The sequence below is a fragment of the Lissotriton vulgaris genome, chromosome 2_1 (genome assembly GCF_964263255.1).
Source record: "Lissotriton vulgaris chromosome 2_1, aLisVul1.2, whole genome shotgun sequence".
Taxonomy (NCBI): Eukaryota; Metazoa; Chordata; class Amphibia; order Caudata; family Salamandridae; genus Lissotriton; species Lissotriton vulgaris.
Window position 1 is genome coordinate 1,636,185,469 of NC_141687.1, and position 72,089 is coordinate 1,636,257,557.

Consider the following 72,089-nt stretch of genomic DNA (forward strand, 5'->3'; position numbering starts at 1 on the left):
AGGAGCTCTTCCTGGGTGGTCACGTCTTCAGTCGTCGTCAGAGTCGGGGGGATCCGTTTGCAGTGGTGCGCATGCACCCAGGTCTGCTTTCCTTCCACTCGAAGAGCTGTTCGGGTGGTGAGGAGGACTTGCCAGGGGCCCGTCCACCGGGGTTCCAGACTCTTGGCACGCTGGAAATTTCTTATCAAGACGTAGTCCCCGGGTTGCAGGTTATGTCCGGGACCCCTGGAAGCGTCAGGGATGGCATGCAGCACCTGTTGGTGAATGACAGACAGGGTTTCAGTCAATTTATACAAGTAATCAGACATTAGGACGTCCGGGACGTCATGAACGGAAGTTGGTTTTGGTGCAGACCAGACGCTCATGGGTCGGCCGAAAACGACCTCGTAAGGTGTCAAGTGGTGTTTGGTGGGGGTGGAACGCATCGATAGCAATGCCAGTGGGAGAGCGTCTGGCCATTTCAGTCCTGTGGTAGCCACTATCTTAGCCAGTTTTAGTTTTAGTGTTGTCAGGTCCCGGGTGTCCTCAGGATCGTACGATGCTATATGGGTTCCACCTCTCGACAGCCCCTGGGTCTGAATGATCACAGACACACAGAAGTGGTCAAGCGAGGGATATCAGGAAGGGTAGGAAGGGAACTGCGGGGAGAGGAAGCTGAAACGAGAACAAGGCACTATGAGTCAAGCACATACTATAGAAACTGTTTACCCCGATACATTGCACAATGTAATTCCCCACTTAGCTAGAGGTATTCGTACACTTATTACCTGTAGGGAAGGAAAAGATTGGCTTTGCCTGGCAATCAGATGGTAGAACATATATCACAGACCTATAATGCAAGAAACTATAGGTTATCTTTCTGATCAACTGTATATTATCTAAGAACACTCTAGTGTAACATAAACATACCGACTGTGATAACATCAACCCCACTGGTCCCAAGGGCATTAGAAAACAGTGTCACTGATTCTGAAGAAAAGTCTAAGCAACAATGAAATGCAGTCTGAGGTTCGGATCCGGGCAATAGCACTACCCAACGCAAATAATGCTCTCCAGTACGGAAAGTCCAGCTAGGAACCTTCCAGCTGGATATTACTGAACAGAACGCGAGAACGAAGCCTCAGCCAAGGGCTCCGCTAATCTCACGCAATAGCTCCGTAACCTGCGAGCAGAATGCTCAAAACAGAACACTCAAGGAACCAGATGCCTGAAAGGCCAAGCCTCGTAAAAGGATACGCTGGAACTCAGGGAAAACGAAATCCTACCGTGTCTTCATCCAACAATCAGAATAAACGGCGAAGCTCTGTCGTCCCCAGCTCCGTCTTGAGGCTTCCGCGCGTGACGTCATCGGACTGAGGCGTCGCGTGCAGCGCCAAGGATCATGGGAACTGTAGTTTCCAAGAGACGTCTCAAGGCAGTGTTCGAGACTACCCACCTCCGTGGGTCATGACAAGTGTGGCATTGTGTCGCTCAACAAGTCCAGCAGACTGGGGGTGGAAGACTGCGTGGAACTTCTGTTTTACACCCAGCCCCTTCAAGATGAGCTGGATAACTTCGGCTACGAAGTGGGGGCCATTGTCGCTCCATAGAATTCGGCAAAGGCCGTAGCGAGGGAAAAATTCTTTTAATAGTACTTTTGCAGTGGCCATAGCAGTGTTGTCACGGGTTGGGTATGCTTCCACCCATTTGCTGAATGCACACACCACAACAAGTACGTATTTTAGGCCTTGGCATCTGTCTAGTTGGATGTAGTCCATCTGTAGGACTTTAAATGGGAGATTGGGAACCCCAAACCCTCCCCGGGGTACTACAGTTCCTTTCCCAGGGTTATGTTGCAAACATATCAAGCATTGTTGGACCAGACGTTTGGCGGAGTCTGTGATTTTGTCGTTGTGCCAAACTCTGGTGACAAGTTCGATCATGGGGGCTGATCCTATGTGTGCAGGGGAGCGTGCCATAGTCAATATGGGAATCAGGTATGAGTCAGGTAGCAACCATTTGTTCGTGTCTTTCGTTCGCCAGCAGCCTTCGTCGTCTTTCAGTCCCACCCGTGCCCATTCAGTAAATTCGTGTTGTGAGCTAGCCATTTGAATGTCCCTGATAGTGTCCCTAGCGTCAGTCCATTTCTCTGCTTGGGACCTGGTCACGTACATGGGTGTCGTCGTCCTATTCTCAGCTGTGGTCCGAGCAGTGATGTCGGCTAGTGCATTTCCCTGTCCAATAATGTCTGTCACCTTCTTGTGTGCCTGGCATTTGATGACCGCAGAACGTTTGGGGAGGAGGACGGCTTCGATCAGGGCGGAGACTAGATCTCCATGTAAAATGGGGGTGCCGTGTGAGGTCAAGAATCCCCTCTCCCTCCAAAGGAGTCCGAAATGGTGAACCACCCCGAAGGCATACTGGCTGTCGGTGTAAATGTGTGCTGTGGTTCCTGCCACCAGGATGCATTCTTGTGTCAGGGCAATCAGTTCTGCTGCCTGTGCAGATCGTTGTGTGATGCGGGCTGTCTCTACTACAGTCCGGGCTGTGGTGACTGCATAAGCAGCTGAGGTGGTGCCATCAGGGAGTTTGATGCAAGAGCCGTCCACCCACAGCTCTCCATCGGGGTCAGAAAAAGCCGTGTCTCTGAGGTCGACCCTACTCCTAGTCTGTTTGTCCGTGAGGGTCACACAGTCATGTACAGGGGACACATTTGCATCGTTTTCTGGTAGGGGTAACAAGGTTGCCGGGTTCAGTGTGGTGCATCTTTTCAGGGTGATGTGAGGTGCAAGCAGAGTCAGTTCGTATCCAGTCAGTCGTGCACTTGTCAGGTGTTGCGTCTTAGTTTCGTTCAGGAGGGTGTCAACTGCATGGGGTACTAATACCGTGAGGGGAATTCGAGAGCACGATCCCCTCACTTTGTCGGATAGAGATAGCAGCGGCAGCTACAGCTCGAAGGCAGGCAGGCAAGGCTCTGGCTACGTGGTCAAGAGTGGCAGAGAAGTAAGCGCATGGTCGTTGCTTTGGGCCAATGGACTGGGTCAAGACAGACAAAGCACATCCCTCCCTTTCGTGAGTGTAGAGGGAGAAGGGCTTTGTGTAATCGGGGGTTCCTAGGACAGGGGCCGAACAAAGGGCATCTCGTAGTTCTATGAAGGAGGATTGGCATTCAGGGGTCCAAGGGAGTGGGAAGGGGACATCTTTAGCTAGCAGAGAAAGCAGTGGTTTCACAATGAGACTGAAGTTTGGCAACCACTGCCGACAGAAGGAGGTGAGGCCTAGTAGGGAGCGGGCTTGTTTCTGAGTCTTAGGGACAGGGGTTTCAAGAATGGTTTGGATCCGGTCGGGAGTAAGCTTCCTTCCGTCTTTGGACAAAAGGTGGCCTAAGTAAGTGACCTGGGTTTGGCAGAATTGCAACTTCTTCTTGGAGACCTTGTGGCCATTTTCCGCAAGGAAGTGCAGGAGTTGAATGGTGGCTGTGACTGCTAGTGGAGTGGTATCGGCCGCCAAAAGGATGTCATCGACGTATTGGATCAACACCACTCCATCGGGTAACTGGACTTCATCCAGTTGTCTCTTGAGGGCCTGACTGTAGATGCTGGGGCTTTCTGTGTAGCCTTGGGGTGCTCGGCAGAATCTATATGAGCGGGCTTTCAGGGTGAAGCCAAAGAGGTATCGGCTGTCTGGATGGATGGGGATGGAGAAGAAAGCATTTTTGAGGTCAATGACAGTGAAGGTGGTGGCAGTAGAAGGAATCAAAGTCAAGATAGTGGTGATGTCTGAGACCACGGGGTACTGGGGTAAAACTACTTTGTTGATCTCTCGAAGGTCGATGATGAAGCGGTACGCTTTCTCATCTCCCTCTCCTTGTTTCTTGATGATGGGCAAGATAGGGCTGTTGCAAACATTGCTAACCACTTCCTCTACCACTCCTGCGTCTACCAGTGACTGAATAATCTTTACCAATGCCTTCTCGCCCTCGGGCGATATCCGATATTGTGGAAGTTTTGGGAGTATTGCGTCCTGTCGAACAGTGATGTGCACTGGGTCAATCATCATGCGTCCTACGTCCGAATCTGTCTTTGCCCACAGATACGGAGGCAGAGTGTCAAGTAGGGACGAGTCAGCGTCAGTGATGGAAAACATGCGTCGGGAAGGGCAATGTCTGAGCAGAATTGGGTTGTCGTACAGGAAAACTCAAACTCCGTCTTGCGAACATCTAATAGTAGCTCGGAAATGTTTCAGCAAGTCAAGTCCCATAATGGCGTCAGGGGTATTGGCGGAAAGCAAAAACGTTGTGTCAGTTGTGTTGTTCTCTAAGTCAAAGGGGATTGGTGTGGACAAAGGGTTAGTGGAGGGCGTTCCATCGAAATCTATCGATGTTACAAGCGAGCCAGACAAGGGTGCCCTTGGAATCAGTCGTTTAGATAACGCACTACGTGTCGCGCCAGTGTCTACCAGAAATGGAGACTTTGTACCCAGGACCTTAGCGGTGACATAAGGACCTTGCTGGTCAACATAGAGCTCGACTGGATCCCTCCCTTGCCCTAGGCAGTCCTATGCGAAGTCGCGGGCATCGTCGCAGTCAGACTGCTGGTACTGGTTCTGTCGGGGACGGTCAAATGTATTCGGTCTGTTTGATCTATCGTTAGTCGTGTCATTTGCGGACACCCGTTGCTGTCCTCTATTTCTCGGTCCACCCGCTACGTCCTTGGGGTCCCTATTTCTGTTCATCTCCAACAGAACCGGACACTGGGATTTCCAATGGCCGAATCCTTTGCAGAAAGCACACTGGTCCTCGCTAATGTCTCTACGTCCAACATGGGGTGTTGGGGTGCGGTCTTTAGGGGGTGCGTTCCTAGGGACATTTGTCTGAAAGTTCCCTTTGTATTGCTCTCGTCCTACAGTCACCCCTTGCAACTGAGCAATCATCACCCTTTCTTTCAAGTCTTTCTTCTTTTTCTCTGTCGCTCTATCGTTTTCGTTTTTCTGGTGCTCGTAATATTGGGCCATCTGAAGGATAGCCGCAGGCTTGGAGGCCGCCCAACTACTCTTGCTGGCCTGCAGTTTCTGAGAGACCTCCTGCATCAGCCCTTTTACATAATTCTGGACAAACAGATGGCGTCCGGTTGCAGTGGTCATGTCCTGGCCGCTGTAATCGGAGAACACCGTTTCAAACCGGGAGAAGTATTCCGATACGTCTTCCTGGGGTTTCTGACGACAGGCCGTTACTATCGACCAGTCCACTTTCTTTTCTGGGATCAGGGTTTTCAATTTCTGTACAATTTTGTCTGGAAGTTCTACAATGGGTTTCAAAGGCTTCTGTCCAGGTTCCCGTTGCCTATCTATGCCATCGAGTTGTGACCAGGTGTGTCCGAACAGCTCAAGGTGGTCGACTTTCCGGATTTGCTTCCACACATCAGCTGGCAGACATAACCCGAAAAACAAGTCGATGTCAGCCAGGGTCATAATCGTTGAACCTAGGGCTGTACCTAATTCAGTGTAGAAGGCAGTGGGGTTTTTACGTAAATCGGGCAGAGACTTCCGGAACGTCAGAATATCTTGCCGATCCCATGGCTGGTAGACCCAGTTGTACACTACCCTCCCCCTTGCATCTTGGTGGTTTACGTCATCGTGTGTTCCCAGACCTCGTGGGGGAACCCAGTAAGGGGCAGCCTCTCTTATTGGCATCATGGTGCTAGCTCGCTCAGTTCGTGATTCGGTCGCTACAGGTGTTGTAGGTTTAGCTTCCGATTCTTGTTCAGTGAGGTGGCGGAAAACCTCAAGCGTACGCGTAAGGAGGTCCGTCACGTCACACTTGCCCTCATCCCCGATATCGAACTTTCTATACAGAGTCGTTAGGCTCTCAGGACCTTTGTCTCGATATCAGTCCTCATACGCATTCAGGGCATGATAACACAGTCGTACGGCAAAGTGCCGTCTGTGGCTCCCTGCATATGAGTTGAACATATCCGTGATGTGCTCCCCACTCTCCTTTCTTTCTACCAGTGTCCTCACTACCTTGTCGATCCCTGCTCGCTCATCTTTGCTTAACCTGTTCGTTCTTGTAGAATCTGTTTTTCTTGCCTCCGGGTCATCTAACGCTGTCGCTTGTGCTGTCTCTAGTACAAGGGGTTCGGCCGGCGCGGAGGCCATGGGGACCGAAGCTCTGGTACTACTCTCGTCTGTGCTTGAGGGTTGTGGGTGCTGTGCTAAAGGTTGGGAAGGGGCATATGGAGGGGGCATGTAGATGATCGGAGGACCTAACAAAAGATCATCGTTGGCTCGCTGTTTCGAGGGTAATTCAGGGTAGAGCGTAGAGGGTGTTCTAACCAGACACTGGCTTGATGTCGCTAACTCTTGTTTCTGTTTGGCTTCTTCTCTCTCCTTAATCTCTTCTTCTAATTTCTTAGCAGCTAGGTGGGCTGCCTTTCGCAGCTCTTTTTCCAACCTACTTTCATTTCTCTTTTTACGTTGTTCTGTTTCTTTGCGCCACATGCCGAGACTATCGCGCATAGTGGGCGTTGTCTTGTGTTTCCCAAGGGCTATTTCTAACGCGCTTATTTTATCCTCGTCGAAGGATCCTATCAGTGGCCACTGACTTTTCTGATCCTTCTTCGTATATTTATGCCACAGCTTGCTATAGGCTATAGCGATCAATCCATGCTTCATAAACATGTCCTTATTAGGGGTGCCTTCCAGTGGAGCTGGATGGTTCATCTCTAATAAGCGGTCCGGGCTAAACAGGCTACCAATCAGTGGGGAGAAGATAGGCATGACGGATTACAACGGGGACAAAAGTCTGCACTACCTATCTTATCACTGCGTGCAAAGACTAGACAGAATATTTCTATTCTTCGTTATTTGCAGGCGGTGAATACATCAAAAGAACCAATATCGAACAGTCAATGTTCGGTCAATCAAACAATCAATGGGTAGAATAAGTAGGCACGACGGGTTACAACGGGGACAAAAGTCTGCGTTACCTATCCTTCACTGCTTGCAAAGAGAGAGCCTGTTGTTCTCCGTTTGCAGACAGCGAATCTCCAAAAGGACCAACAATTCAATGAGTAATACTAGTATTTTCCAAATCAAACAATCATTTCACAATTTGTCGTGTTACACGACCTTACCCGGACCGCATGGACAGTTTCTTGTCTTCCGAATCCAGCGCCCGATCGTCCTCTACTCTTCGTGACCGTCGCGGCACTCCTGATGGTTCCCAGTCAGGACCGTAGATCACTCAAGAGAGGTCTGTTCGGAACCAGTGAAGTTCGGATGATCGGCTGTCAGACGAGGGTCTATCGGACAGGAGCTCTCCCGATCGTTGCAGTCATTCACTCTGTCGTCAGGACCTCTCCCACTGGATCCACGAGTCGCTGATGGGCCCCACGTTTGGAACGCCAATTGTGGAAAAAGGTACGGGCCGATGACCTTTTTCAAAGTTGCCCGGCGCTAACCGCCTCTAATACCACTCAAGTTACCAAACAAAGAGGCAGGCGCTGGAGACTGGAAGGCAGGAAACAGAAGTTTTATTCCGACGGAGCTTAACACATCAATTCAGACAACAGGGTATCTTCACGAGGTGCTCTAACCGCATCTCTGAGGCCTGGCCTCTTATACACCGGTTTATGATCTTTATTACAGTTTATTGCATGTGGCATATTGTCGTAAATACTTTGAAGTTCGGAAAGGCATCCTCGGAATCCCCGCTTCAGGCCCGTTCCCACACACATTTACGGTAGAAGTCCCCACCCCGGTCACAACAGGTGACGATTGTTGCGCAGCTGGACATTTCGCCGATTCACGGAATGTATGTGGTCGATCGGATCTCATGGGGTGGGGGCTTTGACAACTCGTGGATCCTTTGATGGGAGAAGCTTCCTACTGTATGGGGGGGGGCAATAAACAGCATCCGCAGGGCCAGGTGGCGGCCTGGGAACGAGTAAGACAATCGGGCACAGAGGAAAGGGGGTTTTATCAAAGGACCCGGGATCATGAAAGGAATGGAGGGAGGTGTTGAGCTGGGGTTCCGAGGCAGGGTTGCGCTGAAGAGGGGTTTATGGCCCAAGCATGTGGGAGCGGGAGCTGTCAGCGCGCGGGGATGCCTGCGAGGTCAGGAGAGAGAGAGAGAGACGCGCTGGCTGTTGGCGATGGGCAGAGTGGCCGTGGTATTTAAAATGGCTGCCGCTTACGCGCACGAATGGACTCAGAAAAGGGGGGACAAGATGGCGCCGATAAGTTGACACTGCAGACCAGATTTCAACAAGCGTGCACGTAAATGCTTAAAACCTCAAAACTTTTGTAGTTCACAAGCAGTGCCAGTCATAATCCACATTCTACGCCAAGAGCACATGCACCAAATATTTAACACCCAGCATGTCATGGACCATGGTAAGGGATGCATAGCTAATGACGGTACAAGAACACCATTTGTGACACCATCACAAGCAACAGTGGCAAATACTGCTCATCTCTGGTAGTAACACAGGGCATAAACACTTACAAAGGGTAATATGACCTGTACCACGAATATAGGTTATATATGTGCTTTACACGAGTTCCAGCAGCAGAGACTGGCATCAACTATGACACATCACGCATACCTTGTAAAACACCGGTTCCTATGTCTAGTCTGAAACACTAGTTACTATAACAACCAACACCCTTACTGCTGTTAAAACTAAAAAGCAATCCTTGAAACAATCTATGCCAACAGTGTGCAGCAATAGACTCTAGTCTGCCCTCCTTATAAGTGCTAAGTTTCAGATCCAGAAACACAACACTTTGGGCCAAACACGTAACATGCATTGTATGAGGTGCTACGCTAAACTACACAATTACAGTTTGCAGCACATCACAAGCACAATAGGCAGTTTGCATTCAAGTCTAAAGCCCTGATTATGAGATCCCTGGGTGGGATGAGTTGAGGTATTTAAGGTTGAGTATATACTATTACCCTTGGATGAGGTATTTATAGGGTGTGGTGTGTAGGAAGGTGGATATCTGACTATGGTTACCCCCAAACATTTTGCCTGGTGTTTAGCTGGTTTTTGACTTAGTTGGCCTGGGACCCTGCTACTCAGGGCCCCAGGCTAATTGCTCTCTCCTTAAAATGGACTCCATGTACCTTAGGTACATACACAATTGGAACTGGTTCACCTTATAGGCCCCTGTAACAGTGTACCCTAGGTACCCAGGGCAATGGTATAACCAAGGCCTACCAGGGGTTGCAGCATGTATTATGCCAACCCTGGCCTGGCCTCCATATTTGACACAACTGGCTGATCAATCAGCTGGGGTAAGTTGGTGTAATCACCTCTTACTTAGATATAGTATATCTAACATATCTGGACACATGTTAACCTATAAGCCACTCCTATGGAAGGCCTCGACAATCCTGGACGTAGAGTGCTTGGTTTCATGTGAGATGGTGCTCTGGCACGAGCTGAGCCTGTCTGCAGCTGCCGGGAACAACTCCCTTAGCTGTTCCGGGATATTGCCATACCATATACTCTTAAGTGCATTATAATCCTCGGGGTTACTTGCAAACTTTGGTTTGGCTTTATCGAAACATGTCGAGTAAGGTGTCATACGAATTGGAATACTACCCCCTCGCCAATTCTGGTGACGGGGGTAGCATTCCACCCTCCTAGAGGGACACAACATGTACCTAATCTGAACCCCGGTTAAAGTTAACTCGAGCCTCAGCATCACAAAATGGATGCTGCCACCACAGACACAAGTCTGACCTCCTGCTTCCAGCGAGGGAGGCTTTGACAAAGGGTTTCCTGCCTTGGGAGGTGCGACCACCACCCCAGACAGGATTTTGTGTATTGGGTAGGACAGGGCTGAATAGAATGAGACATGCCTGGGGCACACAAGGTGTCCCCGTGCATAAGCCAGTCCAAAGCGGTGCTGGGGCTTTCCAGCCCCAGTCCTGGCGCGGAGCTGGACAAAGGAAAGGGGGTGTAACCACCCCCCTTCCTGGTCCCACCCAGAGGAGGGACCTAGCATGTGATCCAGCCCCTAGAGTTGGAATAAGAGTAGGAGCTGTGTCCCAAGACTTCAGATCATCCTGAACTCGACTTGAAACTAAGAAGAAAACTGGACTTCGACATTCTTCTGCACAGAAGACTGAAGAGCATCTCCCTTGTGGCCAAGGAGTGACCACCCTGTGAATACAGGCACCATCCAGCAACTCGATGTCTGCTTTACCGCCACCTCCCGCCGAAGCTCGAGGCCAGAGCCCAACAAGACCCAGATTCCCAGACATCTCAGAGCCCGATCCACAGTCCCTGAAAAGAAGAGACCCGTGGAGGCACCAAGAGACGTGGGACCGGCCATCTTGGAAGATTCTTGAGAAGCTGACTGCGCAGCACCTGAGGCACCCTCGATGCTGTGCTTTGGGGTTTGAGAAGCTCCATTACCGAGCAGCATCTGCACTGAAGAACAGCCCCCCAGCATCTCCACGATCTGCGTGAGGCCCTTTTGCATTTTGCCACTTGACGCGTCATCCCGGTTACTGGCCCGTTGGCTAGTGGCCATCTTGGCGACAAAATCCAAAATCAACACCACTAGTCTGGTTGCTCCAGACTGGCCCTCACTCCTGTAAAAAGGAGCAGCCCCTCTGACCTTGCTGGTTCGAGTGAGAAGCTTGCATCTTTTCCTGCGTGGCTTGCATTAGCCAAGGCCTGTTTTCTTCGATCAAGAAGCCGACACCGCCATCAGCTAGAGCCTTTGTAGGACAGCTTGTGATCGACACCTAGACATCCGTGACCTCTTCGTGTCTACGTGGCTGCAGAGACAATCTTAACTTCTTCGCCTGTTTGTACCCGACATCGCCTGGTTCCATCCTGGTTCCACGGTAGTCACTGGCTAGGGACTTTGAACATTGTCCCCTCTGCTTTCAGGTCTTCACCTCTTCAGATCCACCCTTGGATCCACCGGAACTCTCCTCGACGATCCGCCTGCAGCATCTTCATCTACAGGCTCCATAGACCAGCGCGATGAAACCCGACACACTTTGAGACATATGCACCCGCTTTCTGTGGGTGAGGTAACCCTGGCACTCCGGTGCTCCTGTGTAGCAATGCTCCTCTAGTGTCTATGTTCCAAGTTGCTAGGTTCTAGGTCATCCGGAAGGTTCCCTTGTCAGTAACTTTGTAACTTTTACGCACCATTGACTTTGCATTGGTGCATGCGTGTGCTTTAAGCGCTGCACCAGAGTCCCGCGGGCCTTTCCCGACTTAGTCACTGCTAGTCCCGAACAACTCCAGCGATTCCCCAGGCCCTAGGCCTACTTCCTTTTCGATTGGTGGTACTTATACCACTATTTTAGTATATGGTTTAGGTGGCCCCTAGGGCTCATCCATATTGTGCAACTTTTGTATATTTAAACTGTGTTTTGTTTTAACGCATTTGCTTCTGTGCTCATAAAGAGTATAAGGGATATTTGTAGTAAATAAATATATATATATATATTTTCAATATATATCTGTGGGGTGTCCTTTCATTTGGTATTCAAGGGGATTGTATATGGTAAAACAGCTTGCTTCACATGCCTTACAGAGTTTAGCCTAAGACTGCTTTGTCCACGCTACCTCGAGGATAGCTGGTCTATAAGGTTGACTTACAACCAATCATCATAAGGGTTGCTGGCATGGTACAAGGTGATCACTAGAACTAGTGAGCATCATATACCAGGCCAACTTCTCACATGGTCAATACCTCCTATCAAAATTGCACTATGATAAATGGGCATCAATATGCGAAAGTGATGCTTTCTGCACCATATTCCACATGTAATTGCAATATACAGAGCATTTTCCCAAGTAAATTAAGGCATGTTTAATCTCTGAAAACTTTACCTGTGGAAAAATGCGAGGTGAACATGTAATGACTGAGTTTTCATAATTTCGCTATGTGTGTTAGCATGGATTACTGCACATGTCAGAATTTAAAAGGGTACTCCAAATCGGTGCCTAAACCACGCATGTAGGCTACAGCACAATTCACCTAAAGTGCAACTAGTGCAAGTGCAAGATACACTGAATATTGGTGAAGTTCCACTTCTAAAGCTGACATATCACACAAAGGACCACGGATGCAACAATAGCCTTCCACCCTAGACAGCCACCAGAAGTTAGAACCCTCCTTCTTCACGAACCACTAGAACAGTATGTCTTTGAAAAATGCACTTTGCAACACTTCTAACAGTACTGTCGCAATAGCAGCCTCCTGGCTGTTGTGTTGCCAGTTCAAGTTCACCAACAGTTTTACAAGGCAACAAAAAGTGGAAGTGCAGGCAGCTTGCTAGAGATCCTTTTCCATCATTCCAACCAAATGCTGCGCAAGGGTGGACTCCCATACTGTGCGTTTTCACCAAAGATCATTGCGCACTCCAGGGACAAGTTGCAAACAAATACTATTCATTACGACACAAAAGATTCCAAAACAGACAGAAGCGTTTCGGCCCCCGGCCTTTGTAAAAGTGAGTGTTTTCACATCATCACCTACTTTAAATACAAAATGTAACATGATTGGGCGGCAGTGTCCTGGCAAGGAAACCAATGATTGAGCCAAAAATACTTCAGTGTAACACTTGCAACTGGGGCGGCCATATTAAGCTAGTATAATTATATAAACACAATAGATCATTTATATCTCATTTCATTGTGTATTATAAATGCAAGTTCAAAAGAATAGGCATTACTATTAAAATTCCATACAAAATACATATAAAAATCTATACATATTCAATTCAATAAATACATAAAAGCTCAGTCTAAGAATATTGGTTCATGATTAGTATGACCATATGGCGGAGATGCCGACTTATAATATGCATGTTCGTAATAAGTAACAGCCAACCGCCCTCAATTTTATAGAACACTTTCTCCAGGGAACATATTCAATGACTGACAGATTCACCAGATGGCACCCACAGATTACATTACCAATGTACGCCTATAAAGCCCTGTACGGGCTAATTATCTGGTCTGAAAAGGATGTTCAGAGGTATGCAATCAAGGTAATAGAGAAACCAAAGATAACCAGATTTTTCACATGTACTATGTAAGGCGTGCAGGGGTAGCAGCAAGATAAAGGAATTTGAGGTCCCCAGGCAGTAATCATACGAAACAGATCACAAAGCTCCTCAATTGTAATTCAAGCTTTGTAATCTACTGTCTGGTGTACCCCTGTGGCAGGAGACACAAGGCAGCATGGTGCATCCAGCAAACAAAAGAGTGCTGAAGCATATACGGGCCATAACAAATAAAGATGGAATGTACCCAGTGGCCAGACATTTTTCTATTGAGCACAATATGGATAGAAAGCTTAGCACTTTTTTGTGTAGCTCAAGTTCCCTGCAATGAGAGAGGAGGGAACAGAGTCAGCACTAAGACAACTAGAGTCCTGTTACATCTTCGAGATGAGAGCCAGAGCCCCATGGGGACTCAGCAGCGATGAGGAGCTGTTGACCCACATTGGTTAGTTGTACACTGTTTAGAGAATAGTCTCTCATTCAGCACTTTTAATCATGAATTGTATTCATAATGCACTTAGTCACTTCATGGTCAGGCATGGATACCTTGGTAGGAGTCTTTCTAGTAAACCTAGGCCCATTCTGGGCTTGATTGCATACTTCTGAACATCCTTTTCAGAGCAGATAATGAGCCCACTGACAATGACAAAGGCCAGGGACCAAAACGTGGCTGTTAGTTTTGGAAACTTTTGTGGTGTAATAAATAGTATTTGTTTGAAAAATGTCCCTGGAGTGCGCAACATTCTTTTGTGAAAACATATATATATATATATATATATATATATATATATATATATATATATATATATATATATATATTCACTGAAAAAACCATAGGTTATAGACCATATATAGTTAGGAATTAGCATTTACAAAACCTTGAAAATTCACTGAAAAAACCATAGGTTATACACCATATATAGTTAGGAATTAGCATTTAAAAAACCTTATTTTACTCACACAAAACCATTGAAATTCCATATATAGTTAGTTGCACTAACTATATATCGCGCACCCGCAATCCACTGCTGATGATGTCACATATTACATCATTCATGACATGGTCAGTGACATCACTGATGACATCACTGATGACATCATCCAGTGACTGTGTGTTTCTGTAAAGTTTAAATATGTTTTACATATTGAAGAATGAGTAGATGTAGAAGTGTCTGGATGAAGGATTTAGTAGGTGCGTGACTGACTGTATGAGTGAGTGATTAAATGTGTCTCACTGAGTGCATGGGTTAGTGACTAAACTGTCTTAATTTGTGCATCATTATGTCTGTTGTTCTGTAAACTGCTGCATGTGTTGATCAGTAGCTATATGAGTAACTATATGGGTTATTGATTGATTGTCGAAGTATTTGTATGGGAGACTGAGTGTGTGTGTGGCTGGCTGGGAGGTGTGTGACTCTGTGCAGATCAATGTGTTCTTGTATCAATGATTGTATAAGAGAGTAAGTATGTGTTAGTATATGTTTGAAAATGTAAGGTACTCTATGTTTACTGTATTGATTAGAAAATGGAAGTGTGATTGATTCTTTACAGGACTGACTAGGTGTGTGAGTAACTCCATGGATGAGTGGCAGAGTGTGAGTGTCTGTATAGGTGTATGAGTGCATATGATAGTGTTGTAAAGATGAGTGATTGTATGTATGAATGATTGTATGGGTGAATGAGTGAATCTGTGTGTAGACATAGGAATCAGTGAGTGCGTATGTAGTAACTAGTATTGGTGTGTCAATGGTTTAAAAAATTATATTCTGTATTTTACTCTGGATGTAACAGAGGTTATATTAAAGTGTGAGGAGATGCATTGTATTGTCACATGAATGATATCATCAGTGATGTCACCAGTGATGTCATTTGAGATGTCATCAGTGATGTCATCAGTGATGTCATTTGAGATGTCATCAGTGATGTCATTTGAGATGTCATCAGTGATGTCATCAGTGATGTCACTGACCATGTCATGAATGATGTAATATGTGACATCATCAGCAGTGGATTGCGGGTGCGCGATATATAGTTAGTGCAACTAACTATATATGGAATTTCAATGGTTTTGTGTGAGTAAAATAAGGTTTTTTAAATGCTAATTCCTAACTATATATGGTGTATAACCTATGGTTTTTTCAGTGAATTTTCAAGGTTTTGTAAATGCTAATTCCTAACTATATATGGTCTATAACCTATGGTTTTTTCAGTGAATTTCATTGGTTTTTTAAAAGCTAATATCTATACCTGTAAAATGTATTCTTCTTTAAATCCAAAAATATATTTTATATGTTTATTAATAATTTTTTTAAAATATCTTTTTTGTTTCGCTCCCGGTCCGCGAACCGGGAAGCTTCCCGTTAGCTCAATTTGATGCCGCGACCCGGTCCGCGAACCGGTAAACGTTCCGTTAGCGCAACTGCCACGTTAGAAATCATTATCGTGACGCGTCGCGGAAGCGTGACGTATCACGTTGTCGTGTAATGCGTCTTATGACGCGCCGCGTTAGCGCACCCGGAAGTGCTCCTGGGCGCGGACCGAGGCGCGAAACGCAGCTCCCCGGAAGCGTTCCGCGGCGCGTCGCGAAAGCGCGACGTATTGCGTTACCGCGTAATGCGTCTTATGACGTACCGCGTTAGCGCACCCGGAAGCTATCCGGGGCGCGTTCCGCAGCGCGTAACATAAGCGTGAGAGGTCATGTGACTTGTTAATAACACTTTTCATTGGTTCATTTCACTTTTGGTTTCATAATGTTGTTAGGCTTGGTCATGTGACCTAAAAATAACACTTTTCATTGGTTTAGAACTATTTTTTTTTCTCAAATGATGAAAACCCCTCCTTCTTTTTACCTCATTCTTACTTTCTACTTCCAGAGAGCAAGACCTATTTTTCACAATGGCTTCTGTAATAGCTGCAGCTGGTGCTTCTCAGCAACCACCACCACCACCACCACCACCACCAAAAGGACCACCACCAACACTGGACTTTGGTAGAGAGGAAGATAATGAGGACGAAGAGGAGGAGGAGGAGGAAGAGCAAGTAAGGCAGTTCCTGCCAGAAACACCAAGGCAGAGCCATATTAAAGAGCACTACATATGGCAATTCTTTAAAATTCCACCTGGACAAAAGAAGGTCAATGCACCCCAGGTGTCTTGTTTGATTTGCAAAAATATACTTTCTCGTGGCAACCCCAACAAGAAATACAGCTTTGGCAATCATACAATGATTCGCCACATGGAGCGATGTCATCCTAATAATCTTTCCCAAGCACAAGTAAGGGATCTTGCTGCCAACCCCCCAGATGTCATCCCCAGCACCAACAGGGGACAAAGCTCATTCGCCGGACCAGAAGGCCGAGAAATAATCCCCAATATTCAAGCTCCTTTTGCACACTACAAAATAGTTTGTATATATTGTGGCGGAACTATTGCTTATGGAGAGAAGAGTATTACTTTGATTAACCGAGCTGGAGAAAATCATAAATGCTACAAGATGAGAAAACAATGAATCCTTTTTATTTTTTTTGCTCCTGTTGAGACATGTTCTAACCCTGCTTTTTTGTTATTTCCCCCTTACAAAACACAAAAAAAACACAAAATAGTTTTCTAAAATCCAAAAAAAAATCAAAAAATTGTTCAGAAAATTCATTAAAAAAAAGAAAAAAAAGAAAAAGAATAAAAAAACAGTTCTTTTCAGAACTACCTTCCATTTATAACAAAATTGCCAAAATGTTTATACCCTGTCTTTCTTTTCTTCTCATAGTACGCTCCTCCGACCGCTTCCCGGTACGCGTACCGGGCGCTACCCACGCAAAAAAAACTAAAAAATTTTTTTGTTTTTTTTGCCCCGCGGGGCCCTTTTAAAACCTCCACATTAAACCTAGGGGGTCAGGGAGGATCTAGTATGCCCCCTTATGGTTATTTCCCCCTTTGTTTTGGCCTCCTCTTGTCTCTCAATCCTACCGAGAGACAAGATGGCGGCCGCTCCGGACTGTTTAGAATGTTGACAGACACCGGAGAGCCAATCAGCTTCGTTACGCGAAGTTCCGTTACGCGTCAAGTACGCGAACCGGAGCGCTACCCGGAGCGCTGTCACAGATATATATCTTTTTTAAAACGTTAATTTCTCAAAATCCACTGGAGCACATATATTGAGACCTAGCAAAGGCACATCGGGCTAACTGTCCCTACAATTTTGCCAAGTTTCGTGCAAATCCATTCAGCCGTTCGGGCTAAAAGTGAGTCCAACCGCCCTATGGAAATTAACATGGGAAAAACGCGTTTTGGGACCCCCCTTTTTTCTCGGCCCCCCCTTGACGAAACACCCCCAAATTTTCAGGGGCTGCTCAGAAACAAAATGTGCCATTTTCCTGAAAATTTCAGCCAATTCCGTCCACAAACGCCAAAGTTATTAGACATAGAATTTTCAAAAATCCCATAGAGAAAAAATCCTAACTATATATACCTACTGGCGACCGCCAGTAGGTAATATATATATATATATATATATATATATATATATATATATATTTGGAAGAAAAAGTTGCCACCTAGGTGGGAATGCACTTACAGGTAGGAATTAATGCCAAAGCAAGGGCGCGAGCTGCGAACAAAGTCCTTTTCCTGCCAGACACGTTTCGGGCCAACGCCCTCTTCAGTGGCAGGCCATGTGACATGACGGCAAGCTGCAAGCACCAGTAAATACCCACAGTGATTATACACAGGTGTAACACCTGAAGCAAAGCTTTCTGGGACTGGTGGTTTAGTAGAACCCAAGTGGGTCGCCACCGCCATTCACATGCAAAAAGTATTAAAAGGATTTCCAATGTCCCCGCAAGCACCCCGCAAGTAAAAGGCACCTCCGGTACCACAGTAAGCTGCCCAAATAAGGTAGCTGTGGACCCGCAGTTTGTCCGCGGTAGTGCAAACCCGCGACCGGGCCGGCCGCTAACAAATGGAAGAAAAAGTTGCCACCTAGGTGGGAATGCACTTACAGGTAGGAATTAATGCCAAAGCAAGGGCGCGAGCTGCGAACAAAGTCCTTTTCCTGCCAGACGCGTTTCGGGCCAACGCCCTCTTCAGTGGCAGACCATGTGACATGACGGCAACTCTTTTGGGTCTATGCAAGAGGCTTACAGGGTGGTTTAATCTCGCCCACAATAGAGCTGTTAGATGTGAAGTTATAAGATCTTCCACCTAGGTCTAAAATACTAGTATGGGGGGATTTTAATTGCACATTTGAACCCCTGGATGATGAAGAGGTATTAGGTTTTAGTTCAGAGGACTGGAGGCAGACCATACCTCCTTTAGTCCTTGCTCCCATTAAGAACTGGACAGCCAGAGCAATCCAGTTGAATGCTCTGGCCTTAGAACATAATCTGCGGGCTCTTAATGGGCGGACTGTCTCAGATCGCAATGGGGCAATGACTTATAACAGGATAGGTTGCTCGTCACGAATTGATTATTTTTTCCTGGACATTCAATCTTGGGCAAGTCTAGTTGATATGGAGGTTAGGCAATCATCAGACAGTGATCACAACCCATTATGCATGGAAATCCACTGGGTAAATGGGATTGGTAAGAGTGGATTTTCAGAGATGCTTACTAAAGAGGTTTTTCCTTCCAACTGTAACCGGAAGTTAAAATGGAATGTGGTTAAGTGTGAAGAGGGGAAACTTAATAGTATTAAAGAGTTAGTTTTAGCTGAAACTTGTAGCCTTGCAGCTGTCGCTCTAGCAGCGCCTCATCCTCCCGGATCAAACCTGCGAGCCTCGTACAAGAACCCAACAGACAAAATAGGAGAGTTCTTTCTTAAGAGGTCACAGGGGACATCCACGTCAAATCAAAGACCCCCTAAGGGCAACCCCTGGTACACGGAAAATTGTAGAGGAAAGAGGAAGGCCATTACGCTAGCTATAAAAAGCAAGGACCCCATAGCAGTGAGATTAGCCAGAAAGGAGTACCGCAGAAGCATAACCTCAGCTAAGAAGGATTGGGAGGAGGAGCATTGGCAGCAGCTTAAGGTTGCTGCCTGTGGGAAAAACTCAATTTTGTTTTGGAAACTGATCAATGCCCTTGATAGAAGGGGGGCAGAGCCGATTTTAAACCGTATAAATGAATATCAATGGTATTCCCATTTTTTAAAATTGTACTGTGAGGATAGTGTTCAAGGTCAAATAATATCTCCAGCAGTGGAAATTCAGAGCGAACCTAGCATGGAGATAGGAAGCAAGAAAGAGCCATTCTCCCCGCGGGAAGTCCAAGATGCTATTTTAAGAATATCACCAGGGAAGGCGGCCGGTCCAGACGGCCTGCCTGGGGATTTACTACTGCATGACCCCAAAATATGGGCAGACCTTATGGCCTGTTTAATTAACTTAATTCAGCATGGCCACCCTGTCCCTGAATCCTGGAAGGGCGCGGAGGTTATTACTATATACAAGAAAGGTGATAGAGAGAACCCTGCCAACTACAGACCAATACGTTTAATTGATACCATTCAAAAGGTAGTTGGCAGGGTCATCATCAACCGAATAGAGACATGGCTAATAGACAATAGCATTTTGACCCACTTCCAGGCGGGGTTTAGGCGTAATGTTGGTGCGATGGATCAGGTATTTCGGTTTTGTGCGGTCTATTGGAAGTCAGTGTCCATCACCAAGGGTAGCCTCTACTTGGATTTCATAGACCTGAAAACAGCGTTCGATGTTATTCGACGTGCCAAACTCTGGGGGGTCCTATTGGACATGGGTTTTCCTAGCTATTTGCTGCAATTCATCATCAAGCTCCATGAGGATAATTATGCAAGGATTCAGTGGGGGAGCCAGGGTCAATTGACAGGGAGGGTACCAGTCAATAGAGGGGTGCTACAGGGATGTGTGATGGCTCCGACACTGTTCTCCCTCTTTATAAATGGGGTGGTGGACCATCTGAGGGAGGACCCTGCGGATGCCCCTGTCCTTGCCGGGGAGAAAACCCCCACACTCCTCTTTGCGGATGATACCCTCCTGATGTCCAAAACCCCTAAGGGTCTCCAAAAATTGCTTGACCGTTTCAGTGTTTTTTGTAAAGACCGTGGGTTAACGGTTAACACCACGAAAACGAAGCTGATGGTATTATCTGCAAAAAGAAATCCTAGGAAAGTTTATCTCTCCTTGAATGGGTCCTCTCTAGAAGTGGTGTATGAATTCGACTACCTTGGGGTCAGGCTATGTAACAACATGAGATGGAACTTCCACAAATCAATAATGGTCCTAAACCTTAAAAGGGTCTCTGGAGCCATATTGAAGAATCAGCGCCTCTCTATTAGTAGACCAGTAGCCCCTGCCCTGGCGGTTTACGAGGGGAAATCTCTAGCCTCGGCAGTTTATGGCTCTGAACTGTGGGGTGCCGAGAATACTAAGGCATTGGTAACTGTAGAGAACAAGTTTATGAGAGACATAGTTTCACTTCCTCCCTCGACCCCTTTGAAACCATTATTCCTTGACATGGGTAAAAGATCAATTTCAGAAATAGTTCGACTCCGCCCTTTGCTATTCTGGGTGCGCCTTAGAAGGACCCCTGAATTAGCAAAATATGCTCTAGTGTTGGACGAATTAATTACCTTGAATGTATCCAACAAAATAAAGTGGCTCAATAATCTAAAGAAACTGGTAGAGTCTATAGGTTTGGCTGAGTTCTGGGCCTCACAGTCCCCCCCGCTAAACAAATTGTTATAAAATTATACTGGGATTGGGTAGAGGCCAAGGACCTCAATAATACAAGTTGGGGACCTTTGACGAATAACTTTCTTGAACATAAACCTTCCAGAAAGCTCGAACTATTCCTGGACTTCATCCAGACCCCTGGAGATAGAACTTTGTTCCTGAAACTAAGATACGGTACTCTCCCCCTCAAAAAATTTACGGAAGGGTGGAAGGTCAGGAGGGTGCATGACTTAAATTGTCCAGGTTGTCCATGTCTGGAAGAATCCCTCGGCCACTTTTTGTTCGCATGTAAAGCCTATAAACAGGTTAGAGCAAAATGGTTAAAACCTGTGTGTAGGGAGTTGGGAGTTAGGGATCATAGATCAGCTCTGCGTATTATTTTAACTAACACTACCTCTATGTACATTGTTTGCGGGGTCGCCAAGTACCTTGCCAGTGCTTGGTTTATCCGGTCAAGGTTGTTATGCAATGTTTGAACAGATTTACACCAAGAATGTATTTGTTTTTAACTCTGCGTAGACCTCCTTCTATTTTTAACTTGTTTGTATTGATGATTTTTAATGAAATTGTAGTAATACCTGGTAAATTGTCTCATGTATTTTTATGTCTGTACTTTTATGATATATTTATCGAATAAAGTATTTCAACAGAAAATGGATGGCCCAGTTTAATGGCTCAGGTCCTCTTTTTGTTGCAGTATGCATGGATGCATATTCAGTCTTAGTGTGCATTTTGGAAAAACTGATTTAATCATGGCAGAATGAAGAGCAGCGTGAGATTGCTCTCCCAAGTTATTGACTCAAATCCTCTTATTTGTCAGCCGGTTGTCTCCTTTCACCGGTTGAGTCTGGTGTTTCTCGGGGACCATGCTTGCTTTGGGCAGTTGGTTACGCGGTGCCCTTGCTCACTTCAGTGTGCAGCTGGAGTCCCTCAAACCTATTTTGGTTCGAGCAACACCAGCTGTACGCAGACATAAGCAAGGATGCCATTTCATTAAGCAACCACACGCAACTACATTTGAAGACATTTACTTCCCTATCTTCTTTCAGGAAAAATCTGAATACCTGGCTTTTTAATCTTTAGATTAGTCCTTTATCATCTTTTCTTTCCCTTCTGCTGAACTTGCTAGTGCCAAGACGCCCTCAGGCAAATGTTTAGCTTTACAAAAATAATCTTCATTTAATTTTATGTAACTCTACAGTATTGCATCGTTCAAAAGCAAGCATTATTATGCGTTCAATCAAAGCACACTTACACAAGTAAGATGCTCTATTTGGCCAGGATTCTGAAAGCTGACAGGCAACGCAGCACAGAACCAAAGATGCTGCGCTGCATTGTTTGAAAGGGAGGGAGCAGGATTGTGCCATATTCACATAGAAATGACTCTCCTCTCATCTCTCTACCGTCGGCAGTGATTTCAGATACAAAGCGCCACTCACACACCTTAGCGCCATAGGCTTGCCGAAGGATTGCAAGTTCTGTTGACAAAGAGGGCTGATTGGGCGGGTTCAGCCAGAAAGATCAAGACATCATCCGCATAAAGCACGATCTTGTCCACTTCTGAGTTGGGCCATTCCCACCCCCGAATGCGATCCTCCGAGTGAATCAAGGTCCCTAGGGGCTCCATCGCCAAGGCGAAGAGAAGGGGCGAGAGGGGGCCTCCCTTCTCGTTCTCCTTTGAATGAGGAAGGCTTCGGATAGAACCCAATTGGCCAAGACACGCGCCTGGGGCTGGGCATATAGGACCCCATCCAGTTGACAAAAGTGAAAACCAAAACCCATCTCGGCCAGCACATCTCCCAGGTACCTCCAGTCTACCGAGTTGAAAGCCTTCTCGAAATCGAGAAGAAGAAGCGCCAAGTAGGGAGTGAGCCCTTCCGATGAGCCAGGGCCAGATGAAGCCTCTGGAGACAGTGTCTAGTGCCAAGCGTGGCCATGAACCCACATTGGTCCGGGTGGACCAATGTGGTAAGGTGGAGCTTCAGCCTCTGGACGAGAACTGTAGCGTGAAGCTTAACTTCCGTGTTTATGAGAGAATTGGGACAATAGTCCGTGCAATGATGAGATGGCATTTGAGACTTCGGGAGAACCACGATGATGGCCATGTTCGTCTCAGGCAGGAAGGAGCCCCTCTCCAAAGCCTCATCATACAGGTCAGCGAGGCGAGGAATGAGGGACTCGTGGTACGCTGCGTAGTATTCCTGGGGGAGGCAATCTGGGCCAGGGGTCTTGCCTGAAGAGGTTTGAGCTGAGCAATAGCCTCGTTAATCTCATCATGAGTGATCGGGCAGTCCAAGTGGGCCAGAGCGGCAGAGTCCAGCTGAGGGACGTAAGCACCGCCCGCATCCAGCAACCCGAGGAGCGAAAGTACTGGGGTCCTTTCTGCGTAGAGTTGACGGTAGTAGGAGGCAAAGGTGCGGGCCATTGCCAACGGGGATTGATGTATGGACCCGTCCTGGTCCATCATTTCCAGGATAATGTGGTTCGCCCTTGATACATGGCAAACCTGTGAAGAATCGTGCCTTTTTTATTGCCCCAGCCATATACTCTTGTTACGAAAGATCTCCTAAGGAGCTTGGCGGCGCCCAATGAGATTGATTTCAGCTCGAATGTGAGCGAGTTGCCATTCTCGGGAAGTATCACCATCAATAATAGGGGATTGTTCGAGGAGCAGTGCTGGTGCCTCGCACAAAGTGATCTGTTGCAGCTGGGCCTGCCGCTGACGCTTGAGTTGGCCTTTAGCGAATCCACGAACAGTGGCCTTACCCGCCTCCCACAGGGTACCTGGAGAAGGAACTGACCCAGCATTGGTCAGAAAGTATTGCTTAAGCTCTGACCCCACGGCCTTTCTAAATTCCTTGTCTTGGAGAAACTAAGCGTTCATCCGCCATGTCGGGTGTGTGGAGGGGGGAGCCCCCGTGCTAAGGAGCAGCGGAGAATGATCGGAAATACCCCTGGGTAGTATACGGACGTCTTGGATTATGGTGCAGTCAGTCGAAAGGACGAAGATCGCGTCGATGCGTGTCTGCGTATGGTGTGCTGCGGAGGTATGAGTGAACTGTTTAGTGTGCTGGTGCCAGATTCGCCATACATGGCAGAGGCCCAGACATTCAGCCCAGTTTGTTATTTGTTTCGCTTGCGCCAACCTAGAGATAGACGGGGACCTGTTGTGTCGAGGGGTAGGGTGGCCAGCAAGGCGGTGGAATGTTTCAGGGTCATTGCAAGCATCGAGGGGGGTGAGTATAGGGACACGAGGTTGAAGGGAGTGCACACAGTGTACCACAGATGGTCACAGACGCTCCCTGCGGATCGTAAATAGCTTGCGAGAACACAAAGGGAAGGGTGCAGTTCAACAGTATAGCCACTCCACGAGAACTCAGAGCGAAGCCTGGCAGTTGGTTCAATTAATCCATTTTCACCCCCTTGGGAAAGTTGAGGAGGAGATCAGCTATGCAGGCTATGTGCTCGTGGAGTCGAGAATCTCATCCATATCATTTGTATCTGCGACAAACTAAAAGATATAAGGAAAAGTTTATTAAACACATTTTTCAACCAGCATGGCATCAGGTCCTGCAGACCGGCGGTAATCCTGTGCTTCAATTCAACTTTAACACAGTTGAATTGCCGCCTTACAAAATTCTTTGATCTCACTGAACAGAGACTGAAAAACATATCTGTACTAACCTCGGCCTAGTCCTACATGATGGTCCTCGGCACTAAACTAGTCAGCTGAGGAAAGCTAACCTTAATAACTTAAGCATAACATTAGGACAACTCAAGCACTGACACTTGATGCTGCTTTTGTTGCCTCGAATAACCAGAGTGGTAAGGGAACTCCATGGAGAAAGACATTAATTAACATACTGCATAACAAACCCTCGACAACGGAATCTGTGGGCGAACTGCTCAATAATATAACCTTTAAGAGACAGACTTTTATCCTGACAAGAATATTAATTACATTTTGTACAGATTTATGTAAGATACAGACTGGATCATTTTAAAGTGGATTAATTTTTCTATTGCAACAGTGAATTATTTTATTAACTGGTCAGGGGCTAGATGTAGGTAAAACTAATTTACCGATTCATAAATACCGAATTTTACCGATTCGGTATTTATGAATCGGTAAATTAGAAGGAGGCAGATGTAGGTAAATTTTAAAACACAATTACTGATCGGTATTTACCGATTCGGTAAATAACAAATCGGTATTGCCCTTTGATTCCTATGGGCCTTGAAGCCCATAGGAATCAATGGGAAATACTGATTCGGTATTTACCGAATCGGTAAATACCGAATCCTGCAAGGGTGCATGGGGTGTCACTTTGACACCCTCTAGCACCCCAAGTACAGGCTTGTGTGACATGTGGCACACATACACGCCCTAAGGGCATGTCTGTGTGTCACATGGCACAGGTGTGCATGCACAGATGTGCATGCACATCTGAATTCGGTATTTTACAACCCAATAGGATTGGGTGGCAAATACCGACTCCTAAAGGGCCTGTGGGACTCTGTGAAGTGCCACCTACATATTGATTTACAGAATCGGTAAATTTACCGATTCGGAATTTTACCGATTCTGTATATTTACCGAATCGATAAATTTACCAATTCTGTAAATCAGATGCCCCCTACATCTCAAAAGCCAAATACCGGTCGGAAACAGCCGAAATCGGCCGTTTCCGACCGGTATTAAGGCTCCTACATCTGGCCCCAAATGTTTACAATAATGGATATTTATTTTAAGGAATATTTAATGTATACAACGGTTTTAATTAATCATGCATAATAAAAGATTACTTACTTACTTACTTACTATTGTAGCCATAGTGTGCTAGAAAGGGACAGTGGTTACCCAACAGGTGTGTCTCCTGAAGCAGGAACACCTCTATACCGAGGCATTGTGCATAGCGTAGGACAGCCGTTCATTTAGGACGGTCCAAGAGACCATTAACATTCCAGGATAGAATGTGGAGGGTTGCCTTCGGAGTGTGTATGTCAGTCGTGGGGGCTGGAGGTCGGTATAGTGGCCCGCCAAACCATGGCGAACCTTAGGTAGATGTGGGGGCCAGTAAAGGCGTGGGAACGCACTGGTGAGAAGGGCTGTGTGTATGGTGTGAGGTGATATTGCAGCATGCCTCAGAAAAGCTGGTGTAGCAAAACAACAAAGAACAACAACCAAGAAAAAAACAATCCCCACCCCCTCCCCCACCCTACACTTCTGGAACAGAAGCATCTGTCGGCCCAACAATAGCAACAAGAACCAAACTTAAACGCTCGGGTTGGATTGCATGGAGGACCCCTCCATTTATGCGGATATGTAATGTCCCGGCAGAAAGACAACAAATTTGACCATCAGATCTGCCGTGGGTCCCAGCCCTCGCAGAGGACACATCCACATGGAGGCCACACACAGGGCGGCACCCGCAAGAGCTTTAGAGGTTTGGGCTGCGGGATAGATCGGAGTCTACGGCTGGCAGGTCCTGCAGAGCAGGCGACGGAGGAGCATTAAATGGGGAGCCAGTTGTGTGATGCCTGAGGCGGGGGGAGAGTCCGGATGGCTAGAGGAGTCACAGATTTCACGAGCAGCCAGACTGGAGGATCTAGGTGTTTCTGTCTGGGACAGGCTCCTCCTGCGGGATTGCATGCGCCTCCGGCACTGTTGCTTAGGCGATCGCTGTCCCAAGGACTGAGAACCTAGAGGTGCGGGAGACATGTTTCACCACTGCCTAAGGGGGTGCTCCTCGGTCAGCCAAGTCCAGGCCGTTTGGGGTGAGTCAAAGAAATGCGTCTTTCCCTGAAAAATGACACAGAGGCGGGCCGGGAACTGAAGCTGGTACTGCAATCCCAGATTCTGCAGTTTCTTCTGGACATCCATGTAGGAGCAGCGTTGGTTCTGCACTTCCTTGGTGTAATCCGGGAACACCATGATGGTGTGGTTCTGGAACTTGAGAGGTCCATGAGAGCGCGGCTAGCGCAAGATGGTGTCCCGGTCATTGAAATTGCGGATTTTCAGTATGATGGGTCGAGGTGGGGCCCTGGGTGGTGGTTTCGGTGCAAGGGACCGATGGGCGCTCTTTCTACCACGAACCACGCACCGATGGGCGCTCTTTCTACCACGAACCACGCAGAGAGGGTGTCTTGAGGCATCCATGATGAGAACCAGGATTCAATGAAAGTGCATACCTGATTCGTCTGGACCCCTTCGGGGAATCCCACCAGGCGGAGGCAGTTGTGGCATGCTCTGTTTTCCGCATCCTCTGCACGCCGGTGTAACTCCTTGGTGGGCGAGTGGACACTGGCTACTCATTCTTTTAACTGGTGGATAATGTCTTCCACTGTAGAGATGCGAGATTCAGCCTCCGCAATTCAGGCGGTGGCTTTGCAGAGGGCTTGTCGAAGAAGGGATACATCCCCTTAACTTCCCCGATCTTCCCCTCCGCCGATGCCTGCAAAGCGCTAATCGCGTGTAGGATGGCAGCTAAATCTTTATCCGGGGGGGGGCCCTTCCATGTGGCCAGATGGGTCGTGGTCGGAGGAAGTGAAACGGTCCATTTTCATTTGTGTGGGCCGGTCACAGATATGGAGGTTGGTCTCTCCCCATGATCGACGCCAGAGCTCAGCCCAGCAATGGGCACAAGGCCACAGCAGCCCAAGGTGGTCAGGCTCCCCAAGCGATGTTGCATGAGTCCCTCAAGGTTGTTGGCTACAAAGAAGGGTCAATGGATGATGGGGACAATGCAGAGTGGAGGGAGACACTCTAGGAGGATCAGCGGCAGAGAGGGGGGTTCCCGGGATCCCCCGCTGCGCGAGCAATGCAGACGATTCCGCCCTGTGTTCTGGTCACCCGAGTCGCTTGCCAGGCGCCGCCATCGCAGCGTCTCTGCTACTCACCTCCACCAGCTCGCCGTCCAGATGTCACAGGGCGATAAGGTTCTTGTCTGCCGATTGGGAGCCCAAGAAGGGTGGACCAGTCAGCCCAAGGAATGCATCCAAGAGAAGCCAGCAAGGGGAGCAAAGAGGCGCCACTCTGCACACCACCCCTCAAAATCACAGTCGAGTGAGGGAAATGGGGTCGCTCCACCTCCACCAGACCGGGACAGGTGCCCGGGAACCGGGGCTCCCCGGATGCCAACACCAGCGGTGCAGCCTACTCCGGGCCTGGTACTAGTTCGTCTCCGGTGCTAATTTTTAATGCTAAACCCTTTCTACTGATGTTTGAGAAAGGGGTTTAGCATCAAAAAGAATGGGGGTAGCTAGGGTACATTCATGTACCACCCATGTAATGCCCTCCTTGATGCAAAGTAACGCAAAGCAGCATTTGGACCTGCTTTGCATTACTTTTCTATACAAACCAACGCAAATGCCAATTTGCTTTGGGATGTTTGCATCAGTTTAGCGTTACAAAAGTAACACTGAAACAATGCTAAATCTTAAAAAATCTGGTCCCACGTGTGCATTAAGGATACAGGGTTGATTGTGTGTGATAGAAACCATTAATGTTTCATAGGTCGAAAGGAATTATACTATAATTTGACAACCATGTTTTGCTCTCACCACTTTGCTTCATGCATGAAACTGGCAATATCCATGCTATTTATTTGTTGCTATGCACGTGTGCTTCAGGTGACTCTCCTGGGTCAAGACATGGTTAAAAAAACGTCAGTGACAAAATCGGGCCTAAGCGGCTGCACCACAGAAAACTAGTATGTGTCAAAAACCTAGCAAACTAACATTATCCCAGGTACATGCAGGTTGAGCGCACAGGACAAGATACACTACAGTACTTCATGAATCAGTACTTCTCATCCCAAAAAGGATCTGTAAACAATGTTTGGTGCACTCTGAACTTATCATATAGGGGAGTATTTATTTAATCCACATCAACTAAACACACGTCCAATCCAATGAAACACACAGGCCCAGATTATGTAAAGCTTTGTGACAGATCAGCGTTATTCTTCTAATGCAAATTTGAAGCAAACTCTTTAGGTGGGATTCGCAATCATATGCAATTTGAAATTGGTCTTGGATTAAAATCCAAAGTATTAGAAGTTGCACAATGCACTGCTTGGCATTACTTAATGTGAAGGTTGCCTTACATGGGTGTGTGCATGGACCTTCCCATGCAAACATCCTTTTGTTGCAATACTGCAAGGGTATATCTGCAAATACTGTGTCGTCTCGAAGCAGGTGTACGTTTCTAAAAATTTTAAATTAAGCAAAGATTTAACTTGTTAGCATGTGTGCTACATTGTACAGCACATTGTGTGTGAAAATCCGTAAAGTATAGTTTTGTTCCTGGAAGGGACTCCTCCATGGAAATAAATTTGTTTAAAAAAATGCAGAAAAAAATTGCAGTATAGGGCAAGGATGTGTGAGTTGGTACATGGCTGTCTAAATCGGGCCAGTGCCAGGGGGCGTAACACAGGCTCTGCAGCCCCCGCGGAGCGTGAGGGGCCCGAGCTATAGGGGGGCCCCTCAGCACTGTACTCAGGCCTGAGAGTTCTGGATTAAATCCAGAGGGGGGGCTGTGTACCTTGCAGGGGGACTCCTTCAACTTTCGTTACTCCACTGGCCAGTGCACGGACACAGCAGTACAGTGCCACATCTTTGTAGATGTTAGGCCATCCTGCTCTCTCCCGTTTACACAACCCAGCACAGCAAATTCATCTCCTGCCCTGCATTACGTAACTTTTATGTCAAGGTATGACCTAATGTCAGAAGCATATTATGTTCAAAGTTACAAATGTACTTGATGGGAAACACCACAGCTTCATGACATGATCAGTGGCTGTAGTACATGCTCCCATAGGGAAATGTGAGGTGGGGTTAATCCCCGCACCCTGTGGCAGGCATCTCAAGGTGCCTGCCACAGGGTGAAGGGATTAATAGTCGGGCAACAAACATGCCCCCTTGGCCACCAACCTGAGGCAGAAAAGGAAAGTGGGCCCCAAAACACACTTTCCGAAAGGGTTTCAATGTGGAAAAGGCTGGCATGGAAACCCCGCAAGACACTGTGCATCGTAATCAGGACAGCGTAAACTGCTGTACATTTGGATTACAGGCCTGTTCCGCCTGGCTGCGGGCTCCTTGAGCCTATCGGAAGCCAGCCTCAATGACCGTCTGGTTTTCTGGTTTCAGTTCCAACCAAATGAATTAAAATCAACCGGCAGAATTGAAACCGACTATGTCGGTCGTAGGACCTCCGACTTGAGGTTGGAGGCCTTATGACTGACATCATAATAGGCCCCTTAATTTAACACTACCTTGGTAGTCATTGCTACACAACCTATATAGGGATGGCAGCATTGAGCACAGACATTTACAAATACATCTTCAAGTAGGAGTACTGTGTTATGTTATCAAAAATCATCTTTGCAGTTTTCTATGACAACATACAACTAATGAACCGATGCCTTAGCTAATAAGACAACATACAACTGATGAACGAATTCCTTTGCTAGTAAGCTTGTGCAGTATACAAGAACACTACAGTGCCATCACAGTATGACATAACCTACATTCTCAAAACATAACCATTGTCCAAATAAATATAAACTAATTAATAACATTGGGTGTCAGGATGGGTCTCCTAGGAACACCAGACACCTCTCCTTTAGTGCTGCACCTAAATGGTTTACGGCAAAGGTCTTCAAACTGTGGGGCGCGCCCCCCTGGGGGGCCGTGGAAGTGTTCCCAGGGGGGCGCGAATGGGTTTGCAATTACATGCAAATGAAGACAGCTTGGTAGCACAAAAGGGGTCTTTCTAGGTTGTCTTCATTTACATGCAGCAGTTAAAGTCCATAGAAACGGGGCGGGAAAGTAATTCTGAGTGGGGCAGGGTCAGGGGGTGTGAATTCATAGTCCAAGACAGGCGCACAACATCCACCCACCTCAAATTCGGCCTGGGCTGTCAGGGCTGAGGCTACTGGCTTGACCTTGAGTTACATCTAAAGTGTTCCCTACTGCTACAGTTTAGAACCCAGACAAGCGACTAGGGGCCCGATGTAGGTGGCCATTTACCGGCCGGTAACGGACGATTTCGGCCGTTACCGACCGGTAAATGAGTTTTTGGGGTGTAGGGGGCCAATTTTACCTATTCGGTAAATTTAACGATTCGGTAAATTTACTGAATCGGTAAAATACAGAATCGGTATTTTTATCGATTCGGTAACTTCCCGATGTAGGTGGGACTCTTCTGAGTCCCAAAGGCCTTTCAGATTCGGTATTTTACCACCCAATCCAATTGGGTGGTAAAATACCGAATCCAGGTGTGCATGCACATGTGTGCATGCACACCTATGCCATGTGACAGACAGACATGCCCTAAGGGCATGTCTGTGTGGCACATGGCACATATGCCTGTATTTGGGGCGCTAGAGGGTGTCAAAGTGACACCCCCTGCACCCTTGCTGGAATTGGTATTTACCGAATCGGTAAATACCGATTCGGTAATGCCCATTGATTCCTATGGGCTTCAATGCCCATAGGAATCAATGGGCTATACCGAATCGGTATTTACAGAATCGGTAAATACCGAATCTTAACGATTCAGTATTTACAGATTCTGTAATACCTACATCCCCCCCCACTCTATTTTACCACTTCTTTAATACCGATTCGGTAAAATTCGGTATTTAAGAAGTGGTAAAGTAAAACTACCTACATCTAGCCCTAGCTGTACTTATTACCTTCGAAAATTACTGCTGCCTTCCCATATCATATTATATACATGAGTGTTCCAATGCCATAACAAAAAACAATGACCTACCATATTTAATGTCGATTGCTGAAAATCGTCAGGTGTCAAATATGCCATTATCACACCCCATACCCATCAACAAACAAGATAGCAGGAGTATCCAGCAACACTTCCACTTTCACATGCAACCACAATAAATACCCATCACATGGCAGTTAAAAGGTTGTGCTATGCCAAAAGAAATTTGCTTTCCACAGAAAAGTCCATACATTTAGACCAATGTATTGAATGTAAAGTACAGCTTTATAGAGTTTTATTTATTTATTGGTACTGTTAAGCCACTGATATTACGCAGAACTATTAGAAGTAAAATGCACAAAAGAAAGATTGTTTTGACATCAAATAAAAAAATAAACCTTCCATATATAAGCCTGCTTACTGCTCAATATATACAGCTGGGTGTATGTAGGTAGGTATAAATGCCATTTTTGGGTCATCTACAGATATCTATGAGCAACCTCAAGAGATTTGGAATTCTAGCAGGGCTGTCCAACCTTTAACCTTTCACAGGTGATAAAGTGGATATCACCTGAGTTAAGGTTAGAACATGTTATTCACAGTGATGCAAATATTGCAGCATGGCTGGTTCCTGTCAGAGAGGGCATGGCGAGCAAAAAATTAGGGACTGGAATACAGTCTCAAGCTGTTACCAGTAGTAGAGAGTAATTCAAGCCTTTCACCGCTTACTTTTGTAGTTTTTCAGCGCCACGCTGTAACAGCCTAGACTTGGGTCCTGTGCTCACTCCATCATAGGCTTCAATCACCAGGGCAAATTGGCCAAAACAGGTTTAGGGCTGTTTGTGCTCTTGTTCTGAGGGCTCTGGCTCTCAGTCTCAGCACAACTATTCCTATTGAAGCAGTGCCAAGGCCAATTTGCTTGTTTCTTTCTGGGGTGATCCTCATGGCATAACTCTGCTCCTCTCACCAGCCTTCATACAATGTTGGTGTCAGCAGGGGCCCTAGGTTCCTCTTTCTGCTGCTTATGCTGTACCTGTACTGTCTTTGAGGTAAGCTTCTATTGCTAATGCCAATGATGTATATGTTTTGTGTGGGTGAAAAACATGCATAAATGGTACTGTTTAGTGTGTCTTTTGGAAGGTGCAACACTGCGACTGCCTTTGAAGTAACATTTCAAGTTTGGAAGGTGCAGTGGTGTAATGTACCACATAATATTACGGCTGTACTACTACCTTTGATACAGAGAGGGGAAGAGAGAGAGAGAAAACATTGGGGTGAAATTCAACAGAATTTACGCTCTAGAATTTCCTGTTCTTGCACTGTTACTATTTTTTAGAAATTACTACAATTTAATATTCCCCTTCTACTAATGTACATATATGCGATGCATGTTTGGGTGTTGGTCCTGTGCTGTGATGGACTTCAAACAATTAAAGTACCAAAATGAACCTGATATTTCAAACCCTTTAACCATGAATTGCAATACATGGTTGATCATCTGACCCACCTGAGGCCTCTCAGACCTCCTTTTGATTGATCAGTGCAGGACTTTCAGAGCCATTTTATTGTTTTCCGTTAACCTTTGGGTAACTGCATATAAAACCATGCACAAACCTCAAATAAAATATAAATGCAAGTTAACCCTTTCACTGCGGCTGCTATTCCGCCACAGCGCTATTGGGCGGGGGGAGCGCGGCACTCCCGCGCTGGTGACGGAACCGCTCCGTCACGCCCCTCGGGTGAGCTGTGCTTGTGACGGAGCGGTTCCGTCACGGCCCTGCCCGTTCAATAGAACGCGCCACGCAGGTGCGAAATCAGCGCCACGCAGGCGCGGCGAGCGGGCCGTGACAGAACCGTTCCGTCACCAGCTCAGCCCACCCGAGGGGCGTGACAAAACGGTTCCGTCACAAGCGTCGGAGGGATTAAACTAATGAAAGGTAAACATGCTATTTTACGTTATGAAACCTCAGTTGGCTATTGTGATCACTGCTGATGGCTTAGTGTGTGCCCAAACAGAGTCACAGAATTACATCCTTATTGGTGCAATGAGGAATAGTGATTTGTTTATAGCGCTACGAGGTCCCAGACTGTGACAGAAAGCACTATGAATGCCATTTTTTAAAAATTGTATTACACTATAAAAAACAGGCTGCTGCAAAATACTGTTTAAGGAAAAACAAGTGCTTTAAAAAACAAATATCAGTGATAAGCACTCAAACTATATTTCAAATGTAAATCTATTTTTATTTGTCCATTACAAAATGTGCGCTCTTTTTAATGGACACATATATTACCCCTCAAAAATAATAAATGTTAGCCCAATAGGGGAGAGGTTCAATGTGCTCACTGCACCCGAGGATTTGTGCAATCTCTCAGGTCCAGCTGCCGGCATGTATGCCAAGTATCAAGTATCAAGGCACCCCATAAATGAGTATCACGGTGACACTCCTGGTCATCAGCCAACAGGGGGCGCATACACATGCTAAAATCCAGTTCAGCTACCGTCCTGTTGGATAGGCAGACATCCATGAACCACTCGAATATGCATGATCGACAATGCAACACAGGCTGAACGCAGGTGACGTTGGCAAGGTGGAAGCTTTGCCCGGAACTGATCTGCAGCACTGCCAAGAGCAGCACCCCCAGTAAATGCAGCATTCATGGACGGTACAGGTCCACGTGAATGGGGTTGTGCATGTGTCCAGGATGTTCAGCCATTGCGTTAGTGTCTCTTGTTGAAGCGGCACTATTTTGACCTGCACCAATTCTGTGGATGAAATGCCACATTTTGGATTAATGAGTTGTTTTAGTGTGCACCGTTGTACGCCAGGGATATTGTGGGTGTAAGTGTTAAGGCAATTCCATGCAAGATAACTTCGAGCCAGGACTCTTGTGTTTGGGGTGTGTATACGTTGGTCTCTCGTCAGGTTGCCGGGCACATGCAATTCCGAGGTCAAAGGTGCAGATGTGCTTCCACCTGATAGTTCTGACAAAGGAGCTTTCATTCCTAGTTCAAGTTTGTAATCTGCTTGCATTCATGAAATGTGAAGTGGCTTGTTGGGGATGGGATGAGTGCTACTTTGGGATTCATTTCTGACATGTCTTGCATGTGGCATATGAGCGGCATCACTGCATGTTACGTTGCCTCACAGTTGATCCTTCATCCCCCTGAACCCACTTACTCATGCGCGCTGCGCGATTGCATCACTTGCACTCCTATGGTACAGTATTGGCATGCCTGTCTGAACATGTCCACAAGCCTGACAACGACACTGTGATGTTGGCCGTTGAAGGTGGTGGGCCACATGAGTGTAGGCCTATGGTAGAGTACCTGCCTGGCTGAACTAACGCTGCAAATGTGGCAAGGCATTTGGCTCATGCAGTGGCAATAAAGATACACACAACACTTGGCATGTATGATCATGGACCCGAGAGGTCTTACACTTCTTCATTACTCCATTCATGCAAGCCCGCCCTCCGGAGGCATGCTATATTGCAACATTATCACTTACAGGGGGAGACTTAGCTACATGCACAAGCTCTTACCCACTGCCTGAGGTAACATGGTTGCATCCACCGCCCAGAACACTGCAAACACCAGCAGTATGTGTCCACATGGACAGGTCTGTGCTTTGCATACTGAGGCCTGTCCAGCACAACACCACCACACTTGGAATTGTGTGCATTCTTATTCATGGGTGCCTTGCCTCCTTTGCATATATTTGGTTCCCACCTCTTCCCACATTCTGCTATTGTGTGGCTGAAGGGCTATGCCCTTTTCGGAACGTCTGCTGTCCTGATCTGCGTTGCCTCTGTGGTAGTCGGGGGTGGTCTGGAGGTATGGAGGTGGAGGCGTTGGGTGTTGTGGCCCTCTTGGGTCTTCAAGCCGCATGATCAGTGGCTCCATGACATGTGTTCGTCTTCAGATGTGGCTCTGGGCTGGGCTCCCTTTCACACTGCAGGTAGTGGTCCTACTTTACACCAGTAAAAGGCAGGTGTTAAATCCCTGCTGCTAATGCGCCTTAGCGCCTGTTTTTGGATCGCATAGCAGATCTGGCTGGCCCTTGAGAATAACGCCAACTGGTGTTTTCCGGTGTTTTTGCATGGGAATGCTTATTCCGCACATAATTAGAGTCAGTTGTCGCTCTCATCCGTGGCAATGTTTTCTGCGGAAGCTATAGCTGGAAAAATGGCGATTTTGGCAGTTTGCACCAGCTTGAGAATGGGGCGATAATTCTTTTGCCACTTTTGCTGCACTAAAGCGACAATAACTCGGCGATAAGTCCTTGAGAATATGCCCCTTTGTTGATTAGTTTAGTCAGAATGTGAATTGCTATAAAAGCCAACAATTGCATGTAATAAATCAAAACAGGCAATCTGGCACTTTTTTCAGAAATATACACGTATTGCACTTTAGCGTAACCCAGCCTGTGTAAGTCCTTCCTATGTGTTGGCTCAAAACGGTCACGCTGATTGGAAGCTATAGTTTAAGTAAATTTAAGCAGATAGTCATCTGCTTACCAATTGTTTGACTGCATATTCAAAGTGACATATATATGTATATATATATATATATATATATATATATATATATATATATATATATATATATATATATATATATATATATATATTTATATATATATATATATATATGTATATATATATATATATATATATATATATATATATATATATCTGTATATATATATATATATATATATATATATATATATCACCTTGACAAAGACACAGCCAAAACACATTGGAGCGGCTGAGATCTGTGTAATAATAAAGAATTTTTTTTTAACACACATCCTGGAGTGCCCGTTTTCCTTTCGGCATTGGCTACACTTTGGGAGAAATATATATGTAGTTTTATATATATTTGCTTTTAACCTTGTTACAAGAAACTGCCTTCTTCAATCAGGGCAACTCAAGTCCTTCCTTCAATTTCCAAGGTTGTGTTATTGTATCTAGCAGAAGTTATCCTACACATTAGTCAATGGCTCCTTGTAAAATATATTTGCTATAAAATGTATAATATTTTTATTTCATTAAGTTGAGTCTGGACAGCACATGCGCCATCTGAAAGGCATCATGTATTCAGTCTATGGGTTAATGGGCTCTATGGGCCTTCGTTTAGAAATTTCCTTTCTCTGGTTGGTGTTTAGTGTACATCTGTCCCGCTTTTGTATGCTTGGTTCCCTCCCAGTGGAATTTACTGATTGTTCCATTTTCTCGGCTATCTCTGGCTATCTGTTGCCTTCTCACTTGCACCCCCTACCTCCCATCATTGCTGTCGTCCTTCATGTGCTGCTGCTTGTTTTTCCTTTTTGTTGACCATCTCTGGCCATCTGTTGCCTCCTCACTCGCACCCCTCCCTCCTGTCATTGCAGTGTACCATGGAGATTGCTTTTTGTTCAGGAAACGGCAGCCACAGTAAAAGTAATGACTCTGTTTCCTTTCCGTAAGAAAAACACACGGACAGCAAGGAATCTATTTACATGACTGTACAAGTCCATTATAAATGGGTTTTCTCGGACAGATTGTCTACTGATTTCCTCCTAGGGCAGTGCCATTTTAGGTCCTCTAGGCAGTGCTACAGCTGCTTCTCTGGTCCCGTTGGAAACTCCCACATTTTAAGTCCTCTAGGCAGCGCTGCTACCTGTTTTTCTGGTATCATCAGTGATTCCTCATTCAAAGTCCTCTAGACAGTGCTGCAGCTGCTTCTCTGGTACCAGTGGTAATTCTTCATCCTTACTCATCTAGGCACTGCTGCAGCTGTGTCTCCGTTCCCAGTGGTAATTCCTTATTCTTAGTCCTCTAGACAGTGCTGCTAGCTGATTCTCTGCTCCAGTTTGTAACTCCTCCATTCTAAATCCTCTAGGCCGTGCTGCAGCTGTGTCTCTGTTTCCAGTGGTAATTACTCATTCTAAGTCCTCCAGATAGTGCTGAATGCTGCTTCTCTGGTATCATCAGCAAGTCCCCCATTCTAAGTCCTTCAGCCAGTGCTACTACCTACTTCTCTGGTCCCAGTGGCAATTTCTCATTCCAAGTCCTCCAGAGAGTGCTGCTAGCTGCTTCTCTTGTCCGAGTTGTAATTCTCCTTTCAAAATCATCTAGACAGTGCTGCTATCTGCTACTCTGGTCCCATCAAAAGCAAAAGAAACTAATGATGGACGGAATGCTGAACAATGCAAACATTCACCCCCAGTTAAAAAGATCTGGGTTTAATCCACGTTCTTTTGCTCACCATGCCACCCCAGTTTGGACCCAGACATATGCAAATCAGTCTTGACCCTGTTCCTCAAGGAAACAGTCCAGCCCAAACTTCCCTTTTGTACCGCTTTTGGCCGCCATATGTGTGGCAGGGTATGCTCAGAAGTGAGTCCCTTGCTCACTTTGCCACTGGATTCAAGCAAGCCGGGCTGAAGACGGCTGGAATGCCAGAAACCGGTCCTCAGAAGCTTGTTTACGGTCCAGGGAAGACATGGCTTGGCAGTTCGGGCTGGACTGTTCCCATGAGGCACAGGGTCAGACTGATTTGCATATAGCCATGTCTGAACTGGGGTGGCAGAGTGGGCTAAAGAACGGTGATGGATTAAACCCAGATCTTTTGACTGGGTGTGAGTGTTTGATTGATTCAGATGCTCCGTCCATCACCACCCCCTTTTGTACCGCTTTTGGCCGCCATAAGTGTGGCAGGGTATGCTCAGACGTGAGTCCCTTGCTCACTTTGCCACTGGATTCAAGCAAGCCAGGCTGAAGACGGCTGGAATGCCAGAAACCGGTCCTCGGAAGCTTGTTTCCGGTCCAGGAAAGACATGGCTTGGCAGTTCGGGCTGGACTGTTCCCATGAGGCACAGGGTCAGACTGATTTGCATATAGCCATGTCTGAAGTGGGGTGGCAGAGTGGGCTAAAGAACGGTGATGGATTAAACCCAGAACTTTTGACTGGGTGTGAGTGTTTGATTGATTCAGATGCTCCGTCCATCACCACCCCCTTTTGTACCGCTTTTAGCCGCCATAAGTGTGACAGGGTATGCTCAGACGTGAGTTCCTTGCTTACTTTGCCACTGGATTCAAGCAAGCCGGGCTGAAGATGGCTGGAATGCCAGAAACCGGTCCTCTGAAGCTTGTTTCTGGTCTAGGGAAGACATGGCTTGGCAGTTCGGGATGGACTGTTCCCATGAGGCACAGGGTCAGACTGATTTGCATATAGCCATGTCTGAACTGGGGTGGCGGAGTGGGCTAAAGAACGGTGATGGATTAAACCCAGATCTTTTGACTGGGTGTGAGTGTTTGATTGATTCAGATGCTCCGTCATCACCACCCCCTTTTGTACCGCTTTTGGCCGCCATAAGTGTGGCAGGGTATGCTCAGACGTGAGTCCCTTGCTCACTTTGCCACTGGATTCAAGCAAGCAGGGCTGAAGACGGGTGGAAGGCCAGAAACCGGTCCTCGGAAGCTTGTTTCCGGTCCAGGGAAGACATGGCTTGGCAGTTCAGGCTGGACTGTTCCCATGAGGCACAGGGTCAGACTGATTTACATATAGCCATGTCTGAACTGGGGTGGCAGAGTGGGATAAAGAACGATGATGGATTAAACCCAGATCTTTTGACTGGGTGTGAGTGTTTGATTGATTCAGATACCCTGTCCATCACCACCCCCTTTTGTAGCGCCTAATGCCAATAGCCAAACAAAGGAATACATGCAGGCTTACAACTTCTGGCAGCCCAAAAGTTTCACGCTGCCCTAATGGGAAATCGAAAATGAGCAGTGCTTAATTTCAGCCGGTGCTTACCTGTGCTAGGCCCCAGCACTTAATTGCCAACACCTACACTTATGACAGTCTGCCATATGATGGCGCCTTTGTCTGATTTAGAATGAATACAACAGATGTTTACTAATTCAATATACATTAAAAATTACATGTACCTGCTGCCCAAGTTATTCTTATATTTTTTAAGGTCCTGGAATAGTCTGATTCGTCACACTTGTAGAGGTGTGAGAGTTAGCAGTAGTGTTGGTACTGCAATTGGCAGTGCTGTCAGAAGCAATGGGGGGTGCAAGATGCAGTGGCCTCCTGACAAGGGCCTTAGTACTTATATATTTACAAATTAAGCACTGAAAATGAGCACTCCAGATTGGTATGGGGCAAATCTCACAGTAATGTCTTGGATCACACAAGTCTGAAACAGGAAGATGAGGCCAACTAGAGAAAAGTGGCCTCTGCAACATGAGTTTCTGACAGGTAGGAGCCACCTATGGGGTCACTGAGCACAAAGAGACCAAGTGGCTTCTCTCCCGAGTTTATAAGGGGCCTGTTCTATCACCACCCCAGCACCCTATCGGCTTCCAGGTTTGTGTGCCCCCAGAAATGCCCCAACAGCCTTTGCTGTCACACTCCTGCTGCTGAACCTGATCCTATCAAGAGCACGCCCCAAAATTGTGGTGCTTAATCGAAGTGATTGCATTGCTCATAATAAAGTTCAAAGAAGAGACATTAAAATGGCAGCTTTCTCATGGCACTGTTTGTTGCTGTAGGCAAGCACCGAACTTGAACTCAAGAATTGGACACAATGGTGTCACCGTTGACTTCTGGATGCAAAGACCCAGAAGAGCCCTTCAAACTGGTCATAGCACGCCAAAGGTAATCATCAGAAATCAACTCAACATACCAGGTCAGGAGTGAGGCACATTCAGTGTTCTGTCAGCATCCGGCAACCACCACAGCCTGCAGCCCCAGCCCCCAGGGTGCTATTTCATTTTATTGCTGTTTTGAATTATTCAAATGTCCAATACCTAGAACTGCCTCTCGCCAGACATTAACTGTCCTGACTGGATTAGCGGCCTATTCAAACCCTCTTTCCAGCAGGCCGTTTAATCACCATTAATGCTTCAGTCAAGGAGATTTCATTTCAGGCCCCTGAGAAATATGAGCAGCCAACATGACTGGCACTGCCGCTGAGTCAGGAAGGGGCGCGCGCATGTGTATGCTGCGAGAGGTGCAAACAGGCACACACGCACACACAAACATGCTGACAGAGCAGCACGGAAACATGAACACACAAACGAATACACATTGGCTGTACAAGCATATGTACATATAAACAGGCAGCCTCATACACACACATACATATAAACATAGACACGCTCCGACAGACACTGGTATGCACATGCACATATGCAGAAACAGTTATGCATACCTAGGCACGCACACCAACACCCACCTGCGTGCACACCCATGCTTACACATTCCTAAATACATACTCAACGTATATTACCTACTGTAGGTAGTTATAGTTAGGACCTACTTTTCATAGGAAATCCACAACATTCTATTTGGAATAACTTTGGCGCCGGTGGACGAATCTTCGTGAATTTCTCCAAGAAAATGGCCTGCTCGGTTCCGCTCCTTCCCTGAAAGTTCGGGGTGATTCGTCATGCGGGGGCCAAGAAAAAATGGGGGTCTCAAAACATGTTTTCCCCATGCAATTTTCCATAGGGACTTTTAGCCAGGGCTACAGCCCGAACGGCTGAACGGAATTACACGAAATTTGGCAGAGAGGTAGAGTTCTGTCCGCAGATTGTGCTTTTTGGTAAATGGTGTAAATCCATTCAGTAGTTTCTGAGAAAATTGCAAGTAAATTCATAGCGATATCAAGAGATGGAGTTCAGCACGCATACGGAAATCTGTTCAATTACGAGCGCGAGCTGCATGCTGATTGGCTGTGAACTGTCTGTCAACACTCGAAACCAGGAAGTGTTGGCGGCCATCTTGTGCCTCGCTAGAACCGAGTCACAAAAAAACAGTAAAGCAAAGTTGAGAAATAAGGGAAGGGGGTAGGCTAGAAACATTCTGATGCTCTAGGCTTGCTCAGGGGGTCGTACATGGATGTTTAGGCTCTATTTTGTATTTTTATTTTTTTTAAAGGAAAATCGAGGCGCACGCGTTTGAAAAGACGTACAATTACGAGCAAGAGCTGCATGCTGATTGGTAGTCAATACTCCAAAACAGGCAATGTTGGCAGCCATCTTGTTTGTCGCGAGAGCTGAGTCACAAGACAACGGGAAAACGAAGTTGAGATATAAGGAAAGGGGGCAGGGTAGAAACATTCTGACCCTATAGTCTTGGTCGGGGGTACAAGAATCTTAAGGCTCAATTTTTATTTTAAAAAAAAAATGGCGGGGTGCTCGTGCAGTACTTGTACGCGGTGGAAAAGGTGAAAAAAACTAGAAGTCTGTTTTGTTTATTAGGTCCCGGGGGGGGCAAATTACGGGGGCAATTTTTAGAGCTATATTTCTATGACAGTATCGAAAACTTTCCGTTTTTTTTTGCTGCATCAGTTGTACTGTCTACGCATGCGCAGCCTTGTTTGCAAGTGCACTTTTTTTCTTTTTCTTCAACCTCTCCTGATTTTAGGTATTAAATTTGCCGCTTTGTTTTCACGGGTCATGTGTGTTATCCGGTGCTATACTTTTGTAATATATTAATAAACATATTGTATGTATATTTATTTGAAATATAGTGTTGAGGCGCCAATTGTTGATTACATACTCCGTCCAACCACCATTTTAGTAGTTTCCATAATTATTTTTATTACACCTGTTACTTTCATTTTACCCCGGGTATATTTTCTCTGTGATCGATGAGATTTGGTGCCACAGATACCACAGTGTTTGTCCTTGGCCTCCGATCTTATCAGAGTTGGTCACACGTATACCTAGAAACTAATTTGAAGGACGTAAGGCACAGGCATCACAACACGTGTTGGTCAACAAAAAAACAGTATTAAGATTATGCATTTATCATGTGTGGTAAATGCATACTAGTTGTAAAAGCATGTGTGAAAAAGCGATATGCGTGCTAATGGTTTTGTGGTGACGATCAAGCGTGCTTATGAACCGGGTCTGGGCATGGTGGAGTCTAGGGTACCAGGCGGAGGGGCACGCAGCTGCACTCATACAATATAGAAGTAATATAGGATTTTTAAAACTTAAATAAAAATTATTCCATAATTATCCTAGATTAAGTCTTCTGTTAGTATGTTCATTAAATACATGAATATATGTTTTTAAACAATTAAAAACATTTGCGTCTTTTTTGTACAGGGCGCCGTACATGACGTCACATGGAGGCTTTGATGCGATGCGTAACCTCGAAGCGTATTCGTAGCATATGCTGAGAAGGATTAGCAGTATAAACTATGGTGCGATCACTCTCTCACTGTCAAATCAGAGCACAGGGCGCGCTATGAGAATGGTTAGAAGTGGCCACTCATTGGAGATCCAATTCAGGTGTGTGGCTTATCCACAGTATAATAACGTTATTTTTTAACCCGGTTAAGTTTGAGGTTTGCATGAAATATTATGCTATAGGCAGATATGGATGTTTTGGCAGCGCTTATGTCCATGAAGCTTGGTTATAACCATTTACATATAGGTGCCTGAGGGAGGGAAAAGAAGTCTATGTGAATGGCGAGGATTGCACAATAGTACCACATCACTTCTTAATTTGTAGACACATACAATTGCATGGCTCTTGTATACAAGATGCGCCTGATTTGGACTGAGTTTTGAAAGGTAGTCCGACACCTGCTATCATACCAACATTCAGTTTACTGGAAACAGGAGTTATTTACTTTGAAATAATGGATATTGTTGTGCAATGTTAGCATGCATCGCTTACATTATTGCGGAAACTGAGCGTGTGGTTTGATTAAAAAAAAGTTGTGTTAACTCCTCTGCATGGGAAGCTGGATGCTGCCATCTGGCTGTCGATTTCGACCTTGAAAGCAGAGTCAACCAAATGAGTCATATAAGAGCGCTATTGTCTCAAAAGGAGATCGCTCTTATATCTGGTACAAAAAACATTTGTCCTTTATGTAGCAAACACCCGCACAGAAGTGCATGATTTATTAAATACAGACGTGGTCTTGAATTTTGGGGAGTTAATTTAGAGTATCTTTAATGTGTCCTTGACTACGGGGTTACCTTACCTTTTTAAAGTTAGAAGCTGTGGCCTTGTGACTTCTGTAGAAAATATATTTGGTGTCTTTTTGGGATTTTTTCATTCGATTTTTTCCAGCATCTTTGGTGGATTGCGCTTAATACTCGCATTAGTTGCCGGTGTGCTTTTATTAATTTGTTTACATAAATATGGATGCACATCCTGCAGCAGATGATAATATGTCCCGAACCGAATGCTTAGTTACTATGGAGCGCTGGTTCTTGCAACGTTGAGTGCAGTTTATGGATTATCGTTTCGATTTTCCTTTTTCACATGCGTTCAACCTGTGTTCCATTGCCTGAGCTGCGATTTTGACTGGGCCCTGAATTTGTGTCTCTGCAGTACGGTGTCTCCCAACGCGGATTATGACCAGTTGATGAACACCTTAGTGGTTCATGACTTGCTCTGTTCTGGCGGCGGGATTATGGCCTTAGCAGCGATACATGGAATAATGGGAGGTTGGAATGTTTTTGCAGTGGCGCATGACTTCTTGGCACGCAGTTACATTGAAGATGACCCGAGTTTTCCTCTGATGGTGATAGAGGCTTCGGTTGTTGAGGAACATGTATGTTCATTCCCACAATTCAATTGAATGGCTGAAATGTTTTCAGATGAGAACAATGACTTCCTCTTGGAGGCTGTTGGTACATACTGTGCTTACACTCTGTTGGATTAAGACTGTTTGATTTGTGTACATATTCTTTATTATTTCGTTACTGTTTTCTATCAAAGAGCGAATAACTTTTTTTGGGAAATGTGAACTTGACTCTGCTTTTTAGGCTTGGACTGTGCGTTCCTAATTCGCCCACGTTTATATCACGTGCTTTGATCAAGAAAGGGTGCTGTGGGGCAGAGCGTTGCACTCACAGCCTGTTAAGTTAGCATGGGTTTATTAGAAGCTTACACGCTATTTTTGCTTTCCTGCTCTGAGAAGGCTGAGTATTTTGCTTTATATGAGAATAATTTGGTATGCTAGATTTGTAAACTGCCTCGCTAGTTTTGTGTGTATAGTGAGAGCATGGAATATCAAGGTTATCTTGAATACTGTGTCTGTTATTCAGAATGATCCTCGCATGTTCGAGACATAATACATATGGAGCTGTGGGCACCTCTGATACTTGCGCGTTTCATAATCCATTGTGGCCAAAGTTACACACAGTTGAAGAACATTCGTATCTACACAGTTTGTGGAGCACTGAATGTGATCCATTACTGTTGAGTACCAGAGGTATGGGTGTGCCCATGTAATCCTAAGAGACCTTCTGTAGTTATAAACTAATCTGCTAGGTAGGGAGGGTGAAATGTAGGTATATTTTAAATTTGTTTACCTTTAGCATTATAGGATGCTTTTTTCGTTTGTATTTCATAGAATAGTAACAATGCTGACAACCTTGTTTCTGATAATATGTTTGGTTGTATTTTCTAAGGTACTGTGCATGAGATTATGGCGGTAGAAATAAACATTTCAAAGATGCACGTGTCTTTACTTACATCTTGTTTTTGACTGGTGTAAGAGTATATTGAAAGAGTGTTTTTGTTATCCACTTTTACTTCATGTAATCTAAGTCGCATGTTCTGGTTTGACTAGTCATTGGTGTTTTTGCTTTAGGGTGAAGAACCAATGAGTCACTGATTGCTAGTTTGGTAGGGGGTTTGTGTAGTAAAGTGGGTTTTGGTACACCGTAATTCACAGAGGTCCTAAGTCTTTATGCACAGTTTTGTGTATGAGCAGAATTCCTGGAATAGTAGTTACAACAAAAAGGCTTGATAAAGGGCTTGCACTTTGAATATGAATTTAAAATAGAAAAATAGTTGATAATCACAGCTAAGGAATGCAGCAATTAGATGTGTGTATGTGTGGATGATGTGTAGATTGAGTAGAAGATATAAAAGTGAAAAATAAGAAAGGTTGGAGAGACACAAACTACCCACTGCATTGTCAGTGAAGTGGATCTTTGGATTTCCAGGTCATTACACAGATAGGGTGTTGGATTCCGCAGTGGGAGCAAGAGAAACTAGTACAACAACTAAGGAAGAAAGCTAGGGCATAAAGTACACACAGTTGGGCAGATTTACAAGGTCGTGGGAAAAATGATGCAAAAGTGGCGCAAGGGGCTTGTAAGCCATCAGTGTGTGGTAGAAAAGACGCAAGAAAGGACAGAAGTGTGCAAATTACCCACTGCTATTCATGGGAAGTAGTTACCAAGAAGGCTGAATAAAAGGCCTGCACTTTGAATTTGAATTAAAGAAGAATAATTGATAAGCTTAGGCAAGAATGGTAGCAAGTAGGTGTGTGTATTTGTGGTTGTTGTGTTGATTGAGTGGAAGATGACTAAGGTGAAAAATTAGAGAGCTTGCAGAGATGCAAACTTTCCATTCCTCTGTAAAGGAAGTGGGTGTTTAGTTTTCCAGTGCATATACATATATTCACTGAAAAAAACATAGGTTTCAGGCACGTTATAGTTAGGAATTAGCATTTAAAAAACCTTAGAAATTCACTGAAAAAACCATAGGTTTCAGCCACGTTATATTTAGGAATTAGCATTTAAAAAACCTTAGAAATTTACTGACAAACCATAGGTTTCACCCATGTTATAGTTAGCTGGACATTTCTCTCATACAAAACCATTGAAATTCCCCTGTTATAGTTAGTTCAGCTAACTATAACTCGGGCGCCCGCAATGCACTGCTGATGACGTCACATATTACATCACTCAAGACATGGTCAGTGACATCACTCATCACATCACTGATATATATATATATCCAAACAAAAAGCACCCACAAGTGAAGGCGCTGCCACACAGTCGTGTTTTCTTCCTTTTATTTTGCAGGACATGCAGGGTAACAACATCGCTTGTTCCAGCTTAAAATACGCCAATATTACAAAACGCGTTTCCGGCGTTGTCTCGCCCTTTGTCACTGGTTATCGGCTTGTCTTGAGTAGAAGCAGCAATTGTTTTCATAGCACTCACTGTAAGTTTATATAGTCCTGCCCATACATGTGACTGCACGCTGTGCATTATGGTTATGGAAGTCTTTTTAGGTAAAATTATTCCCTAATGGGTGCCGCACTGTTCTCCATGACTGCTGTTTTTCATATACCATAATGGGTGGCTGTCAACACTCGATATCGTCGCTCTGCCCAATTAAAGTTCCAGCAAAACCGACACGTCGTTCCAAATGCGCCAATGCAATCAAGGCGCAGGAGGTGCACCGTCAGCAGCGGGGCGCCCTTGCGACCTGGGCAGGCAGCTAATATAGCCAAACGAATAGCACCCACAAGTGAAGGCGCCGCACACGGTCGTGTTTTCTATCTTTTATTTTGCAGGACATGCAGGGTAACAACATCACTTGTTCCAGTTTAAAATATGCCAATATTACCAAACGCCTTTCGGGCGTTGCCTCGCCCTTTGTCACTGGTTCTCGGCTTGTCTGAAGTAGAAGCAGCAATTATTTTCATAGCACTGGCTGTAAGTTTATTTAGTCCCGCCCATACGGGCTTCTGCACGCTGTGCATTATGGTTATGGAAGTCTTTTCAGGCAAAAGTATTCCCTAATGGGTACCGCACTGTTCTCCATGACTGCTGTTTTTCATATATCACAATGGGTGGCTGTCAACACTCGATATCGTCACTCTGCCCAATTAAAGTTCCAGCAAAACAGACATGTCGTTCCAAATGCGCTGATGCAGTCAAGGCGCTGGAGCTGCACCGTCAGCAGCGGGCGCCCTCGTGACCTGGCAGGCCGCTAATATATCCAAACGAAAAGCACCCACAAGTGAAGGTGCCGCACACGGTCGTGTTTTCTTCTTTTTATTTTGTAGGACATGCAGGGTAACAACATAGCTTCTTCCAGCTTAAAATACGCCAATATTACCAGATGCATTTTGGGCATTGCCTCGCCCTTTGTCACTGGTTCTCGGCTTGTCTGGAGTAGAAGCAGCAGTTATTTTCATAGCACTGGCTGTAAGTTTATATAGTCCCACCCATACAGGCGTCAGCACGCTGGGCATTATGGTTATGGAAGCCTTTTCATGCAAAAGTATTGTCATTTGAGATGTCATCAGTGATGTCATCAGTGATGTCACTGACCATGTCATGAATGATGTAATATGTGACATCATCAGCAGTGCATTGCGGGCGTGCGAGTTATAGTTAGCACAACTAACTTTAACGGAGTAACTTCTTTGGCTTTGTACAAGTGAAATGTCCAGCTAACTATAACACTCATGAAACCTATGTTTTTTTCAATGAATTGCAAAGGTTTTTTAAATGCTAATTCCTAACTATAACATCTCTGAAACCTATGGTTTTTTCAATAAATTTCAAAGGTTTTTTAAATGCTAATTTTTAAGTTCAATAATAGTTATACCTATTTTTTTGTACTGAATTTCTATAGTTTCTTAACTGTTTATTTATAAATATTTTATTTATTAAACATTATATACTGTTCTGAAAATTGCAAAAAAAAAAATACATTTAAAACTGAAATATTTTTAATTATTTTGTTTTTTTCTGTATTTTAATATATTTATACAATTTTCTTTTTTAATTTGTTTGTCAAATTTTTTTGGGGAGTTGCACACCCAAAGCGTACCTACCACAGCGGGTGTGCATATTCTAGGTGCCATTTTGGAAAAGTCATGAAGGATCCGCGTATGGTGAGCGATGAGTGCATGTTTTTTTCAGTTACGTCATATACGTACAATGTTACGTGGTGTGCCCGACTGGTATGTGACCGGTCCGCAACTCCTGCTCCCGCACATTTGCAACACATGCGTATTACGGTACGCGATGCTTGCACGGTGGTGGGCCCCACGTGGCATCATATACATGCTGGGGAGCGCTGGGTGCGCTACTCCCGCAAAGTTTTTATGTTCTAAAATTATATGTACGTGTCTTTAATGTACATATTAGGGCAAAAGATTATCTAAGGTATTCATAAAAATAATATATTTCTACTTGTAATAAACTTATTGTAATAAACTTATATTATGTTGAAATATATTTTCGCGAAGTCTCGTCAGTTGCGCGCTTTGTGAGCGCATGGTGCACGGATCCCATGTGACCTCAAAAAAAATATTTGATTGGTTCATAACATTTCCAACTGTAAGTATTGTAGGACCCCACCCATTTTAATTATTCTGTTTGGAGCCGTTGATGAGTGACATCTCTTCTTCTTCCAGAGCTGGTTTTGGAATTTTGTTGGTGTTTTTTAAAAATTGCATTGGAGAAATGTCATCTGGTTCGCAAGCTCCTCATCATTCTTCAGATGAAGATATCTTGGAGGAAGATCCACCCAAGGAGAGGCCTGAATCAGTGGTATGGACATTTTTCATTTTTCCTGCCGGAGAAAAAAAGGTCAACGCAAGAAAGTCACATGCTTGCTGTGTGACAGGGTCCTGTCATGAGGCAGTGACAATAAATAGTCCTGTGGAACAGCGAGTATGTATAAACATCTGCGGACCATTCACACGAAGAATCTGGCATGAGAAGAAATGAGGTGTGCAGCAAAAAATCCACCATCAGGCATTGCTAGCACCTCCAGAGCGTCCACTTCAGCACGACCAGTAGACATTCGCCCAGAATTTGCTTTTCTGCAGCAGCACTGCACTAAGTGCAAAACCATCATCTGTTATGGTGAACAGTCAGTGGAGGCTATTTGTGCAGCTCAACGAAACCACAAATGCAAAGTTTTTTTATTTTTTTTATTTTTGGAATGATGTTGAATTCCAAAAGCTGACTGTTTACTTAGTTCCTTTCTTGTTCAATTTTTAAAAACCACCAAAATAAAGTACAAAATTGTTAAAAAACTAAAAAAAAAATAGAAAACAACATACAGAAGAAAAGAGAAGTTCAGAACGACTTAATCTGGTTTAAAAAAAGAACTATAATTGCATGGTAATGTCTGAAAGTTTGGTTGAATGTATGTGTAGAGCATGATTGACTGAAATAATGCATTAGTACTGTATGGTGAATTTATAAGGGCAGATCTATGATGAAGTGCTGGAGTGTGACAGTGCAAGCCCTTTAGCTGCACCGTGCTGCGCCACTTCTGAATCACAGGGATGTGACATATTTACATGAATATGTCGCAATTCTGTGCTCCCTCAGGACTAGCACACAAACTGCAGCCATGCAGTGACACAGGCACCCTTGCACCATGGTGCAAGGATATCTGTGTCGTGGGGAGAATGTTTTTGTGCAGAAAGGGACTACTTCCTGCACAAAAACAATCACTAAAGACATTTTCCTCCTTTAATGTTTGCTGTGGAATGCAGCATGCATTGAAAGAGGAAAAAACGAGGCGAAATGAAAACATTTCTCCTTGTTGTGCCTCGCTACACCACCTCTAGAGTGCTAGTAGTTGACAGCAGGATACGTTTATAAGCGCTTATGTTTTAGCAGAGTGATTAGATAAGGACATGCTTCCGTCAGGATGATTGTAGGAGTGGACATAGGCTCAGTATGATTCCAGACAAGCATGACTATTACCTGGACTTTTGCAGGACTGACTCAGTAGTCGGCAAGGGGTTAAGGGACCGCATACATTGTGCACATTTGACTGTACGACTGCTTGTCTCAATGCCTGAGTCATTCTGCAAGTGCATAGACAATGACTGGGTTCCTAGAGTGCTAGTAGTTAACAGCAAGATAAGTTTATAAGCACTTATGTTTCAGCAGAGAGGAGAGATAAGATAAGGACATCCTTCTGTCAGGATGATTGTAGGAGTGGACACACACTCACAGTGTGATTCCAGACAAGCATGACTATTACCTGGCCTTTTGCAGGACGGACTCAATAGTTTGCAAGGGGTTAAGGGACGGCATATATTGTGCACATTTCACTGTACCACTGCTGGTCTCAATGCCTCAGTCATTCTGCAAATGCATAGACAGTAACTGGGTTCCTAGAGTGCTAGTAGTTCACAGCACAATAAGTTTATAAGCGCTTATGTTTCAGCAGAGTGCCTAGATAAGAACATGCTTCCGTCTGGATGATTGTAGGAGTGGACACAGACTCACAGTATGATTCCAGACAAGCATGACTATTACCTGGACTTTTGTAGGACTTACTCAGTATTCTGCAACGTGTTAAAGGACTGCATACATTGTGCACATTTCACTGTACCACTGCTTGTCTCAATGCCTGAGTCATTCTACAAGTGCATAGACAGTGACTGGGTTCCTAGAGTGCTAGTAGTTGACAGCACAATAAGTTTATGAGCGCTTATGTTTCAGCAGAGTGATTAGATGAGAACATGCTTCTGTCGGGATGATTGTAGGACTGGACACAGACTCACAGTGTGATTCCAGACAAACATGACTATTACATGGACTTTTGCAGGACTGACTCAGTAGTCTGCAAGGGGTTAAGGGACCGCATACCTTGTGCACCTTTCACTGTACCACTGCTGGTCTCAATGATTCAGTCATTCTGCAAGTGCATAGAAAGTGACTGGGTTCCTAGAGTGCTAGTAGATGACAGCACAATAAATTTATAAGCGCTTATGTTTCAGCAGAGTGATTAGATAAGAACATGCTTCTGTTGGGATGATTGTAGGAGTGGAGACAGACTCACAGTGTTATTCCCGACAAGCATGACTATTACCTGGACTTTTGCAGGACTGACTCAGTATTCCGCAAAGGGTTAAAGGACAGCATACATTGTGCACATTTCACTGTACCACTGCTTGTCTCAATGCCTGGATCATTTTACAAGTGAATATACATTGACTGGGTTCCTAGAGTGCTAGTAGTTGACAGCACAATAAGTTTATAAGCGCTTATGTTTCAGCAGAGTGATTAGATGAGAACATGCTTCTGTCGGGATGATTGTAGGAGTGGACACAGACTCACAGTGTGATTCCAGACAAACATGACCATTACATGGACTTTTGCAGGACTGACTCAGTAGTCTGCAAGGGGTTAAAGGACCGCATACATTGTGCCCATTTGACTGTACCACTGCTTGTCTCAATGCTTGAGTCATTTTGCAAGTGCATAGACAGTGACTGGGTTCCTGGAGTGCTAGTAGTTGACAGCACAATAAGTTAATAAGCGCTAATGTTTCAGCAGAGTGATTAGATAAGAACATGCTTCTGACGGGATGAGTGTAGGAGTGGACACAGACTCACAGTGTGATTCCAGACAAACATGACTATCACATGGACATTTGCAGGACTTACTCAGTAGTCTGCAAGGGGTTAAGGAACCGCATAAATTGTGCACATTTCACTGTACCACTGCTTGTCTCAATGCCTCGGTCATTCTGCAAGTGCATAGACAGTGACTGTGTTCCTAGAGTGCTAGTAGTTGACAGAACAATAAGTTTATAAGTTATAAGTTTATAAGCAGTTATGTTTCAGCAGAGTGATTAGATAAGAACATGCTTCTGTCGGGATGATTGTAGGAGTGGACACTAAGTGTGAGCGGGAAATCCGTTACGCTCGGATTTTGCGGATTTTTGGGAAATCCCGCAAAATCCGCAAAAAAAAATCAGCGAACGTAACGGGTTCAAAAGTTGAACCCCCACTCATGCAACTATTTTACAATGGCGCCAGCAAGCTGCCAGCGCCGTTGTAAAATAGTTACAAAGTTAGCTTTCACAGGAACCACTAGATAAAACGAAGCAGGTGCTGCTTTATTTTATCTAAGTGCTTCCTGTGCAAGCTAACTTTGTAACTATTTTACAACGGCGCTGGCAGCTTGCTGGCGCCATTGTAAAATAGTTGCATGGCTGGGCACAGGTCTGCAGCTCACTCAAGGGACCCCTGCGCCCTTCGGGGCGATTGCATAGTAACACACACATGGTCGCTCGAACTAGTTGATGCTCAAATTCAGTGACTCATTCATTAGCCCAAAAACAATCGTGAGCGTCGTCGAGGCTGGACAGGTGTGCCTTCTTCCCAAATCTACCGTGGAAAATCAGCTGTGATGCTGGATAGGCTTTGCATCCTTGACTTTCCCGAGTGCAATACCCGTGCTGTTCCTGTGACCAGGAGCTTCTTTCTCTTCATCTGCTGAACTGATCTTTCTCTGACCTTTTATTCACACAAGAGGCACATACCCTACTGGGCACATTGTGTTTGCACGGGTTTCTGCAAGTTCGCACGCGTTTTGTACAATTTCGCAATTTGCGAAATTGTGCAAAACCCTCGCGAACTTGCAGAAACCCGTGCGAACATAAAAAAAAAATCCGCAAATTCCCGGGAATTCGCGGATTTTGCGGATTGCGAGTTCGCAAATCCGCAAAATTCGCGAACGCGAGATTCGCAAAATTCGCCCATACTTAGTGGACACAGACTCACAGTGTGATTCCAGACAAACATGACTATCACGTGGACATTTGCAGGACTGACTCAGTAGTCTGCAAGGGGTTAAGGGACCGCATACATTGTGCACATTTCACTGTACCACTGCTTGTCTCAATGCTTGAGTCATTCTGCAAGTGCATAGGCAGTGGTCGGGTACCTAGAGTGCTAGTAGTTGACAGCAGGATAAGTTTATAAGCGCTTATGTTTCAGCAGAGTGATTAGATGACTACATGCTTCCGTCAGGATGAATGTAGCAGTGGACACAGACTCAGTATGGTTTCAGACAAGCCTGACTATTACCTGGACTTTTTCAGGACTGACTCAGTAGTCTGATGGGGTTAATGGACCACATACATTGTGCACATTTCACTGTACCACTGCTTGTCTCAATGCCTGAGTCATTCTGCAAGTGCATAGACAGTAACTGGGTTCCTAGAGTGCTACTAGTTGACAGCAGGATACGTTTATAAGCACTTATGTTTCAGCAGAGTGATTAGATAAGGACATGCTTCTGTCGGGATGATTGTAGGAGTGGACAGAGCTGCTTTAGAGCCATAGAACAGGCCAGCAGAACTGCGTTAGGGCCAGAGAACCAGGTCAATAGAGCCATTGTAGATCCAGAGACCCAGTTCAACAGAGCTGCCGTAAAGCCAGAGAACCAGGTCAGCAGAGCTACTTTAGAGCCATAGAACAAGGACAGCAGAGCTTCTGTAAAGCCTGAGAAACCAGGTCAGCAGAGCTGCTTTAGAGCCAGAGAACCAGGTCAGCAGAGCCGTAATGGAGCCAGAGAACCAGGTCAGCAGAGCTGCTCTAGAGCCAAAGACGCAGGTCGGCAGAGCTGCTCTAGAACCAAAGACCCAGGTCAGCAGAGCTGCTCTAGAGCCAGAGACCCAGGTCAGCAGAGCTGCTGCTTTAGAGGCCGAGAACCAGGTCAGCAGAGCTGCTGTAGAGCCTGAGATACCAGGTCAGCAGAGCTGCTTTAGAGGGAGAGAACCAGGTCAGAAGAACTGCTTTAGAGCCAGAGAACCAAGTCATAAGAGCTCTTTAGAGGGAGAGAACCAGGTCAGCAGAGCTGCTTTAGAGCCAGAGAACCAGGTCAGCAGACCTACTCTAAAGCCAGAGAACCAGGTCAGCAGACCTGCTTTAGAGCCAGAGAACCAGGTCAGCAGAGCTGCTCTGGAGCCAGAGAAACCGGATCAACCGAGCTGCGTTAGAGACAGAGAACCATGTCAGCAGAGCTGTTGTAGAGCTAGAGAACCAGCTCAGCAGAGCTTCTCTATAGCCTAAGAACTAGGTCAGCAGAGCTGCTCTAGAACCAGAGAACCAGGTCAGCAGACCTGCTGTAGAGCCAGAGAAACCAGGTCAGCAGAGCTGCTTTGGAGGGAGAGAGCCAGGTCAGCAGAGCTGCTTTAGAGCCAGAGAACCAGGTTAGCAGTGCTGCTTTAGAGCCAGAGAACTAGGTCAGCAGAGGTGCTCTAGCTGACACTGACTGACTGACACTGACTGGTTGACCCTGACTGACACTGATTGACTGACACTGACTGACTGACACTAACTGACACTGATTGACTGACACTGACTGTCTGACACTGACTGACACTGATTGACTGACACCGACTCACTAACACTGGTTGACTGACTGACACTGACTGACACTGATTGACTGACACTGACTGACACTGATTAACTGGCAATGACTGACACTGATTGACTGACACTGACTGGCACAGACTGACTACTCTCTACTACTCTACTACTCACTCTGTACTACTCTCTCTCTACTACTCACTCTCTACTACTCACTCTCTACTACTCTACTACTGTCTACTACTCACTCTCTACTACTCACTCTCTACTACTCTCTACTACTGTTCTGACTGACTTTTTCGGCCCTCCTTGGAGGGAGAATGATTGAAGGTGACTCCAGCCTATTACCCTCCTAGTGCAGGGATTAGAACTATAAACAGGGCCTATTCATAAGGCACAGTAGTGCATTTTCGTACCCTTTTCCTTAGATCAGGGCTTATAAACTTAAGTTAGGGGATAGATTCATTAGTATTAGTGATAATCCGTCCTTGTGCAAGAGTGTTAGTATACCTTCTATGGAGTTATGCTTATTTCGGGCCTTGTAGGCCTCAAACGGGAGAGACTCCATCTTGCTTTCTGCCCCAGCAGCTTGAGAGGCTTCTAGGTCAAGTGTAATGTTTTAGTTTCGAAGTGTTGTTCGCTTGGAGAGAACCGGCTCAGGCTGGCCCTTATCGAAAGACTGTATTTTTCTCTATTCCGAAGACACAACATCAGGCCGGCCGGCTGGGAACGTGTCCTTGGTACAGGGAGGTACAAGAATTTGGTGGGCGGCAGGTTACTGGCCGTAACTTTCCATGAAAGGACAAGCTTCCATATTAGCGAAAGTGTTAGGCAGTGAGTCAATCAGTCTGTAGGCGGCAGCTAGCCGTTAGCATCAATGCCATTAATTATTTCCAGGCAGACAGTCGCCATTTTGAAGTCCGAGAAAGATCATGAAGCTGATACTCTCTGAGAAAGATTGAAGGAGAAGGAGAAGTAGCGCAGAGCGATCAGAGACAGAGAGAGAGACAGCAGCTGATAAAGAGGAAGGTTCCAGTGACTTGGAGGAAAGTAGAGACGACCGAGCATAGCGGTGCAGACGTGTACTCGTGACTGCTGAGGTGTGATTCCGAGACGAGCCAAGGCACAGACGAGAAGGGAACCTAGATGACTGTTGAACCCCGACTTCGTGCTCACAAGGTGACGTCTGTCCTATCATGTGCACATTCTAACCTTTCACTTTTCTTTGCAGGATATATGTTATAGTATAGTGCTGTGTTTATAATCATTGTAATAAAATACCCCAGTTCTTAGTGAACCGACATGTGCCTTGTATTCTTGTTCAATCAGGGTAACCTGGTCTTCTAGTCAGACATCGTTTTCATGAACGGATGTAAATCCCGGTCAGGTAAGAGGTGACTGAATAATGAGGGAGAGAGGGACCATTTGATGCCGAGAGCAGAAGGTACATAATTCAATTTGGCAAGCCGTGCTAATTCATATTATTGTAGTATCATCCCGAGTAGCAAATGAGAGATTTCTTCCAAAGGTATTCATCGGAGAGTGATCGTCGTTGGTAAGCGGCGTTAATGAGAACACCAGGTGGGAGACTGGTGCATAGATCCGCCGGATTGCGGATCGGGCTGAAAGTAAGCGAGCACTGGGAGGGAGACCAGTGTGTAGGTCCGCCGGATTGTGGACCGGATAAAAAGAGAGCACTGGGACTGCAGCCCAGTGTGTATGGCACGCCGGATTGTGTGTCGAGTGAGCACTGAGGGTGATCAGTGTGTAATGGTACATAATCAGAACTGCCCCAGGGTAGATTAGTCTGGGCCTAAGTGGCCGTGAGACTAGTTGGTATGAATGGGATATTGTAGAAAAACCTATGCATGTGTATTGCTATTTTCCCCATCCTTAGGTACGAGATGTACATACATATACATATACCCATTGTAAATACGTTCTAAGGAGGGAGGTGATTACGTTCCGACTGGGTTAGAGGGGCTCTTAGGAGCTGATCCCATCTGGTCCGAGAATCCGGTCGTTACATCTACTCACTCTCAACTTTTCTCTACGACTCACTCTCTACGACTCACTCTCTACTACTCTCTACTACTATCTCTCTGCTACTCACTCTCTACTATTCACTCTCTACTACTACTCACTCTCTACTACTCACTCGCTACTACTCTCTACTACTCGCTCTCTACTACTCACTCTCTACTACTGTCTACTACTCTCTACTACTACTCTCTGCTACTCACTCTGTATGAAACTTATGAAACTTATATAGCGCAGGACTTACCCTGGGGCATCTCCGCGCTTGCTTAGGGAACCCGTCCTGGTATTCCCCTGTGAGATAGCCCTGGAAGGGTATCCACAAGGTGAAAGCCAGGCATCCCGCCGCGAAGGGCCAATGTGGAGATTAAGCAAGCTATTGCCCAGAGTCGCAGAGTGTGAACCCGTGAGTCGAGAAGGCACCGGAGCGAGAATTATCGAGTCTGTGGGATTATTGAGCCCAAGACCCGCCGAGGCGGGGAATTGAACCCTGGTCCAGGGCCGAAACTCAAGCTCCAGGTCTGCCGCCTCTAACCCCTGAGCCACACTTCTCCACTCTCTACCACTCACTCTCTACTACTCACTCTCTACTACTCTCTCTCTACTACTCACTCTCTACTACTTACTCTCTACTACTCTCTCTATACTACTCACTCTCTACTATTCATTTTCTACTACTCACTCTACTACTCACTCTCTACTACTCTACTACTCTCTACTACTCACTCTCTACTACTCTCTATTACTCACTCTACTACTCTCACTGTACTAATCACTCTCTACTACTCACTCTACTACTCTCTACTACTCACTCTCTACTGCTCTCTACTACTCACTCTCTACTACTCACTCTCTATTACTCGCTCTCTACTACTCACTCTCCACTACTCACTCTCTACAACTCACTCTCTACTACTCTCTACTACTCACTCTACTACACACTCTCTACTACTCTACTACTCTCTCTACTACTCACTCTCTACAACACACTCTCTATTACTTGCTCTCTACTACTCGCTCTCTACTACTCTCTAATACTCACTCTCTACTACTCTCTACTATTCACTTTACTACTCACTCTCTACTACTCTCTAGTACTCACTCTATACTACTCCACTACTCTCTACTATTCATTCTGCTACTCACTCTGTACTACTCTACTACTCTCTCTCTACTACTCACTCTCTACTACTCACTCTCTACTACTCAATCTCTACTACTCTCTACTACTTACTCTCTACCACTCACGCTCTACTCTCTACTCTCTATTGCTCACTCTCTACTCTCTACCTCTCTACCTCTCTCTACCTCTCTCTCTACTACTCTTTATCTCTCTACCTCTACCTCTCTACTTCTACCTCTCTACCTCTACACCTCTACCTCTACACCTCTAGCCTCTCTATCTCTCTCTACATGCACACATATGCACATATATATGCATTTATATATATGTATGTGTATATTGCCTACTGGCGGTCGCCAGTAGGTAGTTATAGTTAGGATCTACTTTCCATAGGAAATCCGCAACATTCTATTGGGAATAACTTTGGCGCCGGTGGACGAATCTTTGCGAATTTCTCAAAGTAGGTGGCCCGCTCCGCTCCGCTCCTTCACTAAAAATGTGGGGGGGATTCGTCAAGCGGGGGGGCGAGATAAAAGGGGGGTCCCAAAACGTGTTTTCTCCATGTTAATTTCCAGAGGGCGGTCAAACTCACTTTTAGCCCGAACGGCTGAATGGATTTCCACCAAACTTGGCAAAATTGTAGGGACTGGTAGCCCGATGTGCCTTTGCTATCTCTCAAGATATGTGCTCAAGTGGATTTTGAGTAATTTAGGTTCTAAAAAATATATATATCTATAAGCGCGCCCCGGTATGCGCACCGGGGAGCGCAGCGGGCGCGACACGCGAGGTGCGCACGGAAAGCTGATTGGCTCTCAAGTGTCCGTAAACATTCGAAACAGTCCGGAGCGGCCGCCATCTTGTGTGTCGGTAGGATAGAGACACAAGAGGGGCCAAAAACAAAGGGGGAAATAACCAAAAGGGGGCAGAGTAGACCCTCCCTGACCCCCTAGGTTTGATGAGGGGGACATAAAAGGGCCCCGGCGCTGAAAACAAAAAAACAAAAAATCGATTTTCGTGGGGGGAGCGACCGGTACGCGTACCGGGGAGCGTACTGTGGAGAAAAAAGCATCACAGAGTATCCCCAAAAAGTTGCTTTTCTTTATACATTAGCGGTAGTTCTAAAAAGAACTGTTATTTTTATTCTTTTTGTTGGTTTTTTTTTAACATTTTTTCCTTTTTTTGACTTTTATGAAAAAAAAAATTTGGGGGTATTTTTTAAGGGGAGAAACAAAAAACAGGGAATTCTAAAGGGCTCAACAGGAGCAAAAAAAAAAGCGGAAAAAATTAATGTTTTACGTTTTATACATGTAGAGAAATGCTAGTAAAAACCATTGAAATTCACTGAAAAAACCATAGGTTTCACACCAGTTATAGTTAGGAATTAGCATTTAAAAAACCTATTAAATTCACTGAAAAAACCATAGGTTTCACACCAGTTATATTTAGCTGGAAATTTTACTGACATAAAACCATTGAAATTCCCACGTTATAGTTAGTTGGACTCACTATAACTTGCGCGCCTGCAATGCACTGCTGATGACATCACATATTACATCACTCATGACATAGTCAGTGACATCACTCATGACATCACTGATGACACCATCCTTGTGACAGAGTGGCAGACCTCCTTTCACTGTAAAGTAACCCTTGAAACACATATTCAAAAATAGAAACTAACATTTTCAAAAAAGTGGAGATACCCATACCAGTTACAACAACCAATTCAGTAATTCCACCATTTATATACACATCCACTCATTCACCAACAGTTCTATATAGTCACTCATACATATACTCACTCATCATATGTAGTGATACACCTATACATCCTGTAACACACTGACAGTCTTCCAAAAGTTGCTCACACACATACTCACACATGCAAATAAATTATTGAACATCCATTTATTTGCATATACAGCTATACACACACTACCACCTTACTTCTAAGGAAACTTACACATACTTACTCTCTTAAACAATCACTTATAGAAACACATACTTATTTAAAGAAGAACTCTTTCAATCTCTCACTCTCACATATACTCACTTATATACATCAATACTCACATATACTAGATTAAAATATATGTAGTTACTGATAAAGACACTAGTGAGACAGTCATTCACTTACTAACACACACATATACACACTCATCCATCCATACAGTCCTGCACATATGCCGTCTTCCAAACACATAAACAGTGAGTCAGTCATTGATGCATCTATGTACTAAGTAATACTCCCACCAAACCATACAGACACTCATACTGATACTACAAAAAACATCTAATAAGCCATATACACACACATGTAGCTACTCACCAACCCATGCAGCCACTTATACACAAAGTGAAACACTGATACAAACATTTAAATATTTAATCAATACTCGCTAATATATGTATTCACTAAAATACACTTAATAAGCCAGTTAACCAATCAATTTTTTTTAAAAAAACATCCATTAAGACACTTATTTAAACATTTATTCTTCCATCGACCTTTACATATACATATAAAAAACATATTTATTTTTCAGAAAGACACACATTCACTGGATGGTGTCATCAGTGATGTCATGAGTTATGTCACTGACCATGTCATGAGTGATGTAATATGTGATGTCATCAGCAGTGCATTACGCGCGCAAGTTATAGTGAGTCCAACTAACTATAACGTGGGAATCTCAATGGTTTTATATCAGTAAAATTTCCAGCTAACTATAACTGGTGTGAAACCTATGGTTTTTTCAGTGAATATATATATACATACATATATAAACATATATTGAAATGCATATTTATATAAATACAAATATAAATGCATGCATACATATGCATGTCATGTACATGAAAGTTTGAAAAACACAAATAAAAGCAAAGCTAAAAAGCCACCTAATTACAAACAGAATTGTTTTAACTTAAACGAGGGTGAGACCTATTGCATTTTCGATGCTTGTTTACTTTGGTCCCATCAAGAGGGCATTCAGATGTGTCGCACATTTGCCATAAATTCTGAATGTTAGCACTCTAGTTGCTCATTAGATCACTGTAGTAAAGCTACTGCTCTCCAGAGAATTCTGCTGCTGGTATTCAAGGTGCATGTTTCAGTCTGCATGTTAGTATTTTTTAATGAAATAGAAGAGGATTTGAGAAATCAAAGTGTGCCCTAATTTTTCTTTCTGCAGCACTACTCATAATTTCTATGGCACAATGAAGCCCCTCTTTTTGTTTCTTTACAAATTAAATGTTTAAATGTTACCACTTTATTCTAATCAGGATGGCTTCAGGTGTTCCATACTTTTGTCATAAGTAAGACTATTAGCACTCTAGTTGTTCTTTAGAACACTCTGGGGCATTCTGTCATTGGGCTATACTTGGGATACATATGGGTGATATTTGTGCTGCATTTGGGCTCTTTTGTCTCTGGTGGCCGACTTGGAAGACTTATTTGTTATGAAGTTTACTAATTTCCTCATTTACTACAGTCTCCTCAGTAGGAAATACTTTCAGTTTTTTACTTTGGTTCCATCAAGAAGGCATTCAGATGTGTCACACATTTGCCATAAATTATGAATGTTAGCACTATAGTTGCTCATTAGATCACTGTAGTAAAGCTACTGCCCACCAGGGAAATCTGCTGCTGGTATTGAAAGTACATGTTTAAGTCTGCATGTCAGATTTGTTTTTAATGAAATAGAAGAGGATTTGAGAAGTCACTCAAAATGCGCCCTCATTTTTCTTTCTGCAGCACTTATCATACTTTCTATGCAAAATGAACCCGCTCATTGTGTTCCTTTTTAAATTAAATGTTTTAAGAGTTACCACTTTATTCCAATCAAGATGGCTTCAGGTGTGCTATACGTTTGTCATAAGTAAGGCTGTTAGCACTCTAGTTGTTCTTTAGAACACTCTGGAAAGCTGCAGTGGAACACAAAGGAATCAACTGACATTCTCTGCCCTTGTTGGATGTACATGTTTTACTGAGAATGTCAGACTTCATTCTTACATGAATGAGAAAGATAATGTGAATTTACAGAAAATATGCTCTCAGTTTAGCTTATAGATCACCTTCCAAACCTCTGTGGGAAAAGCATGAGAAAATAGTTCTCTCTCAAACATGATTCATGATATCCCAGCAGAAGGCTTTTTCACATGGTAAAATCACCTTAGAACACACCACAACTCCTAAAATGAGTATGGTGCCTTCAATAAATGATTTATAATGTAACTAAAGTCTTAAAACCTTCTATTGACTGCAATGCTTTTTAATGAGGTGCTATCATGTATATTGGTCACAAGATAGCTGCCAACACTTCTTGGATGAAGTACTGACAGCCAATCGGATCTCAAGATGAGATGTGTGGTTACGCTCTGCCCAGATATATATATATTGTTTTCCTTTAATATTCAAAAAACTATTGAACAGATTTACACCATTTAACAAAAAAGCACAAGTCTGAACCAAGGACTACCTCTTTGCCAAATTTGGTGTAATTCCATTCAGCAGTTCGGGCCCCGCTTGATGAATAACCCCGAAACTTTCAGGATAGGAGCGGACCGGAGCCGGCCAAAAGTTTAGAAAATTTCGCGAAGATTCGTCAACATATTTTATGTATTCTATGTATTTCACGGTATCACAACGTTGACCATGTGTACATTGTCTCATTCAATCATGGCGGCTCATTTTCAGTGCAAGGCACGACGCCTATGCAGTCCTTCGTTAATGTCTATACTTTACACGTGATCTGTTGACTGCCGAATGCTTTATTAACACGATAGTGGGCACTTTTCCATTGAACGTGATCTAGGCTTCTGGGAAGCCGAAACATGTTGTTTTGTGGATTAAAAACCCTTGGAATTTGAGCTGGTCTGTGGATTTTTCACTTAGAGCGTACTGGATTGTTTCAAATAGAAGGATATATATATATATATGTATATATATATATGTATATATATATATATATATATATATATATATATATATATATATATATATATATATATATATATATATATATATATATATATATATATATATATATATATATATATATATATATATATATGTTCACTGAAAAAACCATAGGTTATAGACCATATATAGTTAGGGATTAGCATTTACAAAACCTTATTTTACTCGCATAAAACCATTGAAATGTCATATATAGTTAGTTGCACTAACTATATATCGCGCACCCGCAATCCACTGCTGATCATGTCACATATTACATCATTCATGACATGGTCAGTGACATCACTGATGACATCACTGATGACATCACTGATGACATCTCAAATGACATCACTGATGACATCTCATTTGCCATTACTGATCACATCACTGATGACATCATTCATGTGATAATACGGTGAACCTCTTCAGACTCTAATATAATCTTAGAAAAACAATCAGAGTAAATATACGCTCACAGAGTGTCACTCATCCATGGAGTTACTCACACACCTAGTCAGTCATGCAAAGAATCAATCACACTTCCATTTCCTCTACTATACAGTTATACACACTTTACTTATTCAAACATATACTAACACATATTTACTCTCTTATACAATCCCTGATACAAGTTCACAATGATCCATACAGCCACTCACACATTCACTGGCTCTTATGCACAGTTATTTATATATGTCATCTCTCACATGTACTGTGTTTTACATATGTACTTACTTTGACATGTAGCACTGAGATATCCATTCACTCACCAATACACTCATGCACACAGTCAACTGCCCATACAGATGTTTCCACATGCACTTTTGAACCCATACATCTAGTGAATCAACTGCTCACACATCTATGCACATAGTCACACACCTCACAGCCACCCACACTGACACTCACTCTCTCATAGAAATACTTGGGCAACCTATCATTAACCCATATACTTAATCATAAAGCTACTGATCAACATAAGCAGCAGTTTACAGAACAACTTTTATAATGATTTACAAATTAAGACAGTTTAGTCACTAACCCATGCACTCAGTGAGACATATTTAATCACTCTCTCATACAGTCAGTCATGCACCTACTAAATCCTTCATCCAGACACTTATACATCCACTCATTCTTCAATATGTAAGACATATTTTGACTTTTCAGAAACATACAGTCACTGGATGATGTCATCAGTGATGTCATCAGTGATGTCACTGACCATGTCATGAATGATGTAATATGTGACATGATCAGCAGTGGATTGCGGGTGCGCGATATATAGTTAGTGCAACCAACTATATATGAAATTTCAATGGTTTTATGCGAGTAAAATAAGGTTTTGTAAATGCTAATCCCTAACTATATATGGTCTATAACCTATGGTTTTTTCAGTGAATTTTCATGGTTTTGTAAATGCTAATTCCTAACTATATATGGTCTATAACCTATGGTTTTTTCAGTGAATTTCATTGGTTTTTTAAAAGCTAATATCTGTAGCTGTAAAATGTATTCTTCTTTAAATCTTAAAATATATTTTACATGTTTTTAATAAATTTTTTTAAAAATTATTTTTATTGTTTCGCTCCCGGTCCGCGAACCGGTTAGCTTTCCGTTAGCTCAATTTGAAGCCGCGACCCGGTCCGCGAACCGGTAAACGTTCCGTTTGCGTAACTGTTGCGTTAGAAAACAACATCGTGACGCGTCGCGTCAGCATGACGTTTCGCGTTGTCGCGTGATACGTCATGTGACGCGCCAAGTTAGCGTACCCGGAAGCGAACCGGAACGCGGCGCAAAGCGCGTAACGTAAACACAGCAGGTCATGTGACTCAGTAATAACACTTTTCATTAGTTCATTTCACTTTTGGTTTCCTAATGATGTAAGACTAGGTCATGTGATCTAAAATTAACAATTTTCATTGGTTTAGAACTATTGCTTTTCCCAAATGATGAAAACCCCTCCTTCTTTCCTCACTCTGACTTTCATCTTGGTGAGAGAAAGACCCTTTGTTAACAGTGAGCAATGGCTTCATTAGTAGCTTCAGCTGGTTCTTCCCCACCACCTCCACCACATCCAAGGAAGAGAGGACCACCTGCTGAAGTTATTATTCAACAAGAAGAGGAAGAACAGGAAGAGGAGGAAGAGCAGGAAGAGAGGCTGTTTTTGCCAGAGGAGCCCAGGAGGTATCATCGGAAGGAGAACTATATTTGGCAATTTTTAAAATTTCCCCAGGGCCAAAAGAAAGTAAATGCACGCTACGTATTTTGCCGTATATGTAATGATAGACTGTCCAGAGGGACCGATAAAAAGTACAGTTACGGCAACTACACAATGCATCGGCACATGAGTAGGTGGCATCCTAACAACTACAGTGCTGCGCAGTTACGTGACGAGCAAGATAATCCCCCTTCGATGGCCAGAAGATCAGTTGTACAGGAAGTGACGGGACCAGAGGCGAGGGAGATGGTCCCAAATATACAAATGAAGTTCGGGGAAGTGAAACAAGTGTGCGTGCGTTGCAATCAGTTCATTTGCTACAGAGAAAGTAGCATCACTCTAATTAACAGACCTATTGACAATCATGTTTGCCCGAAACGCCCCAAAGAATAAATTCTTTTTTTTTGTTGCTCCTGTTGAGCCCTTTACAATGAATCGTTTTCGTTTCCCCCCCCCCCAAAAAAACCAAAAAAATATGAAAATGTTCAGAAAATACAAAAAAACTAAAAAAATGTTCAGAAAAATAATAAAAAAAATATATAACAACAAAAACAAAAAAAAAAGTTCTTTCCAGAACTACCTCCCCGTTATAAAAAAATTGGTAGAATAGTTGGAACTCTGCCAACCTCTATTTCTTTTAGTTCGCTTCCCGGTTCGCTCTCCGGTACGCGAACCGGGAGCGAACCAAAAATTTTTTTTTTTTAAAAAGAACAGTAAGTATAAGGGAAGGAAACAGACAGTTAAGTTAAAAGAAAGACAGCTATAGGGAGTAAACAAAAGATACTGTTACCCGCAATCCACTGCTGATGATGTCACATATTACATCATTCATGACATGGTCAGTGACATCATCAGCAGTGGATTGCGGATAACAGTATCCCTAGTTTACTCCCTATAGCTGTCTTTCTTTTAACATAACTGTCTGTTTCCTTCCCTTATACTTACTGTTCTTTTTTAAAAAAAAAATTTGTGATCAGTCAGAAACAGTGACATTAATAGAGACAGAGTGAGTGAACAAGAGTGAAGAAGTATGAGAAGAGAGGGACTGAGAAAAATAGTGGAAGGAGTAGAATAATTAAGTAATAGAGAAAGGAATGAGGGAAGTAGCAAAGGCAGGAAAGTAAGGGTTAAAGAAATGAAGCAGTAGAACTAATAGAAGTTAAATGTGATAGATTAAATGATTGGTTCAGGATGACGATAAGGTGTGGCCTCTCCAAAGGTTTGTTTAAGGTGAGGCCTACTCAGGGTTGCATATCAAATTTATGCTTGTTGAAGAATACAGAGGAGATAATACATGTGAAGGCCTACCAATGAAGTAAAACATGTCCACTTCACTCTTGAACAACGGCCAGACCTCTTCTGTGTCCGTGGACAGACCTAAACTTCATCTGCACAATGTCATTCGTAAAGTTAGGAAACACAGGTGATGTAATTGAAAAATGTGGAGTTTCTTTTGCTCATTTCACAATCACATCACCTGTGTTGCCTTTGCTTAGGTATCTCATAGTGCAGATGTAGTCCAGCATATGAAACAGTACCCAGAAGTGCAGCAGTGTATGCATTAACTTTGACACTTACAGAAGCCTCAGTTTCTCCATGTCTACCTCACATTTCTAAATGTATATCATAAGTACAAAAAGTAGAGAATTAATTATACATGTTAAATGGTTTATTTTTGCTGTTCTCAGAATGTATCAAATTTCACTAAAATCAGTGACTTGAAGGTATTCATCATGTAACAGCGGGGAAAAAAAAACACAATCAAAATGATTGTGTTTAAAAAACCCATACAACATAAGAAATCTGAATTCAAAACTCCTTAAAATTAACTTACTTTCCATAACGTTGAAGGATGTCCTATGAACAGCTTACACTCTGTTGTGCTATTAATATTTTCAGCCCGCCACTTTCTGAAAGAAAACCTCCATCGTTTTGAAAAATATGTTACATACGATAAAAGACTTCTCACATTCTACCACATGTTTCCACATGGCCAAATCATGTTAGAGCGATTTACAACTCTTGGAATTCTTGTAAGCAATTTTTATTTTCGCAACTTTCAGAAAGAAAACATTTAAGATTACTTTCACAATCCTGGACTACTAATATCTTACCCTTCTTGCTCACTCATGTTCTACTTTTCCTATGACACTGATACTGCTTACTATGAAGCAGACTTACTTGCATCAGGTTTATATAGTTGGATTTTTAAAATGACATTATAATTAAAAGTTTTGACCAATAATCTAGACAGCATTGCAGACTTACATTCCCTCTACTCCATGAACCTCTTGCAATTCCTTAGAGCAAATCCCGAGATTCTTTCCTTAAAATTTTGGTTTTGAAAACACCAGGTAAGAATTTTTAAGGTCATACGGCAATTTTTTTTTGAAAGTTACAACAGAATCGTTGCAGAATGACCAGCCGTTTCTAGACTTTAAATAAGCTGTGTAATGTCCTGATGTTGTTGAAGGACCGTCATGATAGATAATTGCTGCAGTTACAAAAGTCCTTCCTGATATTGACAACTGCGAAGCAACAACATTTTTTATTAAAGTTGTCAATTTTGTTCCATCAGGCCTACATCGTTGGAACATTAAAATAACATACTGGCCATATCTTCGTATAAATAATGTTGACATCATTTCAGATTTACATTGGCTACACTCCATGTTGTGATCAGCTGCTTTTACTAGCTTATTAAAGGACACTGATTTACTGTCTGGCAAAGTTAAATATATAAATCTTTCTGAGTCTACACTAGTAGTACTTGATACCCTACAGTTCTCGCAGTCATGCTGCCATTGATAAGAAAGCCCAAACAGGTGATCTACATCTACACCCTCATCTTGCAATACATCAAGCATATACATTAAAAACTCCTGACAATCCTGCTGAATATTTTCAGAGAAGTCTGTTTGACCTGAACATTCGTCTAACAGATAACGAACTTCAGACACACTTTCTACTTTTGTTCTATCAGTGCTACATTTCTCTAACACAGAATTCAACAAACAGCATAAACTTTGTTCAGAATTGATCACAATCTGTTCTTTTAAAGTATCTAGTGAAAAGACAACATTAACAACTACATTAGCATAGCAGTTGACACCAGAACTGTTTTCAAATTGAAAACCGACAACATCTTCAACAGAATCCATTTTCTTTCTGCTTACAATTTTCGGTTCATCGACTTTTGGGCTTTTTGCTACAACCTCCCTACTATTACTGATATTTCTTCGTTTCCGGCCTACCACACGTTTCTCAAACAAAGGATATTGAGGCAAATGTGGCGCATACTCTCTTCTTAACCTATTGTATTCCTTAACACAATCTAGATCCGCACAAATGTTTGTGACATCACAGTCAATCAAGTACAATCCCGATAAAGTTCTAACTCGTGACAATGCCACATATGCCATACCCTCCTTGAACACTGAACTGCCAATATTCACCAATGCACTATCTACACTTAAACGTTGCGATTTATGGATTGTCACCGCATATGCCAAGCAAACAGGAAACTGCTTACGGCGAACATATAAGTCTTTAACAAGCAAAAACCTAGCAGAACAACGACCAATTACCTGTACTTCCTCAATGCCATCAAATTTAATTTTTAAAAATTCAATTCCATCTCTACTTCTGTATTTCTCAAAATCAACAACATTATCCATTGATCCATTTACCAGACCTCTTTCAACATGTAAATTCCTTCTCAAAATGATTCGGCAATTTAAACACACATTCAAAGTCTTTTCAAAACCAGCAGTTTTAGATATTGTCTTCTCTAATGAATCCAATTTTGATTTCAAATTCTCAGACAAAATAATTGTTGATCCCATATGCTCTATTCTGTCAATAGCTTCCAGTTTCACAATCTCTTGCTTTTCTAAATGCAACATTTTGTTGTTGAAGATGGCACATTCTGCAAGAGTTGGCATCAAACATATTCCGGATTTCTTCTCAGTAATTTTCTGAAAAATATTCTCAGGCACAATGTCTTGTTCTGGATATAAATTTGACAGTAATCGTGCATGTAAAGCTTCTTTTCCATGCTCGGTCACTTTTCCAATTCTAATATCTTGTAGAATATTCTTGTAATCTTCATCCTTTGCCTGACGCATATTTTCATGCAGTTCAGCATAATTGAAGTTTAACCATATATTGACGTTGCCAATGCTCCCTAGGCACTTCCTGGTATCTTCATGCGTGAGTATTTTGAACACAGGTTGTCCTTTTACTGGTGTCAGCTGCAGAAGATCTCCGAAAACAATGATGTGTTTGCCACCAAATAACACATCATACTCAGTTTTAAGAACTTCTTGCATTCTCAAATGCACAAAGGCAAGCATGACATTGGAAACCATGCTTACTTCGTCAATGATAAGAAGTTTCATTTTCCTCAAGACTCTTGAAACTTCACAACAAGCATCTCCAGATAACTTGTGGTATTGTAATTTGTTGTCATGCTCCACTGGCAGCATCAGTAGACGATGCAAAGTAATACCTTTAATGTTATGTGCTGCCAGTCCAGTAGGAGCGGTAACAACACAAGACAGCGATGACTCAGTCCTTTCCTGCAAATAACAAGAAATTGCTTTAATAAGGAAACTTTTTCCAGTTCCCGCTTCTCCACTCACGTACAGTCGGACAGGCTTCAACGACGTACATGAGCACTCTTTCTTCTCATGACTTAATCCATGATCAATTTGCTTGGTAACTTCGTCATATATTTTCCTCTGCTCAACGTTGAGTTGTTTTTACAAGTCTTCTAAGTTAACCGCATCCTCCTGAGCATGTGCCATGGCTCTTTCCACTTCATTCATAGCAGTGGCAGCTTCATTTTTGATAATAGGTCCTCCTAGTGGATCCTGACTCAATGAAACAGAACTCTGACTGTCCTGAGAACTGTCTCTGGCAATCTCGGCTGCAATCGTTGCTTCCTGCTCAATTTCCAAAGTCAACATTTCTTGATATTTGGGAAAAGCAGGACATTCTATGGTCTCCTTGGCGGCAGTGAAAGAGTCTTCGTAACAGAGGAAATCTCCAAGCAGTTCCTCTTCTGCACGCCAAGGCTTGAAAAGTTGCAAAAGTGCTAAATAGAAAAACTCCTTTTTTTCAGGAGATTCGCCACTCAATTTTCGATGATTTACCAAGTGGCATTTTCTTTGCTTCACCAGACATCCCTCACTTCCAATTACAGCATACACTCCTTTCTCAATATCTTCTTTGATGTTCCTCTTGAATATGTAATTTTGTAGAACCTCATACAAATAAACATTCTCGAGGTGACTGCTTCGATTTGGAAAATATGTATCCAACATGTTGGTCTTCAAAATGTCGGTACTGTTTGGCTCCTTTTCCGCCAAATACTCAATTTCCCGCACAGGTTTCAGAACTCGATTACGCGTTGCAGCAAGACCAAGACTCGCCCAAACGATACTCCTGGATTTAGCATAAAGACTTGCTGAAGACAACCGGTCAAAACATTCGTAAGCTCCAATTTCTCGATGCGACAACATCCTCAGACTGAAACTGTACAACTTCTTACTGAGGCTCTTTTCATGGGAAATGTCCTCCCACATATCCTTCAATTCTGTCTTTTCTTTTTTGGTGATGTAAGATGTCACATACCGAGCCACAGCCATACAGTTGTCAGCCACGAACTGTATATCCATGTTAGCATTCCACATGGACAAAATCACTGGGTTGTAGTCGTTGATGTACTTGGACTCTTCGTTCCTTTTCAAATTGTATGTATTTTTGGGTGATTTCCTCGTCACATTATGTCGCAGAGAAGACATCAAACTGTTCACTCTTCCTTTAGAAATCACCGGTCGTGGAAAGTTGAAACGACATTTGGTGTAGAACTTGTCCTTGTTTCTGAATTTACGACGACAGTACTTTCCACAACGATGGCTTTGGAAACGTAGAACTTGTTCTCTTAGGCTTTTCTTCTCCGTTGCGTTTGGAAGAGCACACGTAGAATACTGTTCTATGAAATTCATCACTAAGTCATCCGGATCTGTTCCAAATTTAGGTGCATCCTTGATCCACAGCAGCATATGTATATGAGGAGCACCTATTGCTTGGTACTCCTTTCTCCAGAAGAAATCCAACACCTCTCCAAGAGGTGGATTCTTCTTATTCATGATGAAAGACATTATAGCTTCAAATCTATGATTGAAGTACCTGCATACATTCACTGGATCCAAAGAACACAGTTCTCCGGGTGTCTTGAATTCAATGTTTTCAATGTTTCCATTTGCCTCTCGTAGAAATTCAAGTAAGTCTTCCCAGCCATACTCGGCACAGCTCAGAGTGAGGAACCATGTCGGAGTTCCTAAGTTCCTCAGCATACATTTTAAATCACCATGACGACGGTACCAGTACTCATTAGTACCACGCTGACACGCCATGAGATTAATTAGGTGAGAATCCAAAATACTGTCTTGGACATTGACTTTATGCATAAAGTCACTTGCCGAGATGTTTCGCATCTGTATACCACTTTTCAAGATGTGGTTCACTGCATATGACAGTCCAGACAGATCGCTTTCAAACAGGAGATGAAACAAATAGGGAATGCATTGACGAAACCTAGGATCTTCTGCATACAATCGTAAAGTCCGGTATTCAGAAGCAGGAATTTGATGAGGTCGCTCATCATATCTTCCTCCTTGACCTGTTGGAAATAGCTGTGGGAAACACCGAGCTTCCAAACTTTCCTCCCAAACACTAATGGGACTCCCTTTGGCTTGTTTCATTTGAAACAACTCAATAGCATTCCCCATGACTTCCTTGGAATGCAAAGGATGAACACTATAATGTTCATATATTTCTTCACTTTTAGAGGCCTCTACTTTCTCAATTTGGCCAGCACACAAATCGCTATCCTCTTCATCACTTACTTCCTCTTCTGCAACATATACATTCTTATAGTACTTATTATTTTTTTTCAAATACAATGTTGCCTTTTTGACTTTCCTAACATCCACTAAATCTTGCCATATTTTCTTATTCTTTGTCGGAACCCCATTAACTAAGATAACCAGAGGTTCCTCTTCCACTTTTTCTACTCCAATTGTGTTAATGTTTTTGTTCAAATCTAGAGGCAAATAAACAACTCTTCCCTTTAATCCTCTCTGTAAATCTGATGGAGGCAACTTCCCTGTCTTTGGCTCCATTCTTACAATAGCCTGAAAGGGATGGATACTTTGAATCAAAATAGATTCATAAGTATTTAAATCCTTCAATTCAGAAGGAATCTCAACCAATTCCAGATTATTATGAACCGCCCTAGCAGGCATCTGGTTTTGGTTTAATTTGTTACAACAATAAGTACACACACGTTGATCC